Below are 72,089 nucleotides of genomic sequence, written 5' to 3' on the forward strand. Positions count from 1 at the left end.
GCTTCAACCTTTCAAACAAACTTGTGTAGGATTCTACGATTTTAGTGAAATTATCCCTATGCTTATGATCTCTTTCATACTCCTATTTCGGACGAGGGTTGTAGGGTGATTGAAAGTTCTGCTATCGCTACAAAGTTCTATTGAAGCTGGGGGCCGCATCTGATGGCGATTGGATGGTTTGGCATAAGACTGAGCATTGAATGTTGTATACTGTGGAGTAACTGAGTATCAAGGATCCGGGGATGGATAGTAGTATTGTGGAGAACCATATGAAACCTTATGAGACTGCCCATATTGTTGAGATGCTCCCTTTTGACCTCTTTTTGACCATGATGCTATAATGGCCTCCTCATCTTTCTTCTTTCAGTTTGCAAGGCATACCGACCCATTCTGTATTGCTTGGGTGGTGGCTTTGAGAGTTGCTTGACTTATAATTCGGCCAGTCTTGAGGCCATTTTTGACCATTTCCCCTATCTTGATTGATTCTGTAAAAGGTCTATCCATGGCGGACATCATGTTTTGAAAGTAATCAGGCTCTTGAGCCTCCAGAAAAATAGTGATCAACTCTTGGTTATCCATGGGTGGCTTAACTCTAGCGCTTTCTCTCTATTTAGTGGCATACTCCCTAAAGCTTTTAGTCGGCTTTTTTTCATATTGGGCGGAGAATTGCGATCTAGCGCAATATCAATGTTGTAATAAAATTATTTGACGAAGGCTTGGACCATGTCGTCCCAATCATGCCAGTGAGAGATATCTTGGTAAATGAAATACTTAGAGGCTACTCCCCCCAGACTCTCCCCAAAATAAGCCATCAGCAATTCTCATTTTCCTCTTGCGCCCCCCAGCTGATTGCAGTACCTTTTTAAGTGGGCGATAGGGTTGTCGTGTCCATCATATTTCTCAAATTTTGGTGCCTTGAACCCTGGGGGTAAATATATGTGAAGAAACATGCACAAATCACTAGATGAGACACTTTTGTGACTGCATAGTCCTTGTATATTCTTTATGTTCTGCTCAAGACTTTTTATTTTCTTGGACATCTCATTTGGCTCTCCCGTCTTGACATCCTTTTCATTTTCTACAGGTGACTCGTAGTGTGGAGTATGATTGTGTGTAGTCGAGACCTTGAAAGCAATATTTGGAGAGTAGTATTGTCCATGATAAGCATGAGATAGTGGCTCTATGTTTGGCCTCGTCATAATATTTGGTGGGCAGAATTGTATACACTGGCGCACCAGACATGACGAGAGAGGCGTGCCTAACCGGTGCGGCTAGAGGTCGCACATTAGAGGTACCAAAGGCAGAAGGGAAGCTGTAATTTGGCACATACCCTTGTGGTAGAATGTTAAAACTCATGGGGAGCGGTGGTTGAGTAGCCAGGGGTACGGTGGAAGTTTCCTCTAAGGGACCCTGAGGCGGAAGCTGACTGGAGACCCAAGCCTGATACACATGAGACAGTTGTAGTTTCAATCTTCTTACTTCCTACGACTCTTGCTCAACTGACTGACTCTGGGGGCCGTCACTGACCAACTCGATTTCATCATTTTTAGGCATCAGTACCTTTCCTTTAGATCTGGTGGAGTAATAATGTGTTTCTAGTTTCACCACAAACCAACCACCTTAAGCTTACTATATAAGAGGCAACAAACGTGTTAGGGTTAAGCATTTTTAAGATATGAATCACATGTAATATGACATGCTCCTAATATTGTTACCGCCTCTAACATGCTTTTGGAAGGCTTCATATTTTATTTCGGCTTATAAGGTTGCTGCTTATTGATGCTCTTATTTTCTTTTGTCCTTTTTCACTTTTCTTTTTACTCGCCTCATTTTTTATCCCTCATTTTAGAGTCATTGAAGAATATCTTGATCGAACCTTTTGGGGGTTGCCTACGTATCATGACACCGTATGAATCAGATCATTACGTAATTCTGGGACATGACCATTTATTTTGGGGTTTTCTTTCTTTCTTTTTTTATTTACAAAAATAAAGATTTTTAAAAAAAAATTACAAAAAACATCTTTTTGGTTCATTTTCGAATTTTTCTAAAATAAAATCTTTTTCATTGATTTTCGAATGTTTTCTTCTTTTTTTTATACAAGACTCAAAAACAAAAATTACATAAAGATACAACTTAAAAAGACAATTATTTAAACAAGACCGGATCAACTCAAACAGACTTTTAAAAATAAAAGGAAAAACAACAAGACTCAAAACACCAAAAGACTCTTACAGACTCGATGACAACAAAGGAACGATCAAAAGGGACTACCAACTAAAAGAAGACTCAGATCCCTACAGAAGAATCCACCAGCATCACTATAATCAAAGAGCTTATTCTTGCGGTTGACCTCCCAATCATAGTATATGCGCTTCAAGTCTATGGAAATATGACGCGCGAAGTTGGGCGCTACCGTGGCAAATTGCTCTCGAGTCAAACCCTGACAAGTCACTCACCCTTGGGCGGTATAAGTAGCCACTTCATAGACTTTCCTTCTAACATGCTCCTGGCTCTGACTTAAGAACTGGATATGCAACTCATGATTATTGTCTATGACTGATATATCCACCTCGCATTGTAATGCTAGATTCAGATAGTTCTGGACCCTTCCTAGCTCATTCTTTAGCTGGTTCTTACCTGATTCTGCAATCTTGGCCCGAGCCCTTAGATCATGGATGATAACATTGCAATGCATTTCTCCGTGCATTGGAATGGCCCCTATTCTCGCTTACTGAAGTTGTTCTTGAACCTCATATGTTAATTTGGTCTCAGTTCTGCAAATCCTTATTCACATTGACGATACTTATATCCCTACGTAGCACCCGAATGATGGACTCAAAGCCTCTTGCTATTTCCTCCTTGGCCTGCCCCACTCTTGTTCTGATTTCAACCTCCTATTCTTTCGTGATCTTTAGAACTATCACTTGCATGTATCCAAAAGCATCTTGGTCATAGAATCACTCAAAATATGCAGGGTCTAACTCTCCTCGATCCCGATCTTCTACCACAATGTGAAATTCGAGCACCTTATTTTCATCCCAAACCTGTTGAGCATAAGCCTCATGAACTGGATCCTCGGATATTACCTCTCACATGAATCTTTGCATATGATCCATTGTGGGTACTACCTATTTTCGACCTAATTGGCGTAGGGCTCTTGCAGGCACATATGGCTGAAAACTACGAAGACCCATCAAAATCAGAAACGAATGGTGGTAAGACCTATATATGACCTCTTTTGGTGAGAACCAGTGGTATTTCCATGTGATTTCAGAATCAGTCAACTTATGAAGATGCCCTCTCCATGTTTCAACGTCATTGGGGAAGCTACTATCTTTAGTCAAATCTTTAAACCTATCTTCAAGCTCATTGTTGCTCCAATGGATGCTAAAATTTACCCAAACAGGATGACGGAGAAGGTGCTCTAAAAACCATATTTGGAGTATGATGTTACAGCCCTCAAAGAAATCTTCTCCTTCCTGACACCTAGTCAGGGCACGGTAAATATCTGACAATATCATAGGAATGATAGTGACGTCCTTTCTATACAATAAAACAGTGACTATGCCAGATAATCGAATATCAATATTTTTGTCATGCCTCGAGAAAATCATTATCCCTAGAAATGCCACTAAGAATGCTCTCTGCCCATGGATTTGCCAAGCCTTGAATCCAATTTTGTTATCGAGCTCTTTTCCATGCTTTGAGAATCCACCTAGACACACATACCTGTCATACAAGAAATCCAATTGAACATGTCATCTTTCCACACTTGCTATTTTATTTTGGATGCTTGTCATCTACTCCAGGAACATACTGCCAGTGACATCCCTTGGGGCCAAGGGTCTCTTCTTCCGAAGCTCATCGACTAACCTTATGTATCCAGCTAACTTCTCCAAAGTGGGAGTAATTTCGAAACCATTAAAACGTAATACATTATTATTAGGATCCTAGAAATGCACCAATACCTCAATTAAGTCCCTCCTTGGGTTAATCGCCATAATGTCCATTAAGTGACCCAGATGGTCTTTTATCTTTTCATGCTCACAAATGCTCATATTTTTTCATCACTTCCTCAACAACCGGGGTATTTTCTGCACAAGCCAAATTTGCGGGGACTCATCATCTATTGGCATTTTGTTAGATCTTCTTCTCATTGGGTCTATAATGCACCTAAGTGGTAAAACATGAGGTTAGGACCTATGCAAACTTAGATAACACAAAATTTCTAATACCCTAGGATTTGACTCATGAAAGTTTAGAAATGGTAATGTGGGACTTAAGTAACCAACCCTAACCATGTTTTGAAGTGAGTGTTTACTGAAATTGAACACCCTTCTTGGGAGATGATACAATTTTGAATGATCAGTCAATTTTTACCCAAATGGTAAGACTTGATTGATTTGGATGGGGCACTAGGCCATAGAAGAGTTGCCTAAGTATCTTGCATAGGGTCAAGAATCAAGTGCACGTAGTTCGTATAAGAGACAAAGCTAGACTACAAGACCTTTCTTACGAAAATGGTCCTTTGGCACTTTCAAAGAAGGTTTTGGGGCAGTCCCGACAAAATAACTGAACACAAGGACAAAATGATAAAAAGTAGGCAAAAATGGATAAAGGGGTTGTTTTTACGAAAGTAGCCCTTCGGTAATCCCTAGATAGATTTAAAGGTTGCTCGGCAAATACGGCCAAACACAAGGTAAAAGTGAACAAAACTAGATGAGATGGCTATTTTTGTGAAAACAGACCTTTGATACTTCCGTAAAAGGTTTAAAGATTGTATAGGCAAGAATGGCCTAATATAAGGACAAAATGGTACAAGGTAAACAAAAATGGAGAGATGGCTATTTTTTAGAAAACAGCCTTTCGACACTTCTGAGGAAGGTTTAAGGTTGTATTGGCATAAATGGATGGACAGAAAGGCAATGACAAAAATAAACAAAAACAAAGTGGCTATTTTTATTTAAACGACCTTTTAGCACTTCTGATGAAGATTTTAAGGTTGTCTCGGCAAAAACGGCAGAATATGAGGGCAAACGATAAAAGGTGAACAAAAATAACTATATTTTTATTTTATTTATTTCGAAAAATTTTATACACACACGTAATCTTTTTATGCTTCTTCTTATTTTAAAATAATGGGGGCCGAGCCCGATGGAGGTTGCCTACGTATCTCATCAGGTAGTGAGAATCAGACCTGCTTAGTTCAGTGTAAAAAGTTAGATGAAACTGACTACTTCTACTCTTTTTGATGATTATGAAAATTAATCTTTAACACCAAACGCATTAGACCACATCTTTTTTTTAATTTTTTTAATTTTAGAAGAACGTATATTTGTACAAAAGTCGAGAGCATGTTCTTTATTTCTCTCTGTTCATTCAAATGGTCTACCCTAAAGTCAATCAACATGCAAGCCTCCCAATTAATGTAACATGTAACATATAATATGAGCATAATGTTATAGACAAGGTACATGTCCTAAAATAGAACCCGACACATGTGTCGAGCCCTGCTAAGCCAAATGTATGTGATGCAAATAAAGCGAACCTACTAGAAATATCCGGCATAAGGTTTGTTCCTCTAGGTTTAAATCCTAGTAGAGAAGGTATCTAGACTGACTTACTCGAGCGGACAACTCGAGCTGAGGAGGGTCAGCATACCGATAGCAATACTTTCCGGCTTAGTTGGTGGTGCTCCCAGCCTAAAATATGTGTGACTAAAATAATTCACCGGGTGTCAAGCACCTCGGCTATCTCAAAGAAAGCGAGATGTGTCAAGCAAATGTCCAATTTTAATTTCAAGAAAACTCAGAGGGGGTGCGTGAGATGATAGTTTATATGCACAGTTCAGCAATATCAAAACGGTAAAAATCAGACAAGTAGCATATTAGGGCCAAATAAATCATGGTATATACAAAAATTAATAAAGCCAAATAAAGTCAATGTACAAGCTCGAATTCTGGTTATCCCCAACATAATCGCCAAAGCTGTCACACCCTTTTTTCTATCCCCAAAAAGATATGTGTGTTATGGATAATTGTAGGTTAAAGAGTTTTTCCCATTAAAATGATAATTTAAAATAAGGATTATTTTACTGTTTAGAGTCGTCACTTGGAATTGATTTTTTGGTGTTCCAAATCACCTTTTATTTGAATCCCTAATCAAAGGAAGGTTTGACTCTATTATTATTGGTTTGCGAAAAGAAAGTTCGGGTAAGGAGTTCTGCTGTCCGGGGAGAAGGTGTAAGGCATTCCCCGAGTCCCCTGGTTCTAGCACGATCGCTCTATTGGCTTAAACTTGGCTTGAATTAATTTTGGATAAAATGTGCATTATTTGATTTTTCATGGTTTACCTATCCGCTTTTCATTATTAAAATTATTAAAAATAATTTGAATAATATTAAATTGTCCTAACTGCACCACGCAAGCAAATGTGCGACCGAGATTAATTTTATTAATTTTTTCATAACTGCACTATGCAAGCGAATCCATAGTCATGACAAAGGATTAGGATTATTAGCACGTTATTACTTTTGGAAAAACTACAACATTTGAGGAAATTTAATTTTGGAATTCATTAAAAAGTCAACCAACGCGCTAGCGATTATAACAAAGTATTAATTAAATTAAGAATTAATTAAAGCTAGTAGATATGGTATGAGATTGATGAATTAATTGAATGTCAAACATCACGCTACGCAAGCAAGTCCGTGAAGTTAAAGTGCGCCCATTAGTTGCATAGCGTTTAAAATTAATTATATTATTAAATTAGTTAAACAAAAAGACTTTTTTTTTTTTGGATTTTATTATACATAAAAAAAATATGAAAAATTAGTGATGGGCCAGCTCACTTATATTAAAAATGCTGGCCTGATTTGGTTGTCATGGGTATTGAGCCCAACTCATGTAACCACTTGGGTTGTTGGCCTCTTTTGAAATTAAATGGCCATGGGCCAATTATTGGTTATTATGGAGAATGGGCTAACTTATTAGTTAAAATTTGGACAGCTTTTATGCCAAATTTTTTTCTATCTCTCACGGCCCAATCTTCCTTTCTTAAGCTCAAATGAAACCAACAGAATATATTTTCATACTTAAACGTAGCATTTAGCATGCTAATTAAAATAAAATGAAACTAAGATATTAACTTAAAGTGAAGATACCAGCATGGACATAAAATTATTTAAGCTCAAAATCAGAACATAGAAGACCAAAACTTCTACACTGATTATTTAGCTAATCAAGCAAGACAACGAGTCAAACTACTCATCATTTTAGAGTTGAAATGCTAAAAACAGAGAAATGTATTCAATAAGGACATGACTTGAATCTTACCGAGACATTAAACTAATTAAGATGGTAAGCTAATTTTTATTAATCCATTTAGATGAAGGTGTAAACAAGAAACTAAATATAGTACTCCATTTGAACCTACCACAAGAACAAATATGGAAAAATATCAAGATGATATAAAATGGACCTTAAACAAAATCTATTTTTTTAACGCGCAAGGAATTGGAACCCTCAATGTCCATTACATACGCTTGACATTTAAATACAAGACTAATGAGATCAGAAAGCTTTTAAGGTACAACGAAGTAAAGAAAACTCAAATCACTTTAACTCAAATAATCTCATCCTTATTAATTATCGTGTCAAGAATTACAGCATTGGTTGAGGAGTTACCTGGATAGCTAAAAAATGAACAAATACAGCAAAGTTAGTTTTTTCCAAAGTCAAGAAGTGGACAACAGAACAGCACAGGCAGCAAAATAGCAAAAACAACAACAAACAGTAGATTTCGAACCCAAGAGAATTGACCAGAAATACCCAGAAGTACAACACTCAAAACTAGTAGCTATTTGCTTCCGAAATTAACTAGAATCCCTCTATTTCTCACAAGTTTTGCACTCTAGGAAACACTCACGAATTTCAGAATTTTCAGCTTACTATTCCATATGTTTAGAGGCGAAGCTAGAAAATATTTCAATGGTGTTCAAACTTGAATAAGAAAAATAAAAATTGTGGAGAGTGAAGCTCGAACCCGCGACCATGAGGCACTCTTGACCACCCTTTGCCACTGAGCTATGATTCTTCATTGTTGTAAGGGTGTTCAATATGTATTACATGCATGTAAATCTAAAATTTTACCTATATACACAGTGTTAATTTCCGACGAAGGGTGATCAGTTGACCACCCTTGCTACACTATAGCTTCGCCCCTGCATATGTTCAGCTGATCTTTTGCCCTCAAATGGTGTTCTTTTGTTGTATAAAAAATGTCTTCTAAGTGTGTTAGAGTGTGAGTAAAAGTGAAGAAAGAGTAGCCTTAAGTACGAAGTGAAAAGCACTTTTTTGGACAGCTTTTTGTTCACTAAAAATCTATCCAAAAGTACTGATATTTGTTTACCAAAACGTGCCCAAAGGACTGTCCAAATACGAGAAAGGACAATCCCTTTTCACCAAGTTTAGACACAAAGAAAGTAATTGTACTATTGGCATGCTTCAAACAATGAAAACAATCTAATGTGTACCTTAATCTCATCATCAACATACTACCTTTCAGCTTTTACAAAATCAGTACCAACCACTTGTCACACCCCTTTTTCTACCCGCAAAATAATATTGTGTGGATTAAAGGATTTTTTCAATTAAAGTGACAAAATTGAGTAGAGATTATTTTATTTACAGAGTCGCCACTTGGAATTGATTTTGTTGGTGTTCCAAGTCACCTTTTATTTGAATCCCTAATCAAAGGAAGATTTGACTCTATTATTATTGGTTTGCAAAAATAAAGTTCGGGTAAGGAATTCTGTTAACCGGAGAGAAGGTGTAAGGCATTCCCCAAATCCCGTGGTTCTAGCACGGTCGCTTTTATTGATTAAAATTTGGCTTAAATTAATTTTGGATAAGGTGTGTATTATTTGCCTTAAGTTACTATTGCCTAGTGCTGCTTAATAATTAATAATTTTGGCCTAGAAGCGTGCAAGCACACAAAGTCCTTATTTGATTATATGTATTAAAACAAAGAGCGTGTTGGTACACATGGTTTAAATACAATTAATATTGAAAAGTCAAGGAGCGGGAATGCACACATGACTACTTTATTAAAAAAATTATATCGACCAAGGACCGTGTATGAACACATGGTCTACATCTCAAACGTGCCTAAAATTGCCTATCGCTTAAATTAATTAAAAAGCGCTTTTTTTTATTTATTACTTGTTCGACTGGAAAAAAAAATATTATTATAAAAAACAATTTTTTCACTAATGCAAAACATTAAACCCGGGTAAGCTTATGTTAAACTTTCATGGTATTGGGCCACTTATTTTATTTAACAAAAGATAATTTATTGATTTTAAAAAAAATACCCATCTTGCTTTCTATTGTCATTGGGCCTACAAATTTTAGCTTATTTGGCCCATGTTGCTTAAGAGCCTTGATGACCAAGACAATATAAAATAACAAGTATTCTTCTATGCCCAAATTGCTTCTTACATTGATGTCCAAACTAAAATTATTTTTTTTTCATAAAAAAAACTTACATGCCAATTATTATCTTTTATCTTCTTAACCAACTATTTCTTAAGGACTAACATAATATTTCTACTCATCTACACCAATCATGTCACTAATCAAACTACACTCATTAACAACATAGAAACCACGACTAAATATAAAAACTATAAAAAACGGTAATACTTCAATGCTAAAGAGAAGAACTATATTTAGTATAACATTATGTTGACTATAATTCAAAGTATCAAAACATTTGAAGCTAGAAGTCTTTCTTAGATAATTATACATGAACCATGAAAGTAACTCACGAAAAAGAGCCCAAACTAAACAAACATGGTTAAAAGTGGGGTCTTTATCTTTTCCTTAAACTAAGTAATCTTAACAGAATGCAATTTCAATCACATATATAAAGAAGAAAACGATAATTTAACTAATTTTTAACAGATTTACAAGGTGATAACACCAATATAACATTCATCTTGAAATAAAATCAGATCTAATATGTTCCATCAACCAAACCGGGATCAAATCATTCTTATTATCATCAAGAATCTGCAATATAAGAATTTAAAAGTTATCTGGTTTGTGGAATAATAAAATACAGCAGTGCAGCAACAAAAAAACTCAGCAGCAAATACAGTAGAAACAGCAGTAACTCAAGTGTTAAGACAACCCAGAAAACTCAACAAAGATGCTTGAAACTGGTAGCTATCAACTTCACAAATTGCCTAAGGGTTCTTTCTATTTTTCTCGAGGTTTTTGCACTCAAATAATCCTCACAAAACTTTGAAATTTTACCTTGTTATATGTATTAAGCTGCTGATTTTTCTCAAAGATATATGTCTTTAAGCAACTCTCCAAGATGTGTCTCAGTATAAGATAGAGTGTGTAATAGAGTGTCCCCTTTTTCAGTGAGTAGGCCTCCGCATTCTAAGTGTAAGAGACTCCCTTTTATAGGAGAAAAGCAGCCCTTTCAATAGGCAAATAAAGTTAGATTTTTTGGACAGATTTTGGTTCACCAAAAATCTGTCCAAAAGACTCACTTTGTGCGCTAAACACTGTTCAAGGTCTGTCCCAAAGGTGAAAGGACAACCTGAAAATCTGCTGTGTCAGAAGCAAGGAGAAAAAATATCCTTTCAGCCACCCTACTAGTAAAAGTAAGCTACTATTACCCTATTTTGTGATAAAATAAACTAAACTTCAGATTTTAACCATCAACAACAAACTACTTGCTCAACACAAATCAAACTTGGACAACTATGAATTGACAAAGCATAGACGAGACTAAAAACGTAATTGAACTAAGTATTAAAACCAACTTGATGGGAACGAATTCGATTTGTGCAAACTAATTACTAAACAAATAATTAAATTCACAAACTAATGCTCAAAACAGAACGAGCATCGTTAACAATCGGACAACGACTAACAACAACTAAATAATCGACTAACTAAGTGAACGATTTAACTAATACACTAAAGAACATGTTTAAATCAATAACGAATCTAACAAACCACTAAACTAAATAGAGATAGCTAATTAAATAAACCTAACTTGAAACTCTAATTAACAAGAAATAACCAAAACAGAAAAATAAATAAATAAAAAAAATTAGAAACTAATCTACTAAATAAAAAAAAACCAGAAATTAATTAAAGAGATGACGATTATACCTAACAAGTATGCTTGAAGCCGTTCGAGCCACGAGAAGACGCCGGAGATGCTAAAAGGCGACTACCCGACTCCGAAACGCATGTTTTTTTCGGGTAGATGCTAGAATGAAATGCGTTTCAGCATCTCGCCAAAAGAAACGAGTGTCTTTGAGTCGAAAAATAGCTAAAATGGGGGTTCGGGGCATTTTGGCGGTGGAGCCGTGGCAGCGGCGAGGAGCGGACCGGCGGCGACAGGGATTTTGGGGTGAAATGGGTAGGAAAAGATAGGTCTCGTGGAGCTCTATCCATTCATGTATGTGTTGTAGGGTGGTGTTGGCCGGAGCTTCAAGAATTTGGACCAAAAAGTGGCGGCTAAAGTTTCTTAGATCTAAAACTCAAGGAGTTTGAGGGTTTTTTGAAGGAATTCGTTTGGAGATATGGGAAGAGGAGGTTGTGGAGATTATATGGTGTTAATTTAGAGGTGTTTGGAGGTGGTCCGCCGCCGGTGGGTGATTTTCGGCGGCGGCGGAGACGGAGAGAAGAGAGAGAAGAGAGAGAGAGAGAGAGAGAAGAGAGAAAGAGTTATGGGGGAAATGAGGAAATTTTTTAGATTTTTGAGGCGTTAAATACCTCTTGAGAGATCAAATATGGACCATTAGATCAAGGGGTTATCAATAGGTGAGATTTGATCTTGGGTTACTTAATGAAATGACGTAGTTTTGAGGCAAAACTACGTCGTTCCGGACCCTTTCAAAGGCAGCCCCTTATCTTGCACTTTTGGCCACTTTCTCTTTCAAATTTGGTCCAATTTCTTTCTTAATCCTACTTATTAAACTAAATTTACACAAACAAATAAATTAATTAAGTAACTTATTCAAATGATCAATCAACTAGATTAATTCACCAATTGAATAGTTAGTTAATTCCTAAAATACACAAATAAAGAAAGAACTATTTTTTTGGTATTTTTATGATAGGAAATATGCAATCAAAGACACAAAAATTGGAAAATATAATTAAAGCAACAAAACACTAATGGCTTTAGGAGGTGTTAGAATAGTACAAAAATTAGGTATTCAGAGCTGCCCCTCTTTGCTCGAGAACATGAAGAGTTTTCGTGCAAAGAAAAGTAAATGCCATGGCTAATTTTTGCTCACATATTACTCCAATGAAAGCATTTTTTTTAAATGGTGACCGAACCCAGCTTTCGAGGTAGCCTACATATCCTTGTTTAGAGGAATCAGGTCAGTGTAATTTTGGAAAAATTTGGTAGCTGGGACTACCAGACACTAGATTTAAGACTGTTGTTGCTGCTGTTGTTGCTGTTACTGTTACTTGCTGCTTGCATCAAAAGGAAAAGAAAAAGAACTACATATGTCTGGAAATTAAGAGTTACAAAATTCCTAATCTATGTGTCTTGTGGAGTCAAATCTTGATTCTTGACCTGCTCACTTGTGTTGACCTTAGATTGAATCTTGATGCTCTTTGAGGAAAGGATCATGGCTCATTCTCGATTGCTTGCTTTCCGGATCAGAGTTTGGGAAAATGAAACTCGAGAAGTTGGGCTGCTGACACATTATCCAAGCTAACTCCAACTATCTTGTGACCGAAAAACTTCTTTATTATGATGAGAAAGCTGAAACTGCAAGCTTTAATCGTCACAACATGTGCACTACGGCAGGGCCTGCAAAGCCATCAAAGACAAACAAAATGAACAAAATTTTCTGCCCCAGTTTGGCACTGAGAAAATTTTGCGAGTTATTGGGTAAAACTGCAGGTCAGCTTATTTTATTTGAAAGATCCAAAAATGAAACTAAAGGCTCCGAAAAGGATGTTCTTATCTTAGGTATAAAATTGATATAACTTGGATTTAGGAGGTGCGTGTCCCATGGGTATCATTGGAATGGCTGTGAGATTGAAGGACTCGAACTAGGAATTGCATCTCCTTGGAATAATGACTCATATTAGGGAGTGCATCTCCTATTAAAATGAATACGGTTGACTCAAGCTAGGAAGTGTGTCTCCTACGAGTGAGGTTGAAAGACTCGGACTAGGAAGTGCGTCTCCTAGGATTAATGGTTCATATTAGGAAGTGTGTCTCCTATTGGAATGACTCAAGCTAGGAAATGCATCTCCTATGAGTGAGGTTGAAAGACTTGGAGGGAATGTAACCAGGGGTTGGCGCCCTGTATCACTGAGAAAGAATGTAACCAGGAGTTGGCGCCCTGTATCAATAAGGGGGAATATAATCAAGGGTTGGCGCCCAAACTAGGAAGTGCGTCTCCTATGAGTGAGGTTGAAAGACTTGGAGGGAATGTAACTAGGGGTTGGCTCCATGTATCACTGAGAACGAATGTAACTAGGGGTTGGAGCCCTATATCACTAACAAAGAATATAACCAGGGGTTGGCGCCCTGTATCACTAAGGGGAATATAATCAAGGGTTGGCGCCCAAACTAGGAAGTGCGTCTCCTACGAGTGAGGTTGAAAGACTTGGAGGGAATGTAACCAGGGGTTGGCGCCCTGTATCACTGAGAATGAATGTAACCAGGGGTTGGCGCCCCGTATCACTAACGAAGAATGTAACTAGGGGTTGGCGCCCTGTATCACTAAGGGGGAATATAATCAATGGTTGGCACCCAAACTAAGAAGTGTGTCTCCTACGAGTGAGGTTGAAAGACTTGGAGAGAATGTAACCAGGGGTTGGCGTCCTGTATCACTGAGAACGAATGTAACCAGGGGTTGGCGCCCTATATCACTAACAAAGAATGTAACCAGGAGTTGGCGCCCTGTATCACTAAGGAGGAATATAATCAAGGGTTGGCACCCTGTATCAGTGAGAAAGAATGTAACCAGGGGTTGGCACCCTGTATTACTAAGAGAGAATATAGCCAGGAATTGGCACCCTTTATCGCTGAGAGAATATAACCAAGGGATGGCGCGTTGTATCACTTAGAGAGAAAGTAACCAGGGATAGGATACCTTGTATTAAAGTGGAACCTCACTAAGGATTAGTGTACCTTAGGTTGGAAAATACATCTAGGAATTGGTGTACCCTATACTGAACATGCGACTAGGGTGTGGTGTGCCCTATATTAAAATGGGACCTCAACTAAGGACTGATGTACCTTATGCTGGAAAATGCAGTGGTTGATGAAGTAATTATGAGCATTCCTAGAAAGCAGAAGTAGAGTCTTTGAAGAACTTACATTTGGTACATTCGTACTTTGAGAACTTCATTTCTACGCTACTTTGTTTCCTGCTTCAAACAAATAAAGATTTGTGAGTTTAACAGTGGTGGTCGGTTTGTGGCCTTGATGCCCTGAATAGTTTGAATTTGCGGCCACCTTGCTGAAAAAGAACTGATTCTTTCAGCGCGATACCGAGTTGCTCGGATACTCTGTATTGCTTTCTGGAAATCTTGGTTTTCCATCGTTGCCCTCGACTATTTTCGTACCCGAATGTCTAAGGTGATGTTGAACCTTGTCTATAAAGCAAGTCTTCAATTTGGAGGTTTTTTCCTTTACAAATCAAACTTGATTATCTTGCACCCGATATCAGTTTGTGTCTGTGGTGTTATCAGCTTTGCCCATGAATCAAGTCTTACTTAGTGACCTTTTCTATTTCTTCAAAACACTTTGTTCGGCTTATTAGAGGAAATCAGAGTTGGATTTGTGCCTTTGTCAATACCGTGTATGCCTTACATCATTTGTTTTGCACTTACGGGGAACGATGACCAATTTTGTGTCCCTTTCTTTGTTTGCTTCTAAGCAAATAGACCAGCAAAGTTTTCTCTTTGGAACTTTCGTCTGCATGAAACCTCAGATCTCGTTTAATCTCAACAACTTATTGTGCATGTTACCTTCTGGATATGTCCTCTTTGATGTGCTAGGATAGAACTCGTTTTGTATAGTTAGAAAGCTGGTAACAAATTTTGAAATCATTTCTCTTTTGTTTTTATAAAAACTGACTCAAAATAATAATGCAAATGAATAAAATGACGTGATGTGAAAATGAGAAAGAATAGTATTTAACTGAAAAATGACACTTTACGTGGAGAGAAACACATAATGTGCTCTTTTGAATATGGTAGTCAAGCTTTAATGATCATGACATGCATTTTGGATTGAGCGGCCAAATCTATCCAGCCAATCTACCCTTTCTACTTGTTGCTCCCTTTCGTCTTTGAAGTTGGCCTCTTTGTGCCAATCATTTGCATAAAATCATAGCTCACCTTCGACTGGTAGTGCCCCGGAAGGTTTTCACCAACGGATCTCTCTCATTTATTTATCTCTACTTACCATCACCTTACAGTGCCCATGAGGGTTTTCACTAGTAAGACCCTCTCATTTTTTTATTTCTTTTTCTTTTTCTTTTTCTTTTCTTGTGTGAGCAACTTGACATTGTTCTATGACGTGTGACAACTGTTGCTTATTACGTGCTTCGCTTGGCATTCTTAGAGATTAATTGGGAGGTCTTTATTTGTATGAATTTTGAATAGGGTTAAAAAGAAAGGATTATATGAAGGCTCAAAATAGACTCAAGATGCTGGGGTTGTATACTTACAACTCTTGGAATCGACTCTTCATAAAAACATAAATAAATAAAAAAATTTAAAAAAAAAAAAAAAACTCCCGCCCCAGTTTCAGATACTGGAGAATTTTTATTTTTGATTTGGTTGGACTGAACTCTAGTATAGAGCTGCCTACGTATCCTTTAAAGTAATCAAGTCAAACGTAGTTCAAACTAACACGAAAGATTTCTTTTTTTTCTTTTTTTTCTTTTCATTTTTCATTTTTCTTTTCCCTTTCCTTTTCTTCTCTTCTCTTTTTTTTAAACAACAAATTGACCTAGCTCCTATTTTCTAGTGGCATGTTTTTTTTTAAACTTTGACTCTATAGTTGATTCCAAAAGAGGGGGGTCAAAGAAAAATAAAACAAGCTCAAAAGGGGTGACGAAGGGTATAAGTATTTAGATAGCAGAAAAATGGCCTCCCGCCTCAAGAATGCCAAATATACTATCTCTTCTCAGGTTCGGCATTGATAGACATGAATGTCTTCTTGGTTTTGTCAGTTGTACAGCTCCGTAGTCAATATCTTGTTCGCAACAAATGATCTTTCACAAATTGGAGCCACATTTTATTGGTCTTTGCCTTGATGTGAAATGATACATTTCAGTACCAACTAATCTATTTTAAATTCCCCGGAATGCACCTTCTTTGGAAATTTGGGTCATCTTCCCTGATATGATTAGATTATGGCAGGTCGTGGCCAAAGAGCCTTTCATCGATTACTCTGACTAGGCTTCAAAACTTTCAATTATCCTTAAGCCGGTATTCATGATAGGTTTGAGATAAACATCTTTAATCTCTACGGATATGACTATATTGGTTCCATGTGACACAGGCTTATCATCAAAGTTCTTCAACTTCTTATTTATCCTTCGAGTATTTTTTTTCTCGATTCAATTCAAGATTAGACAAGCTTTCTAAAATCTAGCCGAAAACTCCGCATGCATGTCATGTCACTAAAATTGGCGTGAAAAGAACTATATATGCAAAAGAACCATACATAGTGGATTAAAATGAGACAAAGCGAAAAGTTGCATTTTATTGATTAAAGGATAGAGAGGTTGACAGGACAATCAAACAACATCTGGATCACAACCTCGAAATAATACGGATGATAGAAATTATGACAAAATAAGTTACCAAGACTCCTTCCCAGCAAGGTGGGGAGTGTCTTTCCAATTATCAAGCTCAAACATCTTAGCTACGAATTTGCACATCAGCATCAAACGGGACCTTCAACAATTTTGATTTCCTTGCATCCAGCGGACAGGTTCTTGACATTTTTCACCAAACCGTACCCATATTCTTTATCATTGTAAATCATATGAACAGTGCGTGCTTGGTCATGACGTTTAGGATGCCATTATCTTGAACCACGATCATTCCTTCTTGAATCATCATTTCTATTTCCTTTTTCAAAGCCCGACAATCCTCAATACTATGCCCATGGACATTAGAATGGTACATGCACCGTACATCAGGGTCAAAACCTTTTGCATATGGATCAGGAATATACCCTTGAAGTGGCTCAATCATGCCACAACGTTTTAGCCTTTCAAACAAACTTATGTAGGATTCTACGATTGGCGTGAAATTGTCCCTCTGCTTATGTTCCCTTTCACACTCTTGTTTTGGATGAGGACGAAAGTATGTTAAAGCCGGGGCTCGCATATGTTGGCGATTGGATGGCTTGTCATAAGACTGAGCATTGAATGTTGCATACTGTGGAGCAACAGAGTATCGTGGATCCGGGGGTTGATATGTTCCCCTTTGGCCTCTTTTTGCCCGTGATGCCATCATGGCCTCCTCATCTTTCTTCTTTTGATTAACAAGGTTGTCCGGCCTATTCTGGATTTATTGGGTGGCTGCTTTGAGAGCTACTTGACTTATAATTCGGCTAGTATTGAGGCCATTCTCGATCATTTCTCCTATCTTGATTGCGTCAGCAAAATGTCCGCCCATTGCGGGCATCATATTTTGAAAATAATCAAGATCCTGAGCCTGAAGGAAGACAATGATTAACTCATTGTCATACATGGGTGGCTTAACTCTAGATTCTTGCTCTCTCCACCTAACGGCATACTCCCTGAAGCTTTCAGTCGGTCTTTTATTCATATTGGATAGGGAATTGTGATCTGATGCAATGTCAATGTTGTACTGAAATTGTTTGATGAAGGCTTGGGCCATGTCGTCCCAAATGTGCCAGTGAGAGACATCTTAGTCAATGAACCATTCAGAGGCTACCCCCACAAGGCTCTCCCCGAAATAATCCATCAACAACTCTTCTTTTCCTCTCACGCCCCTCAGCTGGTTGCAGTACTTTTTCAAGTGGACGATAGGGTCACTGTGTCCATCATATTTCTCAAATTTTGGGGTCTTGAACCCTGGTGGAAAATGGATGTGAGGAAACAAGCATAAATTACTGAATGAGATACTTTTGTGACCACCTAGTCCTTGTATGTTCTTTATGTTCTGCTCAAGACTTTTCATTTTCCTGACCATCTCATCTGGCTCTCCTGTCTTGAGAGCCTTTTCATTTTCTGTAGGTGACTCATACTGTAGGGTCTGATTGTGTGGAGTCGAAACCTTAAAAGCCATATCTGGAGAGTAGCACTGGCCATCATAAGCATGATATAATGGCTCGATGTTTGGTCTCGTCATAGGATTTGGTGGCGGGATTGTATACACTGGCATGCCAGACATAACGAGAGGGGTGTTCCTAACCGGTGCGGCAGGAGGTCATACATTGGAAGTACCAGGGGCGGCAGGGAAATTGTAATTTGGCATATACCCCGGAGGCAGAATGTGATCACTCATTGTGGGGAGCGGTGGTTGAGTATCCTGGGATACGGTGTAAGTTCCCTCTGAGGGAACCTGAGGCGGAGGCTGATCGGAGACCCAAGCCTGATACACGTCAGACAGTTGTCGTTTCAATCTTCTTACTTCCTCCGACTCTTGCTCAACTGATTGACCCTGAGGGTCGTCACTAACCACCTCGATTTCATCATTGTTAGCCATTGCGACCTTCTTCTTAGATCAGGTAAAGTAATAATGTGTTGCCAGTTTCACCACAAACCAACCACCTTAAACTTACAAGATAAGAGACAACAAATATGTTAGGGTTAAGCATTTTACAGATATGAATCAGAAGTAATATGCCATGATCCTAACAATATCACCACTTCTAACATGTTTTGGAAGGTTTCATGTTTCATTCAGGCTTATAAGGTTGCTGCATATTATTTTCTCTCTTTCTTCTCTTTTCTTCTTCTTCTTCTTCTCTCTTTTTTTTTTACTCCTTTTTATCTTCTTCCCTTTATTTTGGAATTATTGAGAAATATTTCGATCGAACCTTTTGGTGGTTGCCTACGTATCATGTCACCGCATGAATCAGATCGTTACGTAGTTTAGGGACATGACGTTTTTTTTTTTTTTTTACAAAACAAAGTTTTCCTCTCTTTCTCTTTTTTTTAATGTACAAAAAACAACATCTTTTTGTTTCATTTTCGAATTTTTCTAAAACAAAATCTTTTTCATTGATTTTCGAATTTTTCTTCTCTTTTTTTTTCTTTTTGATACAAGACAAAGGAAAATTAGATAAAGATACAACCTAAAAGACAAATATTTAAATAAGACCAGACCCGACTCAAAACAAACTTTTTTTTTAAAATAAATAAATAAAATAAATAAAAATAAAAGGCAAAACAACAAGACTCAAAACACCAAAAGACTTTTACAGTTTCGATGACTACAAATGAACAATCAAAGTGGACTGCCAACTAAAAGAAGACTCTAATCTCTGCATGAGAATCCACCGGCATCATTGTAGTCAAAGTACTTATTCCTGCGGCTGATCTCCCATATCATGGTATATGCGCTTCAAGTCTCTGGCAATGTGGCGTGCGAAGTTGGGCGCTACCGTAGCAAATTGCTCTCGGGTCAAACCCTGACAAGTCACACACCCTCGAGCGGTATAAGGAGCTACTTCATAGACCCTCCTTCTAATATGCTCCTGGCTCTGACTTAAAAACTGGATCTGTCGCTCATGGTTATTGGCTATGTCCGATATATCCGCCTGGCGTTGTAATGCTAGATTTAGCTGGTTCTGGACCTTTGCTAGCTCATTCTCTACCTGGTTCTTACCTGATTCTGCAGCCTTGGCCCGAGCCCTTAGATCATGAATGATAAGGCTGTGATGCATTTCTTCGTGCTTTGGAATGGCTGCATGTTGCTGAGCAACAACCCTTATTCTCGTTTGCCGAAGTTGTGCTTGAAGCGCTTGAACCTTATGTGTCAGTCTGATTTTCTCTTCTTCAAACTCAATGCACTGTAAATCCATATTCACGTTGGCGATACTTATATCCTTACGTAGAGCCCGGATGATGGATTCATAATCTCTTGTTATTTTTTCCTTGGCATGCCCTACTCTTGTTCTGATTTCAGTCTCCCATTCTGTCGTGCTCTTCAGAACTGTCTCTTGCCTGGATCTAAAAGCATCTTGGTCATAGAACCACTCAAAATATGCCGGGTCTAACTCTCCTCGATCCTAATCTTCCACCATAGTGTGAGATTCAAGCACCTTAATTTCATCCCAAACCTGTTGAGCATAAGCCTCACGAACAAGATCCTCTGATATTACCTCCCATGTGAATCTTTGCATGTGCTCCACTGTGGGCACTACTTGTTTTCGACCTAACTGGCGTAAGGCTCTCATAGGCACATCCAGTTGAAAACCCCGAAGACCCATCAAAATCAAAAACGAATGGTGGTAAGATCTGTATATGACTTCTTTTGGTGAGAACCAGTGGTAGTTCCATGTGATTTCAGTAGCGGTCAACTTTTGAAGATGCCCTCTCCATGTTTCGACTCCCTTGGGGAAGCTACTGTCTTCAGTCAAATCTTCAAACTCATCTCCAAGCTCATTGTGGCTCCAATGAACACTAAAATTTACCTGTGTTGGATGACTGAGAAGGTGCTCTAAAAACCATATTTGGAGTATAATGTTACAGCCTTCAAAGAAATCTTTTCCTTCCTGACACTTGGTCAGGGAACGGTAAATATCAGACAATACCATAGGAATGATAGTGACGTCTTTTTTATGCAATAAAGTGGTGACTATTTGATACATGCCTCGGGAAAACCATTGTCCCTAGAATGCCACTAGGAATGCTTTCCGCCCATGGCTTTTCCAAGCTTTGTATCCAATTTTATTATCAAGCTCCTTTCCGTGCTTTGAAAATCCACCTGGACACCCATACCTGTCGTACAAGAAATCCAATCGGACGTGCCCTCGTTCCACACTTGCTATTTTATTTTGGCTGATTGCCATCTACTCAAGGAACTCACTGCCAGTGACATCCCTTGAGGCCAAAGGTCTCTTCTTCCGAAGCTCATCACCTAACCTTGTGTATCCAGCTAAATCCTCCAAAGTGGGAGTCATTTCAAAACCATTAAAATGGAATACGTTGTAATTAGGATCCCAGAAATGCACCAATGCCTCGATTAAGTCCCTCCTTGGGTTGATCTCCATAATGTTCATAAAGTGACCCAGATGGTCCTTTATCTTTTCCTGCCCATAAATGCCCATATTTTCCCACCATTGTCTCAAAAATCGGGGTGTTTTATGCACAAGCCAAATCTGTGAGGGCTCGTCATCTTTCGGTCTTTTGTCAGATCTTCTTTTCATTGTATCCATATCGCTCCTAAGTAGTAGAACATGAGGTTAGGACCGATGCAAGCTTAGATAATACAAAAATCTCTGATGCCTTGGGGTTTGACTCATGAAAGTTAGAAATGGCAATGTCGAACTCAAGTAACCGACCCTAACCGTGTTTTGAAGTGAGGGTTTACTGAAATTGAACGGACACTCTTGTTGGGAGATGATACAATTTCGAAAGATCATTCAATTGTGACCATAATGGTAAGACTTGACCGATTTGGACGGGGCACCGAACCATAAAAGGATTGCTTACGTATTTTACATAGGGTCAGGAATCGAGTGCGCGTAGTTCGTACAAGAGACAAAACTGGACTACAAAGCCTTCTTACAAAAATGAACCTTTCCCACTTCCAAAGAAGCTTTTGGGGCAGTCACAGCAAAATAGCCGATCATAGGGACAAAATGATAAAAAGTTGATAAAATAAATTAAATGGTTATTTTTACGAAAACGGCCCTTCGATGCTCCCGAGAAAGGCTTAAAGGTTGTCTCGGCAAATACTACGACCATAGGGACAAAATAATAAAAGGTAGACAAAAATAAAGAAAATGACTATTTTTTCAAAAATGGCCCTTCGGTACTTCCCTTGAAGGTTTTAAGGGTGTCTCGGCAAAACGTCCAGACACGAGGGCCAAACAGTAAAAGGTGACCAAAAAACGAAAATTTGTTTTTTGAAAATTTTATGCACATGCGTAATTTTTATGCTTTTTTTAAAAAAATATGGGCTGAACCCGATGGAGGTTGCCTACGTATCTCATATCCGGTGAGAATCAAACTCGCATAGTTCGGTGATAAAATTTCCAATGAAACTAACTATATTTTCTTTCTTTATGAAAAATTAATCATGGACACCAAACGCACCAAATCACTTCGGGCTTTTTTTATTTTTTTATTTTTAAAAAGAACGAACATTTGTATAGAAATCGGGAGCATGTTTTTATTTTTTTTTTATTTTTCTCTGCTTATTCAACTAATCCACCCTAAAGCCGGTCAACATGCAAGCCTCCCAAATAAACTAACATGTAGCACATAAGTGAACGTTATGGTCTCAAAGAGGATACCTGTCTTATACGGACTCGGCCCCTGTGCCGAGTTTCGCTAAGTCAAATGCACGTGATGCAAATAAAGCGAACCTACTAGGGATATCCGACATGAGATATGTTCTTCTAGGTTTAAATCTTGATGGAGAAGGTGTCTAGACTGGCTTACTCGAGCGGACAACCCGAGCCGAGGAGCGTCAAGCGTCACCAGTAGTAGAACAACACTGGCTAGCTAACGACTCTCTCGCCTAAGCATGTGTGACTAAATCCTTCACCAGAAGCCGGTAGGCTAACTGGCATTATCTCAAGACAGAAATTTTGTGATGTTGGTAGGCAAACACAACATAACTAACTATAAGAAGACTCAGAGGGGTGCGAAAGAGGATACAATTTATATGTACATTTCAACAATATCAAAACAGTATAAACATTTCAGCATCAAAACATTTGAAGCTAGAAGTCTTTCTTTGATAATTATACATGAACCATGAGAGTAACTCACGAAAAAGAGCCCAAACTAAACAAACATGGTTAAAAGTGGGGTCTTTATCTTTTCCTTAAACTAAGTAATCTTAACAGAATGCAATTTCAATCACATATATAAAGAAGAAAACGATAATTTAACTAATTTTTAACAGATTTACAAGGTGATAACACCAATATAACATTCATCTTGAAATAAAATCAGATCTAATATGTTCCATCAACCAAACTGGGATCAAATCCTTCTTATTATCATCAAGAATCTGCAATATAAGAATTTGAAAGTTATCTGATTTGTGGAATAATAAAATACAGCAGTGCAGCAACAAAAAAACTCAGCAGCAAATACAGTAGAAACAGCAGTAACTCAAGTGTTAAGACAACCCAGAAAACTCAACAAAGATGCTTGAAACTGGTAGCTATCAACTTCACAAATTGCCTAAGGGTTCTTTCTATTTTTCTCGAGGTTTTTGCACTCAAATAATCCTCACAAAACTCTGAAATTTCACCTTGTTATATGTATTAAGCTGCTGATTTTTCTCAAAGATATATGTCTTTAAGCAACTCTCCAAGATGTGTCTCAGTATAAGATAGAGTGTGTAATAGAGTATCCCCTTTTTCAGTGAGTAGGCCTCCGTATTCTAAGTGTAAGAGAGTCCCTTTTATAGGAGAAAAGCAGACCTTTCAATAGGCAAATAAAGTTAGATTTTTTGGACAGATTTTGGTTCACCAAAAATCTGTCCAAAAGACTCACTTTGTGTGCTAAACACTGTTCAAGGTCTGTCCCAAAGGTGAAAGGACAACCTGAAAATCTGCTGTGTCAGAAGCAAGGAGAAAAAATATCCTTTCAGCCACCCTACTAGTAAAAGTAAGCTACTATTACCCTATTTTGTGATAAAATAAACTAAACTTCAGATTTTAACCATCAACAACAAACTACTTGCTCAACACAAATCAAACTTGGACAACTATGAACTGACAAAGCATAGACGAGACTAAAAACGTAATTGAACTAAGTATTAAAACCAACTTGATGGGAACGAATTCGATTTGTGCAAACTAATTACTAAACAAACAATTAAATTCACAAACTAATGCTCAAAACAGAATGAGCATCGTTAACAATCGGACAACGACTAACAACAACTAAATAATCGACTAACTAAGTGAATGATTTAACTAATACACTAAAGATCATGTTTAAATCAATAACAAATCTAACAAACCACTAAACTAAATAGAGATAGCTAATTAAATAAACCTAACTTGAAACTCTAATTAACAAGAAATAACCAAAACAGAAAAATAAATAAATAAAAAAATCAGAAACTAATCTACTAAATAAAAAAAAATCAGAAATTAATTAAAGAGATGACGATTATACCTAACAAGTATGCTTGAAGCCGTTCGAGCCACGAGAAGACGCCGTAGATGCTAAAAGGCGACTACCCAACTCCGAAACGCATGTTTCTTTCGGGTAGATGCTAGAACGAAATGCGTTTCAGCATCTCGCCAAAAGAAACGAGTGTCTTTGAGTCGAAAAATAGCTAAAATGGGGGTTCGGGGCATTTTGGCGGTGGAGCCGTGGCAGCGGCGAGGAGCGGACCGGCGGCGACGGGGATTTTGGGGTGAAATGGGTAGGAAAAGATAGGTCTCGTGGAGCTCTATCCATTCATGTATGTGTTGTAGGGTGGTGTTGGCCGGAGCTTCAAGAATTTGGACCAAAAAGTGGCGGCAAAAGTTTCTTAGATCTAAAATTCAAGGAGTTTGAAGGTTTTTTGAAGGAATTGGTTTGGAGATATGAGAAGAGGAGGTTGTGGAGATTATATGGTGTTAATTTGGAGGTGTTTGGAGCTGGTCCGCCGCCGGTGGGTGATTTTCGGCGGCGGCGGCGGCGGAGAGAAGAGAGAGAAGAGAGAAAGAGAAGAGAGAAAGAGTTATGGGGGAAATGAGGGAATTTTTCAGATTTTTGAGGCTTTAAATACCTCTTGAGAGATCAAATATGGACCATTAGATCAAGGGGTGATCAATGAGTGAGATTTGATCTTGGGTCACTTAATGAAACGACGTAGTTTTGCGTTCTGGACCCTTTCAAAGGCAGCCCCTTATCTTGCACTTTTGGCCACTTTCTCTTTCAAATTTGGCCCAATTTCTTTCTTAATCCTACTTATTAAACTAAATTTACACAAACAAATAAATTAATTAAGTAACTTATTCAAATGATCAATTAACTAGATTAATTCACCAATTGAATAATTAGTTAATTCCTAAAATGCACAAATAAAGAAAGAACTATTTTTTTGGTATTTTTATGATAGGAAATATGCAATCAAAGAGACAAAAATTGGGAAATATAATTAAAGCAACAAAACACTAATGACTTTAGGAGGCGTTAAAATAGTACAAAAATTAAGTATTCACACCACTTACTAAAAAACAAATAACTAGAACCTAACTAACTGATCGAACTATTAACCAACAAGGAGAACCAGAACTTCAAGATTGAAACCAAACAAGAAACATGTATTAAGCCATGAAATACTTAAAACTAATCCGCTTAAACCAAAATGAATATCAAAAACAATAACCTAGAATCAGAACTTAACGACATAAAGCAAAGCGAAAACATGTCAACAGTAATACAAACAAACATAACCAATTAAGTTAAAAAACAAAAAAATCAGACATTAGATTGAGAGCTAACTGAAACGATCACTTATATTCGGCTTAAAGTATGCATTTTTTAATATATATTGCCTCGCATTGTGCTCATGTCTCATAGATTTCGGATGTATAATATAATAATTTATGCTAATTTATGGTATTTCTATGTGTAGGGGTCATTAAGATATAATTTGGGACGAAAGTGTGCGAATTGGAGCGAAAATGGGAAGAAAAGGCAAAAGTGCACATTTGAGGGCCACAGGCAGCATGGAGCGCTACACGTGGCCCAGTTTCCAGAAGCATAAAATATCCAGTGCCAGGGCTAGTGCCTCACGCTACCCTGGGCGCTGGTGATGGAGACTTATCCTATTTCGCCAGAGACTTGGTTATTTCGGCCCTACACATCCCCAACTCGTATAAAAGGGGTCCTAAACCTATTTTGGAAGAGGGAGAGCATTTTTTAGAGGAACTTTTGACCAAGGGAGAGCACAGAGCCGCCATGGAGCCGAGTTTCATCTTTTCTTTCGCCAAACTTAGTAATTTTTATGTTTCTTTGTATGATTTGTTGTTTGGCTACCATGTCTATGTGGAGCTAAACTTCATGTTATAGGGTTGTGGTTCTTTCATGACTGTTGTTATTCGAATATTGATTTTAATTTCTTAGTTTATCGCATTGGTTTGTTTATTCAATCTTGCGCTTAATTATTTAATTGCTTGATCACCAATTGAATACTATCTACGAATCTAGAGTTGAACTCGAAAGTGGAAATTCTAGATTGCACATAGGATTGAGTAGAGCAAGTTCTTGACCCTCGGCATCGGAAAACGGATTCGCGGTTAGGATAGACATATATCTAATTGCCTTGCTTGGTTGATGTACAGAAATTATGAATGTGTTCTTGCTAGTTCTAATTCCATAGACATGTAGACAATAGGTTAGCTTGAATATGCGAGTAAGAACTCGACAGATTCTTACGAGAAATATTAACCATGTCAACCAATGAACTAGATGAATTAGTTAGTCAATTCAATTGAAGAATACAATAAGAATGTTAGATAGCCCATAACCCTAAATCGTTTTCATCGCATTGATAACATAAAAATCTATTATTCATGTAGACAATAGGTTAGCTTGAATATGCGATTAAGAACTCGACAGATTCTTACGAGAAATATTAACCATGTCAACCAATGAACTAGATGAATTAGTTAGTCAATTCAATTGAAGAATACAATAAGAATGTTAGATAGCCCATAACCCTAAATCGTTTTTATCGCATTGATAACATAAAAATCTATTATTCTTTTATTCAACGTTCACTATTTGTTTTTCTTTATTTTAATTAGTTTAGAATCAAATACTTCTAGTTTTAATTCTTGTTTAGATAGTTAGGATAGTCTAATTTAGTTAATAGTTAATCACAAGTCCTCTTGGGTTCGACATCCGACTTCTAGTCACTTTATTACTTGACGATCGCGTATACTTACGTGTGCGTTTGGCCGCAATAATTACTAAATATAATTATAATCAAAACTACAAACAAACGACAGAGAAACAGAAAAATCAAAAACTCGGAGGAAAGGATTAGGATTTGAGTTTATACCAAGTTTCGGGATATTCGACGTTGAATCGAGCAACGAGATGATGCCGTAGATGTCAAGTGGTGGTTGTCCGACCCCGAAATGCAAAGGTTAACAAATAAGGTCCGTTGGATTGAGCAAAATGAATGGCTGTGATTTCATCTTGATTCATAACCAAAACTATATCGTTTTAGCCCCTCACCTAGCAACCTCCATGTGGACCAGATCACGAGCTCTTTGGGCTTTTGATTTTGGGCCAATTTAGGCTCAATTTCAATTGAAATGCACCAGCCCAATCCTTTAAGCCCCTAATTATATTATAATCTTATTTAGTCCTAAAGAAAACGTACAATTAGAAAAAAAATCTTTTTGGTATATATAATTTAAAGATGCAGACTAAAATATACAAATAAAAGGTAAAAAATATTTTTGCTACTTTTTAATGAAGGAATTCACATATAAATGCGAATAAGTTCAAAGAAATACAACTAAAATGGTTGAATCCATCCAAAAGTTAATTTTGTTTTTTGTCAGAATTAAAAGGGTACAAAAATCAGGTATTCACAATTGTAACTTTAACCGTTTTATTGTGCTTTTTTTTAAATCTCTGTGGTGCATCTTTGTCGAAGGCTTATAAAACTGAATCTATTTTGTATCAGCCTTCAATTTACAATCGTAACTTACCGATAAAATTAATAATAATACCACAATAACAAAAAGTATAAGAAGGAATCTCCTACAGCAAAGCCAACAAAGAAATTAAGGGAAGAAAATAGAGATAGGTGAAAATAAAGAGAAGAGATGCAGAATAAAGAAAATAAAATAAAAACTGAAGATAGGAAAAGTAAGTTGAAGTTCTCTTCCTTTCAACAAAAAGGATGTAGGAAACGGCTGTAATTTGGAAATTATGGTAGCAATAACGTTGCAACAGTTACTTTTCCTACATCATAACTCCTGGAGCGGTTGTATTAATATACATTACTAAATGAATGATTCCATGAGTTAAGTTTGGAAAAAAAGAAATGGCAGAATGCAGTTGAGAGGTATTCTCGAACCGTTGCATTCTTTAACTTAGAAGCATAAAAATAATATGACATGAAAAATTAGAGTAAAAGGCAAAAAAAAATAACAAAAAAGATAAATGTCTTTCCAAACCTAAAAGAGGTGTCATGTAAGCATTTTTTCTCCCTCTTATATATATATATATATTATATATATATATATAGATAGATAGATAGATAGATAGATAGATGTTCAAATGAAATATCGTGACAACTTTAAGGATCCGCTATGTATTTGGCCTTAATTTAATCCTTTTGTAAATAGAGGGGCTAATATGTTCAAAAATTAATAATTAAAGATAAAAGAGTAAATACAAGCATAATTTATTTTTTATGTTTTTCACCTTATGGTAAATTGTAAAATTTCTTTTACAATGTCCATGGCGGATGAGGGGATTAGATTGAATTCGAATCTATTAGAGAGTTGATTTAAAAAGTAACAGATCTTAAGTCAAAATATAGGTATCTCCTTGAAGAAACAGAATATAATCATCTCTTGTTATTTTTGGTTATATAGTTGCGCTTTGAACTTTCTTTGAACCAAAAGTTTGCTTTACAATTGGTTTAGTTACGTAAATCCTATTGCGTAGATTGGATGCTGAGAGTTCTAGCCCGAAAGTATAAACTTGCTTTCCAAATAGTCCAATACATTTGGAGATCTAAAAGCGAAAGGGCGATAGTGAGAATTGAATCCAAACTTATTGTGTTCGTTTTGTTGGGTGTGTATGGTTTAACTTTTTGCTCAGTAATTCTTCACTTCTTTTCTTGGTTGAGTATTTTGAACGGATAGCATAACACATAACCAATGGAGATAGCTTCTTTACCCGATTTTCTGGTTCTTTAATTAGCTTTTCCAACCATGTTCATACTACTCCTAGAATTCTAACATGTTCAAAATTGATTTAGAGCCCGTCTGGACATAAGAATCTTTTTCTTCTTTTCCAATCTCACTTGAAATGGAAGGTTGCTATTTTTTAGTTTTACAAATTTACCCAATATTTTTAAAATTTATAAAAAGACCCCATCAGTTATTAACCTAGGTAATCATCAACTACCTGTTGCGGAAGCCAAATGTATATAGTGTGAATGAGTCACAACTACTATACCAAAAATTATGACAACCACTAAATAATAAACAAGACAATAAGACAATAATAAAAGAACACCAGAATTTACGAGGTTCGGCCAATTTTGCCTACTTCCTCGGACACAAACAATATTTTATTCCACTCCAAAATTACAAGTGAAATAATACTAAAGAGAGAAGATACAAATGCCTTAAGAAGATAAAAGGCAAATGAGAGGTGTGTTTAAATCCTAAACATTAGGCCTCCTTTTATAGGGTGAAATTCCCATTCAAAATTGTCATCCACCGATGTGGTACTTTTGCCAATTTCAACAAATCTCCACCTTGGCAAAATTTCACATCTTCAATTTTCTCTCAATAACAAATTTTGGTTGTGTCTTCATCTTCAATCTTTAGTGTTCAACAATGTTGATCAAATCCAAACAATGTTGAAACTTGACCGCAGTCACCACTTTTGTCAGCATATCAGCAGGGTTCTCCGTAGTATGAATTTTCTTCACCGTGACTCCACCTTCTTCTATGATTTCTCGTACGAAATGATACCGAACATCAATGTGCTTCGTCCTTGCATGATAAACTTGGTTCTTCGCTAATTGAATAGCACTTTGACTATCACAAAAAATTGTAATATTTTTTTGTTCAATACCAAGCTCCTTTAGCAACCCCTGAAGCCAAATTGCCTCCTTCACAGCCTCCGTAATAGCCATGTACTCTGCCTCTGTTGTAGACAAAGCAACTGTTGACTGCAAAGTAGACTTCCAACTAACTGGTGCCTTTGCAAAAGTAAACACATAACCAGTAGTTGACCTTCGTTTGTCCAGATCACCCGCAAAATCTAAGTCACAATATCCAACTACAGACCGATTGCCTTCCTGCTCAAAAACTAACCCAACATCTACAGTACTATGAATATACCGTAGAATCCATTTCACAGCTTGCCAATGCTCCTTTCCTGGATTATGCATATATCTGCTAATAACTCCAACGGCTTGTGAAATGTCAGGTCTCGTACAAACCATTGCATACATCAAGCTACCAACAACATTTGCGTATGGTACCCTTGACATATACTCCTGTTCAGTTTTATCCTTTGGCGACATAGTAGTACTTAGCTTAAAATGGGGAGCAAGTGGCGTACTAATTGGCTTAGTCTTCTTATCTATGCCAAAACGCTTTAGTACTCTCTTCAAATATTCTTTCTGAGATAAACAGAGTTTCTTTGTACGTCTATCTCTTATTATCTCCATGCCAAGAATTTTCTTTGCCTCACCCAGATCCTTCATCTCGAACTCCTCCTTCAGTTGAATCTTCAACTTATCAATTTCTTCCGAATTCTTGGAAGTTATCAACATATCATCAACATATAGGAGAAGATATACAAAGGAACCATCATTAAGTTTGCGCAAATACACACAATGATCGTATTTGCTTCTCTTGTACCCTTGCCGCAACATAAACTTGTCAAATCGCTTGTACCATTGTCTAGAAGATTGTTTCAATCCGTACAACGATTTTTCAAGTTTGCATACTATATTTTCTTTTCCAGCAACTTTGAATCCTTCTGGCTGAGTCATGTAGATTTCCTCCTCCAAGTTTCCATGTAAAAATGCAGTTTTTACATCCATCTGAACTAGTTCCAAATCCAACTGTGCTACCAAAGCCAACATAATTCTAATGGAGGAATGTTTTACAACTGGAGAAAATACTTCATTGTAATCAATTCCCTCCTTTTGAGCATATCCTTTGGCCACCAATCTTGCTTTGTAGCGAACATCTTCTTGGTTAGGAAATCCTTCTTTCTTTGCAAATACCCATTTGCACCCAATTGCTTTCTTTCCCTTCGGGAGATTGGCCAATTTCCATGTATGATTCTGATGAAGGGACTGCATTTCTTCATTCATGGCAATCCTCCACTTATCTTCTTCTGAACTTTGGATTGCGTCTTTATAAGTGGTAGGAACACCATCAGCTACAATTGAGGTTGCACAAGCAACCGTCTCTATAAGACGAACAGGTTTCGTTATTGTCCTTTTTGGCCTGCTGGTTGCTATTGATTCAAGTTGTTGTCGAGGTTCCTGAGTTGGAATCTCCCTTTCTACTGGCTCTTCTTCCAGAGGGTAATCTTCATGAGTTTCCTCCTCTGCTTCTTGTGTAGGAAAAATAAATTTTCCCTCAAACTCCACCTGCTTTGATGCACCACCAGTTTGTTTGACATCTTCAACTGTCACCTTATCTGTTATGGCAGATTCATCAAAGGTAACATCTCTGCTGAATATAATATTCCTTGTCTCTGGACACCATAAGCGGTATCCTTTGACTCCAGAAGTAATCCCCATAAATATAGCCTTCTTTGCTCTCGGATCCAATTTTGACTCTTTCACATGATAGTATGCAATTGAGCCAAACACGTGCAAAGAGTCATAATCTACAGCAGGTTTTCCATACCATTTTTCAAATGGTGTCTTGCCATCAATAGCAGCAGATGGTAGACGATTAATGAGGTGGCATGCATATGTAATTGCCTCAGCCCAAAATTCTTTGCCCAAGCCAGCATTGGACAACATACACCGTACCTTCTCCAGTAAAGTCCGGTTCATACGTTCTGCCACTCCATTCTGTTGTGGTGTATGTCTGACAGTGAAGTGTCGGACGATGCCATCATTTTCACAGACCTTATTGAAATGATCATTTTTGTATTCACCTCCATTGTCTGTGCGAATACACTTGATCCTCCTGCCTGTTTGATTCTCCACCATCGTTTTCCATTTGAGAAAAATTCCCAACACTTCATCTTTCCTCTTCATTGTATACACCCATACTCTTCGGGAAAAATCATCAACAAAGGTTACAAAATAGTGCTTCCCACCCAATGAAGGTGTTTTGGAAGCACCCCAAATATCAGAGTGTACATAATCCAAAATGCCTTTAGTATTATGGATCGCTGTACCAAATTTAACCCTTGTCTGTTTCCCTTTGACACAATGCTCGCAAAACTCCAAGTTGCAAGTCTTTACGCCTTTTAACAATCCTTGATTAGATAGAGCTTTCAAGGATTTTCCTCCAGCATGTCCCAAGCGCATGTGCCATAGCCTGGTTGCTTCTGCCTCTTTGTCATCACTGGATGTCACTGTTGCTGTCCCAATAACTGTGCTACCACGATAGCAGTACATGTTATTGTTCTTCCGATTGGCCTTCATTACCACTAGTGCACCGGAGCATATTCTCATCACTCCATTTTCTGCAATGATTTTGAACCCTTTTGATTCTAGGGCTCCCACAGAGATGAGATTCTTCTTCAAACCCGGTACATATCGAACATCTGTTAATGTTCTGATCATTCCATCATGGCTCCTTAATCTTATTGAACCAATGCCATATGAGGTAAGAGGGCTGTTATCCGCTGTGTGGATGACTCCATATTCTCCTTCTTGAAAATTCACGAACCAGTCCTTGTTGGGACACATATGATAGCTACAAGCCGAGTCCATCAACCATATGTCTGATGATGTTGATAACTCTGTTGTAACTAATGAGAAGTCTGAATCATCACAATCAGCTACATTTGAATCCATAATGGCCTTTCCATTGTTATGTCTGGCCTTATTCTTCAACTTCGGACAGTCTTTCTTCCAGTGCCCCTTTTCTCGACAAAAGGCACATTCATCTTTGCTGGGTCTAGATCTCGACTTGGATCTTCCCTTCTTAGTCCTCGTTTGATTTTGAGGACGACCCCTCACAATTAGTGCTTCTCCTTCTCCGCCCTTCTGTTTTTCTCCCTTTCTTTGTTCATAGCTGTACAAAGCCGAACAAACTTCTCTGAGAGAAATTTCGTCATTTCCATGGAGTAGAGTAGTTTCAAGGTGCTCGTACTCATTAGGAAGTGACCCCAATAACATCAAGGCCAAGTCACCATCATCAAAAGTTGCATCCATATTTTGCAAATCTGTGACCAACTTATTGAAACTGGTGATATGTTCATTCATTGTGGTACCAGGAACATAGGTGAAGCGAAACAGTCTCTTCTTCATGTACAATTTATTTTGACTGTTTTTCTTCAAAAATTTATCCTCCAGTGCTTTCCATAATTTACTTGCAGAAGTTTCCTTTGTGTATGGATATTTCTGCTCTCTAGCAAGGTAGGATCGAATGGTACCGCAAGCAACACGATTGATAATTTTCCAATCTTCTTCTCCAATAACATCTGGCTTCTTTTCTTCAATGGCAAGATCTAGCCCTTGTTGAAAAAGAACATCTAGAACCTCGCCTTGCCACATCCCAAAATGTCCTGACCCGTCAAAAATTTCTACCGTAAATTTCGCATTTGACACAATTCTTGTCATAAGCGAAGATGCCAACGATGACGTATTATTGACACTTGATGTAGATTCTTCTTGTTTACTGTCTCTCATTTTGACACAAATATTATTTAGTAGCTGACGACACAAATCAAGATTATTTCCTTTCTGGTGTGGAAGATCAGACTAAGCTGCAACCACAGAGCATACTCAGACAGAACCTTGACTCAGTTACCAAGATAGATCTTTTCTGATGTGGAAGATCAGACTATGCTGCAACCACAGAGCATACTTAGACAGTACCTTGGCTCTGATACCAATTGTTGCGGAAGCCAAATGTATATAGTGTGAATGAGTCACAACTACTATACCAAAAATTATGACAACCACTAAATAATAAACAAGACAATAAGACAACAATAAAAGAACACCAGAATTTACGAGGTTCGGCCAATTTTGCCTACTTCCTCGGACACAATCAATATTTTATTCCACTCCAAAATTACAAGTGAAATAATACTAAAGAGAGAAGATACAAATGCCTTAAGAAGATAAAAGGCAAATGAGAGGTGTATTTAAATCCTAAACATTAGGCCTCCTTTTATAGGGTGAAATTCTCATTCAAAATTGTCATCCACCGATGTGGTACTTTTGCCAATTTCAACAAATCTCCACCTTGGCAAAATTCCACATCTTCAATTTTCTCTCAATAACAAATTTTGGTTGTGTCTTCATCTTCAATCTTTAGTTAATTCTTGAACTCTGCCTACTAGAAGTTTGATTATATGGTTATGAGAAATATGTGGCTATGCCTGCTTTTGCACCTTCTCTGTGTGTCAGTAGAATTAGGACATGTGATATTGATTTTGCATCTTTTGTGTGTTGCAGTAAACAGAATATGATAACAGTTAAACAAATAGCATGTTTGGAGCACTTCTTTTCTCCAAAAATGTGACGGCCCTGCAACAATTGCAAAACGAGATTGCAAAACTCTGAATGTACGTTCAACATCTTTTCACCATGATTCTTGTTTCATCGCGAAATATTTCTTCTTTTGAGAACGTGGCTCACGAATTGTTTGCACAATAATAGACCATTTTGGATATATACCGTCGGCTAAATAATAACTCACATCATATTCTTTTCCTTGAATAATATAATGGGCGGGAGGAGCAATACCTTTAGCAAGATTAGAAAACAAATATGATGAGTAGATATTTGTTTTTATGATAATCAATGAACATTGTGTTATTTATTAACAACATATTATATTTCAGATTTGCACTTTTCATTTTTTTGATAGTTATATATTTTTATACAATTATAACTTATAATAAAATTAACTTACTTATAATTTTATATAAAAATAAAATATACAAAAATTAATTTATAAAAATTATACACCAAAATTAAAATATAAAATTAATATTATAAAGATATTACATAAAAACTATATGTAATTACAAAATTATAATATGTTAAATTAAAAGTGTTATATAATAAAAGATAATAATAAAATAATGATGATTAGTAATGGTGTTGATGAATAGTGTTACGTCAAATTTGGTGTAAAACTATTCACACACCAAAATGGTGTAAGAAATGGTGTTGGATTGGAGTAAAAAAATACAAAATCTTACACTAAAATGGTGTTTGGTGTCAAAATTGGTGTTGGGTTAGAGATGGTCTTAGTTGATTCTTGAACTCTGCCTACTGGAAGTTTGATTATATGGTTATGAGAAATATGTGGTTATGCCTGCTTTTGCACCTTCTCTGTGTGTTAGTAGAATTAGGACATGTGATATTGATTTTGCATCTTCTATGTGTTGCAGTAAACAGAATATGATAACAGTTAAACAATAGCATGTTTGATTGTTTGTTTCAAGTAGGATAATCAAATTGGGGTGGTTTTGATATTTTTTATAAATTGTGGGGTATAAATTATGTTTCATGATTTTGAAAAAAAGATATCCAAATATGTTGCAAAAATTATAAACAAACACAACTTCATGTACGATCAAAATTTTAGGGAAATTCCAAATTTGAATATTCTTTTTTGGAATTCATGTCCAAACGTTAGTGAAATTCCAAATTTTGCATTTTCTATGTGTTGCAGTAAACAGAATATGATAACAGTTAAGCAATAATATATTTGATTGTTTGTTTCAAGTAAGATAATCAAATTGGGATAGTTTTGATATTTTTTATAAATTGTGGGGGTATAAAATTATATTTCATGATTTTGAAAAAAAGACATCCAAATATGTTGCAAAAAATTATAACCAAACACGACTTCATCTATGATGCAAATTTTAATAAAATTCCAAATTTGAATTTTTTTTTTTGAAATTCATGTCCAAACGCTTACTTAGAGTAATTCCTCCCTGTTTCCAAATTGAGAAAATAAAAGAGTAGGTGCTACAAATTCCCCAGGTCATGCTTTTCAAATTGGCAAACTGAAAAAAGAGAAAGCCATTTGATATTCTTTGTGGTGAATTGAGAAAGAAAATTGAGCAAAAAAATTAAGGAGTCTGTCAGACAACTATGAGGCCACCCCAAGCCTACAAACAGAGCTGAGAACGATCCTCTACGGAGAGCGGTTAATCACGCTCTGCTCTCATAGTCATTCTTCATCAACCAGACTTGGTTGTCTGTCTCCTTAGAACACAAAGATACAGTGGTACGAGCCTATAGAACAGATCCTGTTCAAGTAAGGTCGTGCCCTTTGTTTGGAAAACAGGACTTTATAAAGTATCAATAACTGATTACTTCTTGCGATGTGGGATAGAATAGAGGATGCTAGGGTTAGTGGGACTCAGAGATTTACATCCCACCAACTATCAGTGTGTGGGCCTAGTCCATCTAACAATTGACAGATCGTGAGTGCCGGGTTTGGGCCTTATGAGAGTTGTAGTCCAAACTCCAAAGTATTACTTAACTTTCATTTTCAAATAGCCCAATTTTATTCTAAATTTGACGGCCCAATGACTATCGAATGTGATATTTCCTATGCGTGTGTGGTTTTTTCTTCTTCTCTTTTTTCCAAATTTCTTTTATTTTTACACTGGAGGATCGGTAAAGGGAAAAAGGGATAGTATGAATTATACTTACATGTATTGTGTAAAAGAAATTCCTATCAGTTTCAATAAACTTTAAGCTATTGGTGGTTGCACGTGTGTGATTTATCATTTTGCTATATTGATCCTCTTGTTTATCCCCACAAAGTTTATCGGATTCTCTTCTTGCCCCTACAATTTACTTTCACGCAGAGGATATTACTCAAAAGGGGAAGATAATATTTACCTAGACATCTGGTCTCAACTACAAATTAACTTAATATTACTTTTCATATTTTCCAATCAAACTTATGGTCCATCCACCAATATCCGTGACCTACTGTGACCAAAAAACAAAAGGAAAAAGTTGAATGTTAAGATTGTGCTTGTTATGCTGGTAGGTGGCAAGTAGAAAAAGAAAATATGATGAGAAAGCATGTACTTGAAATTCTTTTTAACTTTTTGACTCATGATTTGTTCTTCCTGCTTCCCTACTCCCACTCACTAAACGTTATAAACCTTAGCTGAACATGAAAAATTGAAATAGACAAAGTGCTTTCGAAATTTATATTCATCATTTACCTCTTTATTTACCTTTCTATCTGATTGATTTCCAAACTTTTGAAAGAAATTTATAAAAAGTAGAAAGATACATAATGGTGCATTATTCTACCCACCCTGCAATCCTATTTGTCAGCTCTCTTTTTAGTGTGGATAGAAATGGTCTTACCTGTTTGGTAAAGTGCCAGTCTACATAATGAGTTCTTTGATAACATAACTGGAGCCCAATTTCCGTAATCTAAGTCGCATATTGCATCAGAAAAAGAATCCAAACATGTCAACAAAAGCTGATTTAGAATTTTAAGTTGTTGTAATTTTTGGTGTAGAATTTTATCGACTAATTTGTGACAACAATAAGTAACAACTTAATGTAAATATATATTTCAAATATTTTAACTATTTATACTATATTAAAAGCACGAAGGCACTTAGCAAAATATCGTTCGCTAAATCCTTTAAAAAATCGATTTTACACTAGACAAAATAGTCATTTAACTATTTTCCTAAATTTTTGGACTTCGAAATTAACTAAAATTTGATTATTAAAATATTTCCTTATTACAATAATGTAGGAATTCCTAATATTTAGACTTTAAAATCAATTAATATTTACAAAAATCCTTTCCAACTATGTAACAATAACTATACTAGAAGTAAGGAAAAATTAGGTGCACGTCCAACATGCTTCTTAAATTTCTCTATATTTGAACTATGCATAAATTCTTAATATTTTAATTTTGAGTAAAATTTTATATTTATAAATATTTTTCTTATTCGTCGTAATTTGAGAATTACTTATATAGGATCAGTAATCATCATCTTTATGAATTTATATTTTTATTTTACAACTTAAACATAAATTTTAATATAATATTTATTTAATTTTAAAAAAAATTTAAACTCATTGAGAAAAGATACACGCGCTACTAATACACATATAAACCCAATAGATAGGTGCCTCACACGTTGTCGATAATGTAAATCTATGTTCAACTTTATGCTTCAAATTGTAATTAGGGTGAAATGGTGGTGCCCAAGTTGTATAATAATCTGCCCCTTCCCTTTACAGCTTTTGTCTCGACTATGGATTGCCCCACCACTCTTGTGTTTTATTTTCAAATTACAATGAATTTTCAAAAGTTTTATTGGAACCTCCAAAATCCAAACCAAGTCAAGCCAAAGTCACTACTCTATCAATCTTTTTGCTTTTCCAACATCAACTCATGTGTCCTTTTCTCCTTTTTAGAAAAGTTGTCCTCCTTTATTTTACTAGTAATATGCATTGCATTTACTGTTTAAATCGGTGACATATATATTCAATTGGATAGTTTAACCACTAAAGCTCTGACGTATAACAAATTTAGTGCTTTTAATAACCAATTGCAATTGAGATTTTAGACGCACCAAAATTTGATAGTGCAGCTCTTTTGAAATTACTGTATTAGAAATAACGGTGGATTGTTGCCCGCGCTATATCATCAAAATTTGGACACAACAACAATAATCACCTAAGTTCCACTTGGAAATAACAGAGACGCATTTACTCTCAATCCATCATCTAAATTTAAGCAAAAAAAAAAATTATCAATCCGATATGTCAATTCAATAAATTCTTAATATACGTCATGTTTTCATGTAATTATTTATCTTTTGATTATGAATAATTAACATTTATTTCGTACATGAAGCTAAATAAATACTATCTAATGAACAGGGACCTTTAATCCTTATCCCTGCAAACCTAGTGACAACTTGTTCTCGAGAAAATTAGAAAAAGTTAATTATTAGAATATAATACTTAGGAATTTTCTAATTATTAATATCTTAAGCCGTTTGGACAACATCTGCACGTGTTCTGAGTAATCTTTTGATAAAAAAATAAGTTTGTGCAAAATGGTTTCGTAAAAATGTATTTGTTAGTTCTATTTTTCTTTCTTGAAATTTTGTGAGAGGAGAAAAACTTTTTTCTGAAAACACCCTCATACCAAATCTTCAAAAAGACAAAAAAAAAAAGTAAAAAAATTGTGTCCAAAAGCTTCTTGAAAAATTTTAAACAGATACATTTTCAAATAACTTCTTACAAGATTCAAAAAAAATTCATTGGACATGGCAAATGGTTGGACGACATTCGGAAAAGTTTTTGAAAAATTTCTGCGTGTCTTGCGTGTGGAAGAAGAGTATTTTGAAATAAATCCTCTGAAAATCATGCTCAACCCACAAAAAGAAATTTATGCAGACATCTTTTTTTTTTTGTTGGTGTAATAAGATTAAAAAAATTAGACAAACACCTAAAAAAAGAATTTCAACAACTTGAAAAAGCTCCAGACTTGAGAAAACACTGGGAAACACCTCCAGACTTTATTTTACAAATTTTTAATAAAGACAAATTAAGAAAAACCGCTATGCGGTCTATCCCTATGTTATGTAGTAACTAAACTCCTATGTTTTAATATAAAGTTTTTCCTTTCATTAGCAAAAAAGAAAGAAAAAAAACAACTTGAAACAGCTTACACAAATTTATGTTTCTTAAAATAAAATAAAAAAATTGCCTCTTCAAATGTACTGTCTGTTTACCTTAAAAAAAACGGATAACAATTGAATTTATACGGTTTCAATGATATGTGAATTAATTCAATATAAGTGATTAATGACGATCGATTAAGCAAATAAAAAATATAATAAATGACCAAACCAATGATAAGAATGAGTCCGGGCTCAGTTAATGGTTTAAAGAAGAACCTGCCTTCGGTTCCGAACTTGCACTTATAAAGAACTTATGAACAAGAATAAAAACTTTGAATAGCATTCACAAACAAAAGTATATTGCATTGGTATGCGTGTCACTATATGTCTAATAAATAATAAGCTAATAGTAGGGGAGTTTTACCCTAGTTACAATTATAAGAAAGGTAAAAATCTTCCTTGTCACTAATCACTGACTTTCTGCCGATACGGGCCGAGATTCGTATAGTGATATCCGGTTGGGCACGGACATCACGACCCTTTGTTAGTCGTGTGCGGTTGTTTGGTAAAGCTCTCCGAGGTCTTGGGACTCGAACCGGACCCGGAGGGCGTGGTCCCGATGGCTCCGAGGGAAGATGTTTAGCTCGGGCCCTGATACGAAATGCTCCTCGTTCTGATTCTGATTCCCTACATTCACGACCCTATTCTGTTTACCTCCATGGGAAATCGGGGTGTGAGCACCTCATTTTTGACTATATTTAAATTTTTATCACCTTATACTATGTAAATATTTTTAGAAATTTAATATATATATTTTTAGCTTTGTTATATTTTTTTTATATAGGGTAAGAATTATAAATAATTTAAAAGGTCAAATTATTACTATTAGTATTATCTTTATTTTTAAATAAAATAAATTTTAAAAAACCAAAAAAATTAAAAAATAAAATTTATTTTTCGGATGGGAATAAAATAATAGGAAATTTAAAGTATGGAATAAAAAAGTAAAAGTAAAAGTAGGTAAAAAAAAAAATTTAAAAAGTAAAACAAAGTGAAAAATTTTAAAAATGAAAAGTAAAAGAATGTGGAAATTTAAAAAATGAAAAGTAAAAGAAAGTTGGAATTAAAAAATAAAAGTAAAGGTAGCTGAAATTTTTTTTTTTTTTTTAAAAGTAAAAGAAAATAGAAATTTAAAAAAAGAAAAGTAAGATAAGTGGAAATTAAATAATAAAAAAAAAAGTAAAATAAGTGGAAAATTAAAAAAAAGTAAAAAAGTGGGAAATTAAAAAAAAAGTAAAGGAAAGTGGGGAATTATATTTTTTAAAAAGAAGAAAAATGAGAAGTGGGGATTTTTTTTAATTTAAAAATAATAAAATAATAAATCTGAAAAAATTTCGAATATATTTCCTATAAATAGAAGAGAAATGTGAGGAGAAAAGAGGAGAAGAAAAGAAAAAATAGAGGAGAAAATTGAGAGGGAAAAAAAAATTAATCTTCTGCGCTAAGGGAATTTCTACTCGTTTCCTTCTTTTCTTGCTATTTCTTTCGAAAATTCAAGCAATTCATCATCTTGTTTAAGACCCAAAAATGCCTCAAATTCAAGCCTAAAAATACTTTGTGAAGCTTCATTGATAGTCACCTCTCTTACGCCAAAAACCAGCAGCCTCACGAGGTAAAGTCGAGTTTTGGTCCGGGCTCGAATTTTAGAAGGTTCGTCTCTAGATTTTCTGCTCATCTGCCGATTTGCCTTTGGTTTGGTGTACTTGCTCGGCTCTGAATTATTTTTGCATTAATCAAGTTCTGAAGGAAATTTTTTCCTTAAAGGTTCATTGCTTATCCTCCCTTTGTTAATTATTTCATTGTTTTGTGTGATGTACATATAGAGATTCATGTGATAATTTTTTGTATTATTTTATTTATACACATTATCATGTTGTAGTTCCTTTTTACATGTTTCAAGTGATTTGTCAACAGATTATTTGAATAGGATTTCATCTTAATGGGATTTGCTATTTAGAATTAAGAATGAAGATCTTGCCATATTAATGAGCCATGCGTTGGAGTTCAAGTAAGTGAACCAGAAATGAGTTTCCACGTTTAATAGGAAAGAAAGAATTAGACATGGGTTGGATTGAGTATAAATCTGTCATGCCCAATAATTTTGTCACTAGACTAATAATTAGCTCATTCTTTCTTAATGGATAAATGTCTCCTAATTTCAAAAAAAGAGTAGTAAGTTGTAAATATTTCTAAGTGTGGATGACTTTGCAATACTTTAAATAACTAATATATTTTCTGACTTCCAAATAATTTCCTATCCATAAACTCTTGGTCTTACAATAATTTCAAATTAGTTTAGGAAAATAATACAAGTGTGCGTTCACGTGACTTGACCAATCAACTCCGAATAATAATAAATGTGTTATTGATTGTGTACACGTACGCGTGATATGATTCTTGATGCCAAACAAAAATGAGTACACGTACGCGTGACTTATTTCAAGATAATTTTCATAAATCTAATCAAGCAATAAAAGCCGACATAGGTAAAACATGAGAACCAATAAAACACAAGTTATCCAAAAATAATATAAGCCAAATATAGTTAATAAAGCGACCGTGCTAGAACCACGGGACTTAGGGAATGCCTTACACCTTCTCCCCGGTCAACAGAATTTCTTATCCATACTTTATTTTCGCAGACCAATAATAATAGAGTCAAACCTTCATTTGACTAAAATAATCCCTACTCAAATTTGTCACTTTAATTGGAAAAACTCTTTAACCCATAATAATTCATAATACATATCTTTTGTTTTTTTTGGGGGGGGGGGGGGAGGGGCTAAAAAGCAGGTGCGACTCTGCTGGGGATAAGAACCCAGAACCTCTGGTTCAGAGTTCAGAATTCGAGCTTGTAATATGATCTATACTTGGCTTTCTTGATTATTGATAATACTGTATTTGTGGGCCTAATGTGCTAATTGCCGATCATTTACCACTTTGATATTATTTGAACTATATAAACTGCCTTCTTACGCCTCCCTTCTGAGTCTTCTGAATTTATGGGGTACACGTGTGCGTGGCCCACTTTTCTGTTAGAGGTCATACCAAATAGAACGAGGCTGGATCAGTAACTAGGCCGGGTAGACTTTCGTGCTCCCGGTACGTTGCCCCCACCTCGGCTCGAGCTATCCGCTTGGGTAAGCCAGGTCTAAAACACTCCGCCAAGGATTTTAAACTCACAATAACATATTCTCATGTCGGATTCCTAGTAAAACGTTTATTTGCATCATGTGCATTTGACTTTGGGGACTCAACACAGGGGTTGGGTCTGTCTAGGACAGGTGTACCTAAAAATTACAAACCTATCCTGATGCATCTTATGTACTGCATGTACATTATGTTTGATTCGGTTTGTTTATGTTGATCGACTTCTAAAAAAAAGAAAAATAAGAATTGAGAGAAAACCAGAAGGAAGAAAATAGGAGAGAAAATTTACCCGTTTATTTTTTAAAAAAAATCTCGGTATTTTAAAATCCAAAAACCTTGTCAAAAGTTTACCCCAAAACGATTATTACAAAATGAGATTGAAATTGTCCAAAAAAAAAGAAAAAAAAGGTGTCATCCCATTCCTGAAATATTTACGAACTACATGGGTCTGATTCTCACCGGATGTGAGATACATAGGCAACCTTCATAGGGTTCGGCCCCATTTTTGCAAAAATAACCAAAAGAAAGAAATGTGTCTAGTATTTTCTTTTGTTTTGTCCAAATAAGCCGACCCAACTTCGGTTAATCCCTAGCCGTTTCTGTCAGAATATCCTTAGAACATCTTCAAAATTGTCGAAGGGTTGTACTAGCAAGAACGGACGTGTCTGTCAATTGGTATCATTTTTACCATAATGTTCTTCCCTTGGTCCTAAAGTTTTCCTTAGAAGTATGAAGGGGCATAGTTGCAAAAATAGCCACCCTCTCTTTGACTTTTTTTTTAAAAAAATTAGGTTATGTACAAAAGATTATTTTACAAAAAGAGGGCATTGGTTTTATCTTTTGAACTAGCGTCAACCCTTACCTTAACCACTCACAGGTACAAAATGAGCATTGTTTAGAACGCACATTTGAAGATTGTAGACAAAGCTCCACTTCAGTTTCAGATCTGGTGGTATGACTTGGGGAAAGATGGTCAGAAAGTGACCCATTTCTGGATATTCCGGGTTTGGCAGGGATTTGAGAAACCAAAAGCTCATATTCCCGAGTGCCCTCTCTGTACACCGATTCTTTGATCTTCTGAACATTAGTAAGCAAATCAGAAAGACCAACGTAGTCGAAGGTTGTTGTTCTTTCTACTTCCTGTACTCCAGGTTCGGCCAGCCAAATGGGTTTGAAATATATGAAAAGGGCCTTAATAATAAGCAGAACAATGACACATGGCAGATACATCGCCACTTCACCTTCATGGTGGCGTTTCTGGGAATTATGGTCTTCCCAAACGAGGAGCATACAATTGATACCCGCACATCCAGGGTTGTACAAGTCCTCACTACCAAACAAAATCACACTCTTGCCCCGATCATTCTATCAGAAATTTATCGGGCGTTGACTTTGTGTAAGTCTGGGGAAAAATTCTTCGAAGGGTGCAACATTTTATTGCAAATGTGGTTGATTGAGCATCTCCGACATCACCCCCAAGTTCATGAGCTATAGTCCTAGCACAGACAATTTTATTGAGAGCTACAAAGAAAGAGTAAAAGATTATAACTCTCCAGAAGAGGTAGAAGCCTGGATATCTCACCTAAGATCTTTAAACGCAAGTCAAATTGAGTGGACTTTAGGATGGATCCCGGTAAGAGAGGTGATACACATGTCGGGCTTAAGAAGCTATTTGTTGTTGTTGAGTTTGAGAAGTGTCCAGCCGTATGCGCCACAAAGAATTCTAAGACAACTAGGAAGGTATCAGATAGTGCCTGAGGATGAAGATATAAGCGTGCAAGTGATTGAGCTACACCCTGAAGCCCCATTCCCCGAGGCTTTAATCTAGCAAATTTGGAATGGTTGTCGCTACTTGAAAGATGATACCTAGGAACCAGATACTGCGAGAGGTGAGGTAGATCCGGGTTATGCTAGGTGGTTTGAGAAAAGGTCTTGCATAAATGATGAGCCAGATCCCGTGCCCGAAAGGCCCGCAAAAAGGACGCATGTTCAAGCCTTTAATGATAAGATCCACGAACGGTTAGCTTGGGGTGAAAAGGAAAATGGATACCAAGCAATTATCCATACTTTGAAAGAAAAGATGAGGAACCTCCATTTTGAGAAAGACTTGCAAGCACAAGAATCTGAATGGGAAAAGAAGAGTCTGATCTGCAAAAATAAAGCCATTCGTGTCCAACTTCAACAGATGAAGAAAGCCTCCAAGGTACCGATCAGAAGTTGAAAAGACCAGAAAACCATTGCCAATTTGATAGGAAACGTGCAAGATTATGACGCCATCTTGGCAAAAACTGAAAAGGCGTTGGACAAAGCCAAGGAAAAAATCGTACAGTTAAATGATGAGGCCAAATCTAGAAAGGATTGCCAAGCAACAGAATTTGAAGAAGAGAGGGCTCAGTTCAAGAGAGAGAGGGTCCATTGGGTACGTTTGGAACCTCAACTTTAGGCAGAATTGAAAGAAATGATAAGGTACAATAGAGACCGCCAACATGCAAATTTTGATAGGGAGAGGGTTCAGTGACACTCGAGCAGGCTAGACTTCGGGCTCAGTTGGAGTCAGCTTTAGATCGAGGGACACATAATAGAGATAGTTACTACTCGCCAGCAGCAGTTACAAGGTCAAGACCAGAACTTTCAGTACTTCAGAGAGCAAGTCCATGATTTGGCTGTTTATACCGCTCAAAGCTATGTGAACTGCCAAGGGATGGATTATGAGAAGTTTTTGGATCATGCACCTACCTTTGCCCGTCATCTTACAGTAGAGTTAGAGAGGATGTACCGTACATTGTTTGATGTATATCAAGCTTGGGTTTTCGGTCAGCCTCCACCTCAGGGTCCCTCAGAGTGAACTTCCATCGTACCCCGGTCTACTCAACCACCGCTCCATGCAGTGAGCGATCACATTCTACCACCAGGGTATGTGCCAAACTACAGCCTCCATGCTGCCCCTAGTACCTCTGATGTGCGACCTCCAGTCGCACCGGTCAGGAACACTCCTCTCGTCGTGTTTGGAGCACCGGTATATACAATCCCGCCACCACCTCCTGTGACGAGGCCAAACAATAAGCCACCATCTCATACTTATGATAGCCAATACTACTCTCCAAATATGGCTTTCAAGGTCTCGGATCCACACAATCTGACTCCTCAATACGAGTCACTAGTGGAAAATGAAAAGCCTGCCAAGTCGGTTGAGCCGGATGAAATGGCCAGGAAAATGAAAAGTCTTGAACAAAACATAAAGAATATACCAGGACTAGGTGGCCACAAAAGTGTTTCGTTCAGCGATTTATGCATGTTCCCTCACATCCATTTTCCACCAGGGTTCAAGACCCCAAAATTCGAGAAGTATGATGGACATGGCGACCCTATCGCCCACTTGAAACGATACTGCAACCAGCTGAGGGGTGCAGGTGGAAAAGAAGAATTGTTGATGGCTTATTTTGGGGAAAGTCTTGTGGGGGTAGCCTCCGAATGGTTCATTGACCAAGATATCTCTCACTAGCATGTCTGGGATGACATGGCTCGAGCCTTCATCAAATAATTCCAATACAACATTGATATTGCACCAGATCGCAATTCCCTGTCCAATATGAAGAAAAAGCCGACTGAAAGCTTTAGGGAATATGCATAAAGTGGAGGAAGCAAGTGTCTAGGGTTAAGCCACCCATGGATAACCACGAGTTGATCACTATTTTTCTGGAGGCTCAAGAGCCTGATTACTTTCAGAACATGATGTCCGCGATGGGTAGACCTTTTGCAGAAGCAATTAAGATAGGGGAGATGGTCGAAAATGGCCTCAAGACTGGCAGAATTGTAAGTCAAGCTGCTCTCAAAGCCACCACCCAAGCTATCCAAAATGGGTCGGGAAGTTTGGCAAATAGAAAGAAGAGAGATAAAGGGTCCATGATGACTTCAGGATCTAGGAAAGTTCAAAGAGGGGCATCGCACCCTTATGTTCAAGTTCAGCATGGGCAATCCAGCTACCCTCAACATTACTATCCCCCGCTAATTCCTCAGTACTCTATGGGCCCGCCATAATGTACAGTGTTTAATGCTAAATCTTATGCTCGGCCTCCCAATCAACAGGTACGAGCACCAGCTCCAAGATTCCCCCGACCTCAACAGCAAAATTTTCGGGCACCCTATAATACTCGGCCTAGGCAGGATTATGGTCGAGAGCAGAGGCCGGTGGAAAAATTTACTCCATTGGCTGAATCATACTCTAGTCTGTTCCAGAAGTTGAAGCAGATGGGCGTGATTGGACCCATCGCTCCCCACCATATGCATCCTGATTCACATGGATTTCAAGCAATTGCTAGATGTGAATATCATTCACGTGCTCCGGGGCATAGCACTGATGACTGTTGGACCCTGAAAAGAGCCATAGAAAGACTCATTGCTGAAAAATTGATTGTAGTCATGAATGGCGAGGACCCTCCTAATGTGACCAATAACCCGTTTCCAGTACACAATGATGTTCATTTTATGGGAATGATTGGTCTAGATAAAGAATACAAGCCGGTTGGTCAAGCAAAAATGACACCGGGAACGATTCAAGAGAGAACCAAACTGGAAGTAAGTCCAAGACAAGATGTGCCATTGATTGTGAAAGGCGCCCCGAGCTTAGAAAAGGCAACTTTATTTGTTCCCAATGTCTCAAGGCTGGAAGTTCGTTCCAATGTTCCGAGTCCAAGGTTGTATGTCCTTGGAGGTCACCTCATCACAAGGCAGAATCAGGGTGGTACTAACGGTATAACAGAGCCGATCATAATCAAGCCTGCCATACAACCCCGCGTGACAAACACGAAAACCATTCCCTGGAACTACAACAAAATTGTGGTGACCTACAAAGGCAAGGAAATCATAGAAGAAGTGGGGGAAACTGGAGGTTTGACTCGATCAAGGAGGTGTTACTCTATAAAAGAATTAAGGAAGTCCAAGCAAATCAGAGAAGGCCAAATACCAATAAAGAAACCAGTCACTGAAGAAGAGGCGGAAGAGTTTTTAAAAAAGATGAAAGTTCAGGATTAGTCAATCATTGACCAGTTGAGAAAGACTCCTGCTCAAATCTCTTTGTTATCTCTGTTCATACACTCAGAAGAGCATGCTAGTGTACTAATCAAGATCCTGAACGAGGCACATGTCTCAGAGAAGACCACCGTAAATCAGTTAGAGAAGGTGGCCAATAGATTTTTCGAGGTGAACAGAATCTCCTTTACTAATGATGAACTTCCAGAGGAAGGAGCCGAGCACAATAGGGCTTTGCACCTGATTGTCAAATGTGAGGGGCATTATGTAAAGCGAGTCATGGTTGATGGAGGCTCGAGTGTAGATGTATGCCCTCTCTCTACCTTGCAAAGTATGAAGATCAATACAAACAGAATCCGACCCAGAAATATACGCATCCGGGATATTGATGGCTCAGTGAGAGATACCATTGGAGAGATCAACCTCACCATGACGATTGGGTTGGTCAATTTTAAAATTGTCTTCCAAGTAGTGGAGATGGAAACTTCTTATAACTTTCTTTTTGGAAGGCCAAGGATCCATACGGCTCGAGCTGTGCCATCCACCTTGCATCAGATGCTCAAGTTCGAACATGACAGGCACGAGATTATTGTTCATGGAGAAGACGGATTATCCATTTATAAAGATCCATTAATTCCGTGTATTGAGGCCAAGGAAGGGTGCGAGTCCATTGTCTATCAGGCTTTCGAAGTGGTTGTTGTGGACCATGTTGAGGAAGGAAAGCCCATTCTTCATCCTCGTCTTTCTGCCACATCATTAATGGTGGCTGCACTTATGCTGAGACAAGGTTATGAGCCAGGAAAAGGCTTTGGGGCATCATTGCAAGGAATTTCGGAACCCATCTCTCCCTTTAGGAACAAGGGTACTTTTGGCTTAGGTTTCAAGATAACACAAGTAGATGAAGATAAAGCTAAGCACCGCAAAAAAGCATGGTTAGGTCATGCAGCAGCCCATCCCTCACATTTTGTACACTTTTGTCAAGCCACGACTCCAAGAGGGTCAAAATTCCTCGGCACAGGCAAACATTGATGAAATTTTCTATGGCCTCAGCCAGATATTTTCTGAAGTGAATATGATCTAGGCTGGTGAAGGCACTAGCTGTGCCGATGTGCAACTAATTGGCCCAGACACCATGCTCAATAACTAGGAAGCAACTCTTCTCCCCACAAGGAAAGAGTCTTGGTAGTTTGCTTTTGCAGCTTCTTTTTATAATTTGGGTTACTTTCAGGGTTGTAATCCAAACATCTCAGTATGATTATTTTGTTTTGATGTTAACCCTTCTATCCTTTCAAATTCAATGAAATGCAGTTCAATTTTGTATTGTATCTTTTCCTTTTCCTAAATCTTGTCATTTTGTTTCCATTTCAGTTGTTAATGCCGGCTTTAATAACATGACATGCATGCGAAATTCATGCCCATATCTTAAAAAGCTTTCTAATTTCGAAATAATGCATCATGAGGTCGAATATGATGAAAATGAGGCTCTTGAGGAAATAAAAAGAGAGTTGGAACAATTTGAAAACAAGCCTAGGCCCAACCTCAATGAAACTGAGCCAATTAATATCGGAGGTCATGAAGAAGTCAGAGAAACAAAGATAAATATTCACGCTGAACAAGAAAAAACTAGAGATGCCTTGATTCAAATTTTATTTTAATACAAAGATGTGTTTGCTTGGTCTTATGATGATATGCCGGGTTTAAGTTCCGATTTAGTGGTTCATAAGCTTCCCACGTATCCTGATTTTCCACCAGTCCAACAGAAGCAACGAAAATTTAAAACGGACATGAGTGATAAAATCAAAGAGAAAATAATGAAGCAACTGAGCGCCAATGTAGTTAGAGCCGTACGATATACCACCATGGTGGCAAATGTTGTACCTGTGCCAAAGAAGGATGGAAAAACCAGAGTCTTTGTTGACTACAGGGACCTGAACAAAGCAAATCCAAAGAATAATTTTTCCTTACCAAACATCCGCATACTTGTAGATAACTGCGCTAAGCATGAGATACAATCTTTTGTGGATTCCTATGCCAGATACCACCAGATTCAAATGGATGAGGATGATGGGGTACTTATTGTTACAGGGTTATTCCATTCGGTTTAAAGAATGTGGGGACAACTTACATGAGGGCCATGACCACCATTTTTTATGACATGATGCACAAATAGATTGAAGTATATGTTGATGATGTAATCATAAAATCAAAGACACAGGTTGATCACGTGCGCGATTTGAAAAACAATTTTGAGCGGCTTCAAAGGTATAACCTTAAGCTAAATCCATCCAAGTGTGCATTTGGGGTGCCATCTGGGAAATTCCTCGGTTTTATAGTCAGCCGGAGAGGCATTGAATTGGATACATATAAGATAAAGTCCATTCGAGATCTTCCACCCCCGAAGAACAAAACTGAAGTCATGAGTTTGCTCGGGAGATTGAACTACATCAGTAGGTTCATTGCTCAGCTCACAAACACATGCGAGCCTATCTTTAAGTTGTCGAAAAAAGATGCTGCTATCAAGTGGACGGACGATTGCCAAAAAGCGTTTGACAGGATCAAAGATTATCTGTCAAAACCCCTTGTACTGGTCCCACCAGAACCTGGTAGGCCTTTGTTTTTATATTTATCGGTGATGGATAATTCATTTGGATACGTTCTGGGGCAACATCATGCAACAAGCAAAACGGAACAGGCAATCTATTATTTGAGCAAGAAGTTCACCAATTATGAGGTTAAGTATACCCTTTTAGAAAGAACATGTTGTGCTTTGACTTGGGTCACTCAGAAGCTGAGGCATTATCTCCTGGCCTACACTACTTACCTCATATCCAGAATGGATCCTTTAAAGTACATCTTTCAAAAGCCAATGCCCACTGGAAGGCTCGCAAAATGGCAGATTCTGCTCACAGAGTTTGACATCTTCTATGTCACTCGCACCGCAATGAAAGCACGGGCTTTGGCAGATCATTTGGCAGAGAATCCAGTTGATGATGATTACAAGCCACTGAGCATATACTTCCCAGACGAAGAGGTCAACTCAATAGAGGAAGTAGTTTTGGATGACATTCGTATATGGAAAATGTATTTTGATGGGGTTGTCAATATCAAAGGAGTTGGGATCGGGGAAATTCTTATCTCACCTATTGGACAACATTACCCTACAATGGCCCGACTTCGTTTCTTCTGTACCAATAATACAACGGAATATGAGGCTTGTATAATGGGTCTAAAATGGCCCTTGATTTGGATGTGCATGAACTATTGGTTATGGGAGATTCCGACTTGCTTATAAGGCAAGCCCAAGGTGAATGGGAGACTCGAGACATCAAGCTTATTCCATACAGACAATGTGTACAAGACCTAAGCAAGAGATTCAAATCCATCGAATTTAGGTACATTCCCAGGTTTCACAATGAGCTAGCCGACGCCTTGGCTACCTTAGCCTCGATTCTCCCTTATCCAGGCAATACCTATATTGATCCACTGCAAATCCAAATTTAGAATCAACACGGCTACTACAATACTATTGAGACAGAACCAGATGGTGAACCTTGGTACCATGACATAAAACATTTTCTGAAAACAAGGGAATACCTAGAGTATGCTAAAGGAGATCAAAAAAGAACTATAAGGCAGCTCGCCGGCGGTTTCTTCCTGAATGGGGAAATTTTGTACAAAAGGACCCCAGATTTGAACTTATTAAGATGCATAGATGCCAGAGAAGCTGAGCGGATCATAAGTGAAGTGCATTTGGGGGTATGCGGACCTCACATGAATGGATATGTTTTGGCGAAGAAGATTCTGCGGGCAGGGTATTATTGGCTTACTATGGAGCGAGATTGCTTTGGTTTCGTTCGCAAGTGTCACCAATGCCAGATTCATGGCGACCTGATTCACTCGCCTCCTTCGAAGTTGCATCCCATGTCCTCTTCTTGGCCTTTCCTTGCTTGGGGAATGGATGTTATTGAGCCAATCGAGCCAAAGCTTCAAATGGGCATAGATTCATTCTTGTCGCCATTGATTACTTTACCAAGTGGGTGAAGGCAGTTACTTTCAAGGCAATCACCAAGAAAGCAGTGGTATATTTTGTCCATTCCAACATCATATGTCGCTTTGGTATCCCAAAATACCATTATCACTGACAATGCAGCCAATCTAAATAGTCATATGATGAAGGAGGTATGCGAGCAATTTAAAATTGTGCATCGCCATCATACCCCCTACCGGCCTAAAGCTAAGGGAGCCGTTGAAGAAGCTAACAAGAATATCAAGAAGATCCTTAGGAAGATGATCCAAGGGTCCAGGCAATGGCATGAAAAGTTGCCTTTTGATCTTTTGGGATACCGCACGACTGCTCGCACATCTATGGGTGTAACTCCTTATCTGTTGGTTTACGGAACTGAAGCTGTAATACCGACTGATGTTGAAATTCCCTCTCTCCGAATCATTTTGGAATCAGAGATTGAAGACACCGAGTGGGTCAAGACCAGATTAGAACAACTAATGATGATTGATGAAAAATGGCTAGCAGTAGTGTGTTTTGGCCAGTTATACCAGCAAAGAATAGCACGCGCTTATAATAAGAAAGTGTGCCTGAGGCACTTTGAGGTAGGCCAGCTTGTTTTAAAATGCATCCTTCCGCACCAGGTAGAAGCTAAAGGAAAGTTCGCCCCGAACTGGCAAGGACCCTACATCATCAAGAAAATGTTATCAAAAGGGGCTTTGCACTTGGTAGATGAAGAAGGACTGGTACTAGACATGATAATTAACGCAGATGCAGTCAAAAGATATTATGTTTGATATATACCCACTGAAGAACTTCCACGCATCGATTTTCTCAGATCGAGATAATGAAGGCTATCTTTGTTCACTACCCCAAATAAGTGTCACCCTTTTGTTAACCCTTTTGAGCTATATTTGTCTTCTTGGGTTTCCCTCATTTTAGAACCTGTGTACTTGTAAAACAATAATAATAATAATAATAATAAGAAGAATAAGAATAAAAATTCTTCTAAGTCATTGAACTACGTTCGACTTGATTCCGAAAAGATACGTAGGCAGTCTCTCTCTGGGGTTCAGTCACACCAAAACAAAAAATCCACATTCCCCCAAAAAGTTGAAACTGGGGCAGATGTTACAATGGTTCGGCAATGGTTTCGCCTGAAAGGTCCCAAAGTTATAATTCAATCCAAATTCTTTTTACCCAAATCCTTTTCAAGTCCTTCCGATCAATCAACGAGAATGTTCAAGAATAGGAGGATACAATCATTTGGATCTGATGCAACCAAAATGAGAGAAATAAAATGAGAGAGTCTTATTGGTGAAAGCCCTCACGAGCACCACAAGGCGATGACGAGCAGAGAAAATAAAAATGAGAGAGTCTAGTAGTGAAAACTCGCAAAGAGCACTATAAGGCGATGGTGAGAAAAGAAATGAGATAGGTTAGTTAGCGAAAACCCGCAAAGGGCGCTACTAGCCGAATGAGGGTCTTTGATACTCCGGTATGAGCACAACGAAGACAGTTTCAAGATGAACATTTGCGACAGATTTTTGAGAATTAGACAGCTCAGACGGATCAAGCGTCCAGTCCAAAATGCATGTCATGATTCATTGAAGTCGGCACATACCTCCAAATAAGTCTCCCTATTCCCCTCCCCCGAAAGGGGCACCTTTTGTTTAGACACAATTCCTTTTTTTTTCTCACTTTCAATTACTTTTCTATATTAACCCATAAGTTTTCTTTGATTCATTTTTCGGTCTAATCTTGCATCAAAATCAAAGAAAATAAATGGCTGCAAAATTAACTATAGTTTCCATGTAATACCAAGCATAATTTGGGGCATATACGGAATTGATTAAGGCACGAATCTATCTGTGATCTCTTTTGATAAGACGAACAAAACGTCTCAAAGAAACTGAAAAGGTCGCCTAAGCAAGACTTGCTTCGTGAGGAAAGTTGATAAGCACTACAGACACGAACTGGTACTAGTTGCAAGACAACTAAGTTCTATTTTAAAGGAAATTTGCCTTGCCTTAGGGACAAGGGTTAGTGGTACCATGGACATCCAGATATCTAACACTTGGGGGCAACATCGGAGAGCCAAGGTCTCCAGGAAGCTATACAGAGTATCCAAGCATCTCAGTACCAACCCCCACTTTGAAAACTCACAATTTTTCTTTGTTTGAAGCAGAAACAAAGCAATACAGAATGGCGATTCTCAAAGGACGAATATCACCAAAGGTAAGCCCCTCAAAATCTCTATTTTATTTTATTTTTCTGCATGCATCACTACTGTCTATACCTCTCATTTTCATAGCTTAACCCATGTAGAACTATTTTGCCTAGGGAGATCTAGCTCATAGTTCTGGGTAGAAGTACTCTTCGCTCAGGTTGTTTTACGTAGCTTAACCTAGGTAGAACCTTTTCGCCTAAGGGATCCAGCTCATAGTTCCGGATAGAAGTACTCTTCGCTCAGGTTGTTTTACAGAGCTTAACCAGGTAGAACCTTTTAGCCTAGGGGAATCCAGCTCATAGTTCCGGGTAGAAGTACTCTTCGCTGAGGTTGTTTTATGTAGCATAACCCAGGTAGAACCTTTTCATCTAGGGGGATCCAGCTCATAGTTCCGGGTAAAAGTACTCTTCGCTCAGGTTGTTTTATGTAGCTTAACCTAGGTAGAACCTTTTCGCCTAGGGGATCCAGCTCATAGTTCCAGGTAAAAGTACTTTTCGCTCAGGTTGTTTTACGTAGCTTAACCCAGGTAGAACCTTTTCGCCTAGGGGGATCCAGCTCATAGTTCCGGGTTGAAGTACTCTTCACTCAGGTTGTTTTACGTAGCTTAACCCAGGTAGAATATTTCGCCTAGGGGGATCCAGCTCATAGTTCCAAGTAGAAGTACTCTTCGCTCAGGTTGTTTTTCGTACCTTAATCCAGGTAGAATCTTTTTGCCTAGGAGGATCCAGCTCATAGTTTCGAGTAGAAATACTCTTCACTCAGGTTGTTTTACGTAGCTTAACCCAGGTAGAACATTTTTGCCTAGGGGGATCCAGCTCATAGTTCCGAGTAGAAGTACTTTTCGCTCAGGTTATTTTTTGTAGATTAATCCAGGTAGAATCTTTTCGCCTAGGGGGATCCAGATCATAGTTCCGAGTAGAAGTACTCTTCGCTCAGGTTGTTTTACGTAGCTTAATCCAGGTAGAATCTTTTCGCCTAGGGGGATCCAGCTCATAGTTACGGGTAGAAAGACTCTTCGCTCAGGTTGTTTTACGTAGCTTAACCCAGGTAGAATATTTTCTCCTACGGGGATCCAGCTCATAGTTCCGAGAAGAAGTACTCTTCGCTCAGGTTGTTTTTCGTACCTTAATCCAGGTAGAATCATTTCGCCTAGGGGGATCCAGCTCATAGTTTCGGGTAGAAGTACTCTTCGCTCAGGTTGTTTTACGTAGCTTAACCCAGGTAGAACCTTTTTGCCTAGGGGGATCCAGCTCGTAGTTCCGGGTAGAAGTACTCTTCGCTCAGGTTGTTTTACGTAGATTAACCCAGGTAGAACCTTTTCGCCTAGGGGGATCCAGCTCATAGTTCTGGGTAGAAGTACTCTTCGCTCAGGTTATATTACCTAGCTTAACCAAGGTAAAACCTTTTTGCCTGGGGGATCTAACTCATAGTTCCGGGTTGAAGTACTCTTCGCTCAGGTTATTTTACGTAGCTTAACCCAGGTAGAACATTTTGCCTAGGGGATCTAGCTCATAATTCCGAGTAGAAGTAATCTTCGCTCAGGTTGTTTTAGCGTAGCTTAAACCCAGGTAGAATCTTTTTGCCTAGGGGGATCCAGCTCATAGTTTCGGATAGAAGTACTCTTCGCTCATGTTGTTTTATGTAGCTTAACCCAGGTAGAACATTTTTGCCTAGTGGGGTCCATCTCATAGTTCTGAATAGAAGTACTCTTCACTCAGGTTGTTTTTCGTAGCTTAATCCAGGTAGACTCTTTTTGCCTAGGGGGATCCAGCTCATACTTCCAGGTAAAAGTACTCTTTGCTCAGGTTATTTTACGTAGCTTAACCCAGGTAGAACGTTTTCACCTAGGGGGATCCAACTCATAGTTCCGGGTAGAAGTACACTTCGCTCAGGTTGTTTTATGTAGTTTAACCCAGGTAGAAACTTTTTGCCTAGTGAGATCCAGCTCATATTCCGGGTAAAAGTACTCTTCGCCCAGGCTCGCTTTTCGCAATTTAACCTAGGTAGAACCTTTTCGCCCGGAGGATTTATTTTCATTTCAGTAATACAGGGTGCCATCCCCTAGTTACATTTCCTTTCATTAATACAGGACGTCATCCCAAGATTACATTCTTTTTCCATAATACAGGGTACCAACCCCTGATTACATTTCCTTACCAGTATCAGGGTACACCAATCCCTAGTCATTTTTCCAACATAGGGTCTCCACTCCCTAGTTTCTTTCATTCCCTAGTCTCTGTTTGTTTTCAGGGTACACCATTCCCGACCTTTTATTGCTTTCAATTAAGAAGTAGTTTAAAATTTTGTTACAATAACTCATGAAATTTTCCTAATGCAAACTGGGGCAGAAAAATTTCGTTTGTTTATTTGTTTTGGTGTCTCAGTAGGCTTTACCTCGAGGCACGGGGTTCGAGATGACCAAAAGAAGAAGTCTCAATTCAGAATAAAAGAAAAGAAAAAATAGGTGAATGTAAAATAGAAAAGCAGTTGAAAAGATATGGAATGCTCAAGACATGACTAAAGCCACGAGCATTGGAGTCCCATTTTGATTAGAAGAAGCTATAGAACAATGAACTAACACCTATAGCTAGCGAGCATCAAGGTTTAGATCAGAGTCTGCATAAAGAACCAATCAAGACTCAAGATCAAGTTTCAGAAGACTCATAGATAGGAATCTTGTAACTCATAGTTGATAGGCTTGTTGAGTTTCTTTTTTATTTTGATATAATAGCAGGACCGTAGATTGGAGCCTCGGCGGAACCTTACTCGACTCCACAACTCATCATTCCACCATTCTCCTTGAACTACACGTGACCTGATTTCCCTATAACCCGGAATATGTAGGTTGTCTAAAACCAGGATTGCACCCTGTCTTTTATTTCTTTTCCTTTTGAATAACGGTTTGGTCAAAAATTAGTCACACGGATCACCTAGTCTTTTCCTGAAAACTCTTCATGTTTTCAAGCAAAGAGCGGCGGCTGTAAGCACCTAATTTTTGACTATATTTGTATTTTTATCACTTTATACTATGTAAATATTTTTAGAAATTTAATATATATATTTTTTAGCTTTGTTATATTTTTTTTATATAGGGTAAGAATTATAAATAATTTAAAAGGTCAAATTATTACTATTAGTAATATTTTTATTTTTTATCTTTATTTTTAAATAAAATAAAATAAAACAAAATCGAAACAATTAAAAAAAATTATTTTTCGGATGGGAATAAAATAATAGGAAAATTAAAAGTATGGAATAAAAAAGTAAAAGTAAAAGTAGGTGGAAATTATTTTTTTTTAAAAGTAAAACAAAGTGGAACATTAAAAAAATAAAAGTAAAAGAATGTGAAAATTTTAAAAATGAAAAGTAAAAGAAAGTTGGAATTAAAAAATAAAAGTAAAGGTAGCTGAAATTTATTTTTTTTAAAAAGTAAAAGAAAGTAGAAATTTAAAAATAGAAAAGTAAGATAAGTGGAAATTAAAATAAAAAAAAGTAAAAAAAGTGGAAAATAAAAAAAGAAAAGTAAAAAAGTGGGAAATTAAAAAATAAAAGTAAAGGAAAGTGGGGAATTATTTTTTTTTAAAAAGAAGAAAAATAGGAAGTGGGAATTCTTTTTAATTAAAAAATAATAAAATAATAAAATAATAAATCTGAAAAACTTCCGAATTTTTTTCCTTTAAATAGAAGAGAAATGTGAGGAGAAAAGAGGAGTAGAAAGGAAAAAATATAGGAGATAATTGAGAGGAAAAAAAAATTCTTCTTCTGCGCTAAGGGAATTTCTACTCATTTCATTATTTTCTTGCTCTTTCTTTCGAAAATTCAAGCAATTCATCACCTTGTTTAAGACCCAAAAATGCTTCAAATTCAAGCCTAAAAATACCTTGTGAAGCTTCATTGATAGTCACCTCTCTCACGCCAAAAACCAGCAGCCTCACGAGGTACACTCGAGTTTCGGTCCGTGCTCGAATTTTAGAAGGTTCGTCGCTAGATTTTCTGCTCATCTGCCGATTTGCCTTTGGTTTGGTGTACTTGCTCGGTTCAAAATTATTTTTGCATTAATCAAGTTCTGAAGGAAATTGTTTGTTTAAAGGTTCATTGTTTATCCTCCATTTCTTAATTATTTCATTGTTTTGTGTGATGTTCTTATAGAGGTTCATGTGATAATTTTTTGTGTTGTTTTATTTATACACATTATCATGTTGTAGTTTATTTTTACATGTTTCAAGCGATTTATCAACAGATTATTTGAATAGGATTTTGTTTCTTAATGAGATTTGCTATTTAGAGTTAAGAATGAAGATCTTGCCATATTAATGGGCCATGCGTTGGAGTTCAAGTAAGTGAACTAGAAATGAGTTACCACGTTTAATAGGAAAGAAAGAATTAGACATGGGTTAGATTGAGTATAAATCTGTCAGGCCCAATAATTTTGTCACTAGACTAATAATTAGCTCATTCTTCCATAATGGATAAATGTCTCCTAATTTCAAAAAATGAGTAGTAAGTTGTAAATATTTCTAAGTGTGGATGACTTCGCAATACTTTAAATAAGTAATATATTTCCCGACTTCCAAATAATTTCCTATCCATAAACTCTTGGTCTTACAATAATTTCAAATTAGTTTAGGAAAATAATACAAGTGCGCGTTCACGTGACTTGACCAATCAACTCCGAATAATAATAAATGTATTATTGATTGTGTACACGTACGCATGATATGATTCTTGACGTCAAACAAAAATGAGTACACGTACGCGACTTATTTCAAGATAATTTTCATAAATCTAATCAAGCAATAAAAGCGGACATAGGTAAAACATGAAAACCAATAAAACACAGGTTATCCAAAAATAATATAAGCCAAATATAGTCAATAAAGAGACCGTGCTAGAACCACGGGACTTGGGGAATGCCTTACACCTTCTCCCCGGTCAACAAAATTCCTTATCCGAATTTTGTTTTCGCAGACCAATAATAATAGAGTCAAACTTTCTTTTGACTAGGGATTCAAATATATGGTGACTTGGAATACCCAAAAAATCAATTTCAAGTGGCGACTCTATAAATAAAATAATCCCTACTCAAATTTGTCACTTTAATTGGAAAAACTCTTTAACCTATAATAATCCATAATACATATCTTTGGGGGGGGGGGGGAGTGTAAAAAGGAGGTGTGACACGGGATGCTCACTAGGCTCGGTTTTACCCGTATACATCAGTCCCCTCGTTTCTCAAAGAGTAGGATTGCCAAAACAATGGGAAACGACATATGCTCTCCGGTTCCTTCCTTCGTACGTTACGACAAGGGAGCCAAAACGTCCCATCAGTCACGTTGTTCTGACTTCGAACACGTGTCGCTCAACGGCTGGTTGCCCCCAAATGCGAAGTGTCGCCTCTTTTCTTATAAAAGCCAATATCCTTTGTTCTTTTTCTACATTTTGACCAATCTATTACCTTCGAGCTTTCTGGATATCATCTAATTTCATCCAAACCTTCATATCTTCATCCTAGTTCTTCAATTTTCGTGGTGATTTCCAGGTTTTCGCCTAGAGTTTCTTCATATCTTCACACTTGGTTCTTAATCTTCAAAACCCGTTTTTCCAAACTTTGCATCTTTTCTTCAAATTTTCAAAACCTAACCAAATAACAATGTCCAAAACATCGAAATTCGTTCCTCAACAAGTTGCCTCTTCATCTTCTCAACCGGCCACTAGTACTGAGGCAGTTGCCCCTGAAGTAGTCGTCCTCAATACGACTTCTCCCGAGGTGGCTGCTAACGAACCGACCCCCGAGCCTCCCTTGAAAGTGTTCATTCCTGAGGGCTGATCAATTACAGACGACTCTAAAGTCAAGAAGCCCTCACGCAAAGATAACCGGGGTGAAGGAGTTTCAATGTACATATGTACCGTGACTGAAGACGTTCTTCCCATAAATCGAAAGGAATGCAATTGGGAGGGCAAGGATATAGTAGTCCCTGAGCCCGAGAACGTCGTTACTACCCACGTGGAGGGGTACTTAAGTGTTACACTTATCCCTTCACATTGGGCCCGGTGGACCCGGTCGTTCTGGACTTTTGCAAGAGGTACGAGGTGTGCCTCGGGCAAATCCATCCATCGCTATGGAGGATCGTGGTCCTCCTCCGCTACTTTGTTAATAAGATCGAATCTCGTCGGTTCACGATCGACCTCCTACTTCAATTATATAGTCCCCGACTGTTCCGAGGGGGACTAATCAAGCTTACTCGCTGGGCCAGCAAGGCCCCCTTTTCGAGTATCGACGAAGACCGAGATCGGGGTTGGCAGGGACGCTTTGTTCGAGTGAAGACCGAGGATTTGATCCCCCCCGAACACATGCCATTCCCTGAGAAGTGGAATGCGTCTGGTAAGTGCAATCTCTCTTTAAACGTCAAAAATCTTTTTCTTCAATTTCTTTTTTCTCACTCATGCATGTGGTTTTGCAGTTGTCGCCCGGGTTCCGAATGCGGTTCGTCGGCTAAATGAATAGATCGAGGGCATCTATACTCAGATGCCGTACTCCAAACACACATGGCGCGGACTCTTGAAGGACCGATGGGAGGCCCGCTCTTATGGTAAGGCCTCTTTCTAAATAGCTAATAACATGTTTCTATCTTTCATTACACTAACTCCTCTTCCCCTTTGTTATTGCAGGTTTGCCTAAGACCACCGAACTTAGGCCTTTGGAAGGGGATGAGGATGTGCCCCCGTCCGTTGATCCCTTCGTTGCTGCCATAGAGGAAAAGAAGAAAAGGAAGATAAAACCTTCGGGATCCCCGGGCTTCGAGGTGAAGAAACCAAAGAAAAAGGTGGCCCGCAAGCCCAGGAGGGGCTCCAATTCCTGGGAGCCGTATTCCGACACTCTTCTCTGGCTTAGGGATGAACCAGAGGATGAACCTATTTTTGTTATCCACGTGACGACTTTTCTCGGGGATCAGGAGGCATCCAAGGGGGAGACTCGTGAGGTCGAACCCCCTCAAACTCAAGAGATCGATATGGATACCCGGGGTGAGACTCCCCAGGATGCCGGCTCTGCTCCAAAAGAAGCGCCCGGTATAATTGATATTTCGAGGATGCCCTCTTACACTGAGTCCATGCTCGTGGAGGCCCAAGCTAGAAAGGAGAAGTCCAAAGAGGGGGTGCATGGTGCGGACGATCCCCTTCACTCCTTTTTCGATGGTGTGGACTCATTTGCTTTGGAAGACTTCTCCAGGTTGGGCGACCTAGAAGTTGCGAAGAAAGACACTTCCTCGGGAGATGACGAGCGGAGCTCGAGCCCGAAATTGATCAACCAGTTCCCCGCTCCGAGTGTGGCCCCCGTCACAAGATATTGATCATACTGACTGTCCCAGAGGATGCCTGAGTTTTGTCTGATCCTGTGGGGATATCTAGCTACCTCCGATGCCTGGTGACCGAGGAGTACTAGGCAAAAATGAATGAGGTGAACGTGCCATGCCTTTTCAATGAGGTGCAGCAGGCGCTGAACCGGGTAAGGCATCATTACTTCCCATCGATCTATTGTTACCCGTGTTTGATGTCTCTCACATTTTTCTCCTTTTTGTAGGCCTCAATACTTCATCATGAGAGCTTCCTTCGCTACTGGGTTGAGGTTAACTGGTTTGAGCTCGAGATCCAGAAGCTTTCCCAGAAAAGGGACATGTACAAGTTTCTCAGCGAGCAACAAGAAGGGGTCGCTAAGAACCTCCAGGCCGAGATAGAAGCAGCTCAGAAAGAAGTATCGGCCTTAAGGAAGGAGCACGCCGACTTGGTGGAAAAGGTAAAGGTTTATGAAGTTAGAAATGAGGGTCCGGCCGCAAATGGCTAATAATAATACCTCATAGGTCCAGCAAAAGATCTACATCGACCAACTCCGAAAGAAGATGGACTAGATCCAAGTAATGGCCGACGGGTGGAAAAGCAAGATGAACCTGCTGGCCTCGGAGAAGGAGACCACCCATGCCCGCGGCTTCGACCTATCTGCTGAGATCGAGGAGGCAAATAGTCTTGAGGTCGAGGCGAAGAAGCTAGCTGAACCCCAAGGTGAAAAAGGTTGCTAGGGCTCTGAAGAATCCGAAGGCCCCGATGGTTCTGGTGACGAGTCGGGCTCCGACGAAGATCAAGCATATATGCCTTAGCATTTTTTAGGTTTTGTATTCTGTACATATTTTTCGGTGAAGCCATTTTCGCTGAGCCTTTGTAAAGATATTCCGGAATATATAAAAAAAATTCCTTTTGGCAATTTCAAGTCTCTATTATCTTAGCATCTTTTTATAATTGCAAATATTTCGAATGCCTCAACACAAAATCAAATATAGTAATAAGTCATATTTCGGAGGTCCGAACATAACCTGTCCTCGATGCAATTTTTGCTCGAAACTTGTGAAAACTCGGAGTAGCAGGAAGTTTTTCCAAGATGCTTGCTTAAATATTTGTAGACTATGCCTTTGCCGAGGTTAACCTTTTAACAGGTTTAGAATTTTGTTGAAAGCCTTATGTTTTGATTACAGGCTTCGGACGTCTCCGAACCATTTTTAGGGTGTCCGTATCCTTTTAGGTTTAGGCACTGCCTAATAGGTTTTGTGCCTCCGGTTTTCGATAACCCGAGCCGCCCAAACTTATTTCGGATGACAGTCCCCGAGTGGGGGTAGTCCTTTGGGCTCGGATATGAGTGGCCCTTGGGCTCGATAGTCCCCGGGTAGGAATAGCCCTTAGGCCCGACACTTTTATGAAGTAAAAGTGTGTAATAGCAATGTAGAAATTTCCTTTTATTTTTGTGTGTAACGTAAAATATTGAAAGCGTGTAAAATCTTATATTATGGCTACGGTAGCCTACGCGGGCATGATTCACTTTGACCGTTTGGCCCATACAATAAATCCTAGCCACTGAGCCTAAACTGTTCACGCACAAAGTTTTCTTCCTTCCTTGCTAAGAAGTTTGACCCGAGGGTGATGGCCCCCAGTATTCGAGGTCGATCTTGAGAGGGCTCGGATACTATTGATGAGACCATTAACTCCGATTAAAAATCGATATTCGATTCTAAGTTAGCATGATTTATTATTGCCTCCTTAAAAACTTTACCAAGAAACCCATTTGGGACAAAACCGGTTCAAGGGAAAAAGAGTGCAACGTGTGCTTTCAGACCTAATAGTCATATTCACTTTTGGTTGTTGCCTGCAAGTGTTAGTCCGATTCATAATATTAAAAAAGGTGAATGAGGGCGTACCTTAGTTGTAGTACCGCTTTAAGTGCATTACGTTCCAGTTGTTCGGTAGCTGTGCACCGTTTCCTGCTTCGAGTTTGTATGAACCCTTACCGGTAATCTCGATGACTCGATATGGTCCTTCCCAATTCGCTCCCAGCTTCTCCTCGTTTGGGTTCTGGGTATGCAGTGTTACTTTTCTAAACACCAAGTACCTGATATTCAAGTGTCGTACGTTGGATCTTCAGCTATAATATCTTTCTATCCGCTATTTTTGGGCGGCCAACCGAACCAGGGTGGCCTCGCATCTCTCATACAATAGTTCAAGGCTCGTGCTCATGGCCTTGCCGTTTGATTCTTTGGTCGCATATAAGAATTTGAGGCTCGATTCTCCCACTTCGACCGGTATTAATGCTTCAGCACCGTAGACCAATGAAAATGAGGTGGCCCCGGTACTAGATTTTAAGGTTTAACGGTACGCCCACAAGACTTTGGCCAGAATTTCCTTTTATTTCACTTTGGTATCGGTCAACCTTTTCTTCAAGTTTTGAAGTATGGTCCTATTTGTAGATTCTGCCTGTCCGTTCCCACTAGGGTGATAGGGTGTTGACAAGATCTTTTTGATCTTACGGTCCTCAAAAAATTTGTTTACTTTGTTGCCGATGAACTGCTTCCCGTTATCGCACATTATCTCGGCCGGTATTCTGATCGGGCATATTATTGGTCCCAAATGAAGTCGACGACTTCTTTTTCCCATACCTTCTCGAACGCTTGAGATTTGACCCACTTAGAAAAATAGTCAGTCATAAACAGTATGAATTGAACCTTATCGGGTGCCCACGACAGGGGACCGACAATGTCCATTCCCTAGTTCATGAACGGCCAAGGTGACAAGACCGAGTGTTGTAGCTCTCAGGGTTGATGGATCATTGGTGCATGCCTCTGACAGTCATCACATATCCGTACGAAGTCCTTTGCATCTTTATCCATGTCGATCCAATAATAGCCGGCTATGATTATCTTACGAACCAATGATTCTGTCCCCAAGTGGTTTCCGCAGGTGCCTTCGTGAACTTCTCTCAAAACATATTTGGTGTCTCGCGGACCCAAGCATATGGCTAGTAGGCCATCGAACGTTCTTCTGAATAGAGTACCTTCGGATAAGCTAAACCTGGTCGCCTTCGTGCGCAGGGCTCTCGATTCTTTAGGATCGGAGGGCAACTTCCTAGTCCCAAGTTAAACTTATTGAGTTTATTTCGGCATGGCCTTCTTCTACTATTGATTTCATGAGTTGCACGACCGTTCTTGAGCTAAATTCATCATCATCAACCGATGACCCCAAGTTAGCCAGAGCATCGTCTTCATGATTTTGATCCTGGAGTACATGCTGTAGGGTCCATTCCTTGAAATTGTGCAGCGTTACTTGTAATTTGTCTAAGTACCTTCGTATTCGTTCCTCTTTTACATTGAATGTCTCTTTGACTCTATTTACCACAATGAAGGAGTCATTTTTAGCTTCGACCACTTCAGCCCCCAGGCTTTTAGCCAATTCAAGACCTGCAATCATGGCCTCATACTCAGCCTCATTGTTAGTCAATTTCATAGTTCTAATAGATTGCCTAACTATGATGCCCGTAGGCGGCTTCAACACGATGCCGAGTCCGGACCCCTTTGCGTTCGAGGTACCATCCGTGAAGAGGGTCCACATTCCCGAGGAAGTCCCCGAGGTTAACCACAATTCCTTTTCAACTTCGGGTATTAAGGCGGCGTAAGTCGGCCATAAAGTCTGCTAAAATTTAAGATTTGATGGCAGTCCGGGGCCGATTTTCAATATCGTACCCACTAATTTCTATGGCTCATTTGGCCAACCAACTCGAGAGCTCGGGTTTGTGCATTATATTCCTTAGTGGGTAAGAAGTTACGACGCATATGGGGTGGTATTAAAAATACGGCCTTAACTTTCTGGAGGAGCTTAACAAAGCGAGCGCCAAGGAACTTTTTGGATCCAACACCGAATGCGCATTTCTCCGGGTTCAGCTTCATATTGTATTTCTTCAGTATTTTGTAGGTTTCCTGCAAATGTTTCAAATGGTTCTCTGCTCGCAGGGACTTAACTAACATATCGTCAATGTAAACTTCCATTGATTTTCCTATTTGTTCCTCGAACATCCGGTTTACTAGGCGTTGATAAGTGGCACAAGCGTTTTTTAATCTGAATGGCATTACGTTATAGCAAAAGGAGCCGAATTTAGTGATGAAGGAAGTTTTTTCTTGATCGCCCTGGTCCATATGGATTTGGTAGTACCCAGAATAGGCGTCGAGAAAGTTGAGTATCTCGTGCCCGACCGTCGCATCAATCCTGTGATCGATGTTAGGCAAAGGAAAAGAGTCCTTGGGGCATGCCTTATTCAAGTCTTTGTAATCTACGCACATTCTTAATTTATTTCCCTTTTTAGGCACTACTACTACGTTAGCCAACCAATTCGGGAACTTAACTTCCCGAATGGAACCTATTCTAAGGAGTTTAGATACCTCGTCTTTGATGAATGCATGCTTGACTTCAGACTGAGGCCTCATCTTCTGTTTAACCGGGTGGAACTTCGGATCCAAGCTTAGCTTATAAATGGTTATTTCAGGCGGGATCCCAGTCATTTCTAGATGGGACCAAGCAAAACAATCTACGTCAGCTATAAGAAAATTAATGAGCTTTCTTCTGAGCTCGGGAGTTAACCCAGTGCCCAGGTATGCCTTCCAATCGGGCAAGTGTTCGATCAGTATGACTTTCTCTAGCTCTTCGACCGTTGATTTGGTGGCATCGGAATCGTCAGAGGTGATGAACGACCTAGGAATTCCGTAATCATCATCCTCGCCCACTTCTTGCTTCTCCGGTTCGGTCGGGGCCAGTATCAGTGATTTCTATTTAGTTTCTTCCTTCCTAACCGGCTTCGGGTTCTTTGATATCGAGAGTGCGGATATCGGGATCACCTCATCGACCGCGAACATTTCTTTTGCGGTTGTTTGCTCTCCGTAAACCGTCTTGATCCCTCCTGGTATGGGGAACATCAGTGCCTGGCGTAGTGTCGAGGGTATTGCCCTTATGTTTTGAATCCATGGCCTTTCGAATGTGGCGTTATATCTCATGTCCCTTTCAATCACGTAGAACTTCGTTTCCTGAATGGTTTAGGCGGCGTTCACCAGCAGGGTTATCTCTCCTTTAGTAGTTTCGTATGCCATATTGAATTCGTTTAAAACCCAGACTGCATGCACTATTTCGTCTTGCAGAGCCAACTGCTCTACGACCCTCGATCTGATGATATTGGCCGAGCTACTTGGATCAATTAGCACACGCTTAACTCGAGATTTATTTATGAGTACAGATGTTACAAGTGCATCTTTATGTGGTTGCACGATGCCTTCAATGTCCTCATCTTTGAAAGTGATGGTCCCCTCCGGCATGTAATCCCGGGTTCGTTTCTCCCTTGTAATGGATACCTTAGTGCGCTTAAGCATTGGCCCTTGGGGGACGTCGACTCCACCAATGATCATGTTGATGATGTGTTGAGGTTCTTCCTGCTCGGTTTGTTTGTTGGAGTCCCTATTCTTGAAGTAAATTTTGGCTCGATCGCTCAGAAATTCCTAGAGGTGCCCGTTATTGAATAACCGGGCCACTTCCTCTCCTAGTTGTCGGTAGTCTTCGGTCCTGTTATCGTAAGTGCCATGATACTTACACATCAAGTTGGGGTCTCTTTGGGCAGGAGAGAACTGCAATGGCCGAGGCCACTTGGTATCTTTGATGCGTCCGATGGCAGATACGATGCCAGTAGCATCGACACTGAAGTTGTATTCCGATAGTGTCGGTGCCTCCCTAGCTCCGAGAGGGCTATCGAAACCATTTTTACTCACCAGTACCCAGCTATTGTGGCCTCGATCGCTCCTTTTTTTCATTCCTCGCAGGGTTACATCTGGATCTGCTACCCCTTCGATCACCACTATACGGTTGATACCGATCTCTGTTCGGTCTTGGTTCATGATCGACTCTTTTAGACCTGTCATTAATTCTAATGGGATACACGGAACCGGAGGGGGCCCCAAGATGATCATCCTCGACTGTGATTTACGATTGGTACCTGTTGACAGCTAATTTTGACCCTCCCTTTTAAAATTAATTTATTTATATTTAATAATTTACAATAAATATTCTTAAAGTATTCTCTAGTAATGAATACATATTTCTTCAAATTAATTCAGTATTAGTTTCAAAATTAATCATTTGACATTAGTATTATGTAATTATAAATATATTTACTATTTTAGGTTGGTAAAATAATAATTTTTATACGTAAGTTCTATAACTAATTTCATAAATTACTTCTTAAAAGAGTTAATTAGTTTACTATTTCAATAATTCAAATTAATGTCTTAATGAAGTAGTTTTACAAATAATCGATTATTTACAATAATTAGTAGTATTTAACAACTATAATTTTCACTACATTTTATTGGAAATTATTAGGTCTATTTAAAATAATTTCAAGAAAAGGGGATTAAAGACAAAACGCTACAATAGCAATTCTCACTTAAATGCAAATGGCCACCTTTTAAATCTTTTTTTGGCCCAAACGTGCAAGCCCAAATGAAATAACCCAGTCCAAACTCCCATCTCCTTCTCCAAGTTGTCAATCCTTGCCATTCTATGAGAACCAATCAGAGCACGCCGCATCGTCCATCTCTATCATTCACAAAAGAAATGCAAAGCCATCTGGGTCGTTCATTTTTTGATCAGTGGCTCACGATTTTCACTCCATTTCTCTTTAATTACTAAAACACTCAGATCATTTAATCTTAATTGTTGGATTATAGGAATCCAACGGACACAGAAATTCCACCCCTAAAACTTTTAATCCCTGATTTATCAGGATTCCCCACTCTTAATTCAGATACCAGTTGGTCTCACCCCCCAAACCCTAATCACCTCTCACATCACTCAGACACACTCTTTCCCTTTCCCCTCTCTTTTCTCTCGTCTCCATCAACTATCAAACTCCAAAGACCTTGCACAAATTTGTTCAATGTCACTCGAAATCCCTGTAAATCACTTCCATGAACCTGCTATATCACGATTCTTGCTTAACATTCCCTTTTTCAATCACAAATTCAAAAAGCCTTAATTTTGAAACCTTAGGCTCAAAGGTAGCTCAAATTGCCCGAGCTCTATTACGATCCTTCAAATCAAAGCCTGAAATCATCTTTTGTCTCCTGAACTCTGTGAATCCTACTGAACGTTCCTTTTTCAATCACAAAATTCAAAACCTTTCGAGTCTGAAAACCATAGCTTGAAGATGTAACTTCAAATCGTCTAAATCCTCTCTCGCTCCATCAAATCGGAACATGCATGAAGATTTTCAGAGGGTTTATCATGAGGATACTTTAGCCAGACGTCAAACGCAGTGACCTCTGGGTTTTAAGTTTAACCGATGGTCCTCTGCCTTCAGCGATCAATCTTCTTTCACTCGGGTAAATTCAATATTGAATTTCCTCTTTGTATTCTGATTTTTATTCGATTTGCTATCATCATTACCATGACTCACTCTCCACCATCAGATTCGAATTCTCTGAACCTTAGAGTCTTAATGGCACTGTAAATAAAAGCTTTTAATGTTCTCATCTACCACGACCTAACAAGAGAAAAATCACGATCCAACTATCTATGAGAAACACACACAAATACTGATAGGTTTAGGGTTCCAAGCCTTAGGTCTCTTACTGTTTTTCTTTTCTTTTGTTGAGTTCTATTGTTGGTTTAAATTGAGGGTTCTGGGATCTTAAGCAACTGAAAAGAGTTCCCGTTTGGTCTGATGCTCTCAAAAAGGTCAGCCCCCTCTCATTTTTTCCCTTTTGTTCGTTTCTCTGAATAATACCAATGTGCAAAGATAGGTTTTGTACATTGTAATTGTTCTATGGTGTTTAACATGTTAATACTTGTGCTCTGTTAGTTTAGCGACTCCTTGTGATTAGTTGGTCTGCTATGATTCTTTAAGTGATGGTCAATTAAACCATAATTGATTCTTGGTAATCTTATTTTCTGAGTCCCAATAATCTACATGTTTAAGTTGTCATATATTCATGTTCAACATGAACTTCATAGCTTTCATTGACCTGCAGTAAACTTATCTTTGTCTTGTTGCATCTCTGTAGTTTTTGTGAGCTTTAAAGTTGAGTTTATTACCTGATAACCATAACTAAGATGAATCTGAAGTTGTTTAAGTTTATATCTCTATCATTTACCCTTAAGCGGGAACTCTAAGTGCTTACATGTTATTTCCCTGCTCATGTCTATTAGACTGCTTCTGAGTTGCTGCTATGTCCCTTCATTTTGTTTAGTTTACCTATTGCTTCTATTAACATGATCTTGTTTGAACCATCTCTCATTTCTTAACTCTGTAATCCTATTATACACATCTGTTGAAGCTATGTCATTTTTTTGTAATGTGATTAGGATTCTGTTCTTCCTCTCAGTTATAAAGACTGGTAATTGGATGAGTTTAACTTAATTATTTTCTTGATTAGTCAACACCCTCAGCAGCATGTTTATTTAATAACTCATATATCTCATCTTTAGGGTCATCATGCATCTTTATCTTTTAAAGAACCTAACTACTCTGCCTTGGCCAAGTAATAACTTGTAAAAAGGAAGTATGATCAACCCTGTATTCATGTACTGACTTAGAACTAAGCTTTGAGTTAAACTTGTCTTGATGCAGTGTCTTTTCCTTTATCTGTAACCTTCTGTTTAACTCACTCAAAAATGTGTAAAGTTTCCCATGTTTACATAAGAATCATCACTTCATTTGAAATGTTTAGGTATTTGACTAAATACAGAATGTTTCTTGTTTAGTTCATGATTAAATATCCTGTCCAGAACTGCCCTAATTTTTGCTCTATGATAACTTTGAGCCTAGTTTAATCCCTAAAGTGTCACATGGATCCGGGCCAATGTTATTTGAACTTGATGATTTATTAGGAGTATAATTTGTATAAATCCTTAGAAACTCCCTGTTGTGGTCTGTAAATTTTATATCTATTGAAAGTCTAGATCATGTTCTAGATGTCTTCAACAACCATTAAAAATGACTAATCATGATTGTATTGCCTGAATTTACATTGCTGATTCTCTTTAAAAGTATTAATGCCCAACCTATGAATATGCTGAAAACAAAGTCAGCTAGTTCACTAAGTTCACCATACACAAAGAACCTCTATATGTTGAGTTGCTGTTGTATAGCTTTACCTTTCTTTGGAGTACTGCCTTACTCTAAATTTGAACTGTTGTAACATGTTTGTAATGTTTCCGATGTTCACCTGTATGAGTTTCAGAATCAGATATTTTCTTTCATATGATAGATATATTTGTTTGCTCATCCAATATAGTCTGCATGTTCTTATGATAGGAGAGAATGTATATGATTTGTGATAGGTAGTACTTTAGCGTTTAATTTACATTGGAAGGGCCTCATTGGCACTCAGACCCGTAAGGAAAATATGTCGTTAGTATTTGAGGGTATTTGGGAGCGGAGTTCGCCTCTAGGTTGGGCTACCTTCCCTGACACAAGCATTGCCCTGGGCCTTGATTCCCTTGGTAACTTTGAAGTGTCGGGGATCCAAAGGGAGCATCGACCTCGAGTGGAACTTCCTCCTTAGCTCCTAATTCATTGACACATTTAGTTCTTTAAATGTTTAATGTTTAATGCCAACGAAAAGTTTCCAACGTAAATTATTTGCTAAGTAAAACCACCACATTAATATATAACGTCACACAGTATTAATCAATTCCTTTTTTCAATTATCTATTTGTATACCTATCATGTATATTAGAATGTGACATGTTATGTGCATTAGAGTATGCTGAGAACATGGAGTACATTTCTAATGACTTTCTTTATTTCTTTTGGACATGTACATATTTGGGCCTGCCGAATCCCTAAGGAATTCAGGCCCAAACCAGCCTTGCTGCATCTTTGGAAAGTTCAGTCCTTCTATAGCCGCTCCTCTCAGATTGCTGGGCTTACCTTATTGAAGCCAATCTTCAGAGTCCAGTCTTCTCCCTTACTCCTTTCATTACTGCCCATTATTTCCATAGCTTAGTTTACTGCCTTAATTATTTTTGCTTATTGCCTTCGCTATCTTATTGCATTTTCATTATCATGTATTAATACTCATATATTAGATTATACATTTTTCTTTTATGTTCTAATACTACATAAAAACTTAGGCAAACCTTAATTAATATAGGATTTAAAAGGAAATAGCTAGTAATTGATTCTCCGCCTCCGCTTAATTCCAATATGTTTACACTCACTCTTCTTTAAGGTTTTTAAAGCTCAGATCTTTAATCAGCATGGCCGCTAGTTTTCAAAGAAAATTAGGAAAAGAATCACTGATTTTTCACCAACTGGGAATGAAATCAGTTTTGTTCATAAAAAGGGAAACGACAGTAACGAACAGTCTCAAATGAATTTCCAAAGACTCGCTTCTTCAGATTTTTAAAAAACCAAGGTACATTTAAGAATCATCTTTCTTACAAATAACCCTTAAGATTACTCTAGCATCTATTCTTAAAAAATAATCACTCTTCCTAACTTAATAATTCAA

At 38.0% G+C, this 72,089-nt stretch overlaps 1 protein-coding gene, 1 long non-coding RNA gene and 1 pseudogene across 2 annotated transcripts; all 3 read right to left on the minus strand.

The window, feature by feature from the left end:
• Positions 1-17,963: 17,963 nt before the first annotated feature.
• Positions 17,964-18,764, minus strand: LOC138905345 (uncharacterized). The gene is made up of 2 exons (XM_070193855.1): positions 18,503-18,764; positions 17,964-18,346 (listed from the first exon to the last, which is right to left on the minus strand). The coding sequence occupies exons 1-2, from the start codon at positions 18,762-18,764 to the stop codon at positions 17,964-17,966; spliced, it is 645 nt and encodes a 214-aa protein (XP_070049956.1).
• A 4,267-nt stretch (positions 18,765-23,031) lies between these two features.
• Positions 23,032-24,915, minus strand: LOC138905172 (uncharacterized). The gene is made up of 2 exons (XR_011413519.1): positions 24,371-24,915; positions 23,032-23,249 (listed from the first exon to the last, which is right to left on the minus strand). It is a non-coding gene; the product is annotated as an uncharacterized lncRNA (long non-coding RNA).
• Positions 24,916-36,202: 11,287 nt separating this feature from the next.
• Positions 36,203-36,394, minus strand: LOC117281985 (small nucleolar RNA U3; annotated as a pseudogene).
• Positions 36,395-72,089: the final 35,695 nt, after the last annotated feature.

This window comes from Nicotiana tomentosiformis, chromosome 2, assembly GCF_000390325.3.
Source record: "Nicotiana tomentosiformis chromosome 2, ASM39032v3, whole genome shotgun sequence".
Taxonomy (NCBI): domain Eukaryota; kingdom Viridiplantae; phylum Streptophyta; class Magnoliopsida; order Solanales; family Solanaceae; genus Nicotiana; species Nicotiana tomentosiformis.

Excerpts from the sequence above, each read along its gene's own strand:
- LOC138905345 (XM_070193855.1), bottom strand. The coding sequence starts at position 18,764 with ATGGCTAACAATGATGAAATCGAGGTGGTTAGTGACGACCCTCAGGGT. Across the intron at positions 18,347-18,502 it reads CAATTTCCCTGCCGCCCCTG|ATATGGCTTTTAAGGTTTCG; the intron begins GTACTTCCAATG and ends GCTACTCTCCAG.